This window comes from Coturnix japonica, chromosome 12 (genome assembly GCF_054131305.1).
Source record: "Coturnix japonica strain WE chromosome 12, WE-NBRP24, whole genome shotgun sequence".
NCBI lineage: Eukaryota > Metazoa > Chordata > Aves > Galliformes > Phasianidae > Coturnix > Coturnix japonica.
Genome location: NC_140674.1, coordinates 22,235,422 through 22,296,369, shown reverse-complemented (window position 1 = coordinate 22,296,369; position 60,948 = coordinate 22,235,422). Strand labels below are relative to the sequence as shown.

Below are 60,948 nucleotides of genomic sequence, written 5' to 3'. Positions count from 1 at the left end.
CAGGAATTCAACAACACAGCCCTGACTGATGGCTGAGCCTGCCTCATATCTAGCCAAAGGCACGCCAGGCTTCAAAGACTTGCTTTGAATTGATGAGGAGTGGTATGGTGAAGCTTTTGGAAGCAATGCTCCAGCAACTTGCCTGCAGGACAGCATGCACCTGCATGTATCTGCACATACCCACCTGCACAGCATAATGCTGTGGTCACTGGGGCAAGTTGCTGTTTGAACTGCTGGTGGTGGTGGCACTGGGCTGCTTCTCTGTGACAAGACTTGTGCTGAGGCTGTCCACTGGGTGACCTGCTGGCCTAAAAAACATATCTGACTGCTGCCATGTCACAGCCTGCTCAGTTCAATGCATTTCTGCCTCACATGGGGTTTCTGGAAATTAAATCTCCTGCTTTCCAGAGGAGAAAAGGAAAAGCTCACCAGTTACCCAGGTGCCTGGCAGTATGAGCCTTGTGGCAGTGCTGTGCCACTGAATTCTCCTCAGTGCCCATGTTGGAAACTGTATTAGAAAAATGTGGTTCTGTTTGGGTGCAATGGAAGCGTGTCTCTGCTCACCTGGTACTCTGCCCCTGAGGTGCTGTTTCCAGATTCTTGAGTTGCTGGTGATGTTTTCCTTGGATGCTTTCTTGGTTGTTTCATGCAATTATTTTTTTAACAGAATAAGAATATCCCACAACTTGCAGCAGAGCACGGAACAAAGAGGCCGGTGGCTGTTTCACAAGGCCTACTATGATGGACAAGAGCACCAGCTTCTGAATAAATGAGCCATCCAAGACTTAGTCACTGTGGGTTCCCCCTCCCTGGAGGCATTTCAGACCAGGCTGGGCAGGGCTGTGAGCAACCTGCTCTACTGGAAGGCGGCCCTGAACTGGATGATCTCTAAGATCCCTTTCAGTACGAGTCATTCTATAATCCCACACGGAGATTCTGGATGTGTGTAGTACTTTGAGGAACAAAGAGCATTTTTGGTCTATCATTTCCCAGTGTGCTTAGAGACTGTAGCTCTCTTCACCTGGTGGCCCAACACAGGGGCAGGCATCCAGCAGTGCCTTCAGGGGCTGCAATGGCACTGTGAGCAAAGGCATTCTATGCATTCCCAATGGTGTTCATTTTTTCTGACGTGTTTGTATGTTGACTTTGGTGTTCTGGAGAGCTCTAAAAACTCTTGTGCCCAATAGAGCAGCAGAGCTGGAAACAGATCCAGAAGGTAGTGTGGTTAGGCTGTAGTTGGTCTTGATGATCTTTAAGGCCTTTTCTAACCTGAGCAGTTCTGTGATTCTAATGGAAAAGCTCTGTCAAGGAAATGTGTTGCTCCCCACTCTCTCCTTCCCTCTGAGCTGTCGGTGTTCTGTACATACTCATGTTTACTATAGAATGACAAAGCAGTGGCCTTCTGCTATCTTCAGAGTGTATGAGGCCAGCTCCAGTGAGTGGCTGGGTGGGCACATCTGCCTGCTGGGATACCCACTGCAGGGGTCTCATGTTGGCTGCTCCCTTAAGGTCAGCTTCTTTGGTAACACTCTACTCGTCCTGCAGCACCTCATCTGCTGCAAGCTGCCTCCATTGGCCATGAGTGATGACTGGTGAGTCATCACTGATGGGTTGACCATCATGTGATAGGTTTCTTTGCTGCCCCTTCCATTCCGTTTTGAATTTTTTATGGCTCGTATCATGATAGTGATGCAAAGAGGACGATGTTGCTCTGGTGTTGGCAGCTGTCTCCCAACAGCCAGAGCTGGCACTCTGGGTATGGAGTGAATGCAGAGCATGGCTGCTGGCTGTGTGAGCAGGTGTGTGGCATTGCTGCCTGTAGCAGAGCCCCTGAGCTCCCCCACGAGCTGGTGCAGCAGATAAACAGGTCTGGAAGAGGAATTCTGAGTGAAACAGAACTGCAGCGTGCTTTATAGCTGCCTCCATCCATCCCGCCCCACTGCTTGGTGGTGGTGCTGGCTGCACAGCAGCACTGTGAGTTGGGCTCGCTGCTCATGCTGGTTCTTTTCTGGTTGGGTAACTGTGTTGTACACAGAGCAACCCACAGCACACGGAGGAACTTCTCTGCCTCTCGCTGATCCTTCACAAAGTTGGGGCACCTTCCTGGTGCTGAGCAGCCACACAGATTGCGCCTCTGCGTGACTCACCAACGTCTGCATCACATGCAAACGAGGATAAAGCGTTTGCCGTGCACCGAGCTCTGTCAATCGGAGAGGTTCCACTGAGGGATGGTTGGTGTGAACTCACCGAGGGAGCAGCCCCAGCATGGTAAGCTGCACACTGCTCCTGCGTGGGGACCTGCATGCGGAGCTGCATGCTGTGCCCTTTCCTGCTCTGCGGGGAACTCCTGCATAGCCTCACCCATTGCAAGCCAGCAGCCCCTCTGCTTCTGCTGCTTGTGTCAGCACGTCTGCCAGTGCAGAAGCTTGCTAGCTGTTATTTGTACTTGAAGTGCTGGTGGCAGTGTGGTCACTTCTGCAGCTGTTCTGCAGGACACCAGCAGCCAGCGCCCAGGTGTGCCCAGTGCTGATTCTGCTCTAGGTCCTGAGGGCTCTGAGGTGCTGTGGGGCACACAGGGAGGAGTGGGTGCTGCTATGGGGAGCTAAGTGTGCTGTGCCTGTTTTGTCTTGTGAGCTGCCTGCAGAGCATAGTGTGGCACTTCAAGAATAGGGGCTTCAGAGCAGGGTAACGTGCTTCAGGCCCCAGAGCAGCTCTGAGAAGCTGCCTCTGCACATTGTGTCCTCCAGCCTGACACAGATTTTGCAGCAGTCACATTGATGTCCCTTCAGAACTGAACCTTAACTCCCTATCGGTCGGAACCACCATCTAGTTTCCTAACACTCAGTGTTCCCCTGCGCTCTGACCAAGTTGCTCTCGCTGCCCCTGGGGACGTTCAGCAGCAGGTGGGTGTTTCCCTGAGGAAGGGAGCTGAGCACCTGTGCCTCTGCTTGATTTCTTTGAAACAAAGCATTTACTTAATCAAACCCCCAGGACAAAAACAAGGTTTCTCCCCGAGCAGCCTCCTGTGAGATGCAGCAACCCAGGAGTGCTCGCTCCTCACAGCCACCCTGCAGCGCCCTGGGGCAGCCCTCTGTTCCTGTAGGGATGCTCAGCACTCCTGCCCCAGAATGTGCGGGAGCGGGGGGATGTGCTCCACCTGCACCACTGCTGTGCCATCCTGGTGCTATGGTGCAAGCAGAAACACGAACACGCCACGAACGGCTCCATCCATTCAACACACGCAGCCTGGGAAGTTCTCAGAGAGTTCTGAGAAATGCCGTCAGTGTGGCCGTGCTGCTGAGCGCATCCTTCTGGGATGGGGCTGATGCTGCGCTGCGGAAGTTGTGTAAGGGAGCCGAGGGCTGCGAGCGGCCGCTGGCTGCGGGGTGTCAGCGCCCAGCCGCACTGCAGGGCTCCCGGCTGCGTGCTCTGCAGGGTGTTTGCTCCTCACTGAGACCTGTCAGCAGCTGAGAGCAGAAACCTTGTGCAAGCGAGGTGTGATCTTCACACACCTACTTGCTGCCTGGGCTGTAGGGAAGCAGCCTGCCACGTTGACCTGTTGCAGGAACAATACAACAGCAACGTGATTGATTGTGCTGATTTTTGCTTTTTCATTCTACCTTTGCAGGCTGTGAATGGGACAGATGGCTGCCAGGAGCTGGGAAGAGCCCTGGAGAGGGGTTACCTCTCTACCATGTATAGCCTGGAGTTTGCTTTGGGTGCCATTGGGAACAGCGTTGTTGTGCTCGGTTATATCTTCTGCCTGAAGGAGTGGAAAAGTGGCAATATTTACCTGTTCAACTTGTCGCTGTCAGATTTGCTGTTCCTGTGCACTTTACCAGTCCTGGTGAGCAGCTACTCCCAAGGCCGATGGATGGGTTCAAGCATCCTGTGCCACAGCAACAGGTTCCTGCTGCACGTCAACCTGTACACCAGCATCCTCTTCCTTACTGTCATCAGCATCGACCGGTACATGCTCATGAGATTCCCTTTCAGAGAACACGCTCTGCAGAAGAGGAAGACGGCCTTCATTGTGTGCATTGCTGTCTGGGTCCTGGTGATACTGGAGCTGTTGCCTCTGACGTTCTTCCTGGAGGCAGTGTCACCAGCCAATAACTTCACATGCCTCGACTACGCGAGTTCTGGGGACCCAGAGAAAAGCCTCATCTACAGTCTGCTCCTGACGCTCTTTGGGTTCCTCATCCCCCTCGCTGTCATGTGCTTCTTCTATGTGAAGATGCTGCTTTTTCTGAAGACCTGGAAGGAGCAGAGCAGCTCTGTCCTGGCTCTTGAGAGGCCGCTCACCCTGGTGGTTCTGGCTGTCACCACCTTCTCGCTGCTCTTCACCCCATACCATGTGATGCGCAATGTCCGACTCGTATCCCGCATCCCAACCCTCAACATGTCTGTGTGCACCCAGGGCGCCATCAACACCGCCTACATCATCACCCGGCCCATCGCCTTCCTCAACAGCGCCATCAACCCTGTGTTCTACTTCGTAATGGGGGACCACTTCCGAGAGATGCTGATGGCAAAAGTAGTGCAGATCTTGGGTAGGCTGAAAAGCTCGGGCAAATGAACCGCTGGGGAGAGCTCTGGCACTGGAACTGGGGGAAAGCTGTGTGGGAGAGCATTAGCAGCGTGCACTGCTTTATTCCTTAGGTAGCTTCGTTCAGGTGACAGAACAAACAGGAGCTGAGGGTGTCCCTCTGAAAGTGCCTGTTGCCGATTCGTCTCCAGCAGGACAGCGGTAGGGGCAGCTGGCAGTGGGCAGAGCAACACTGCACTCAGCATAGTGTACACTGTGCTCTATTGAGACTGCAAATAAAACATTGCTGTGACATTTCTCAGCAGGAAGTTTTGTTGTCATACATCTTCTGTGATCCGTGATCTGCCAGTTGGTGCCGGACTAGACCCAAGTCTGGGGAGATGTGTTGAAGCTGGGTGCTGCCCAGCCACCTTTGCATACGTGACTGCCTTGCCTGCTCTGCAGCTCCTGGGGTTTATGTTTTGGCATGAATAGCTGCTCCCATTTACATCTCCTGTCTGTTTGGGCTGGCACCAAGGATGAGCACCAAAGGAGGTATGCAAAGAGGTGGACAGACTCAGCTGGCGGCAAGGTTGGGCGGGTGGCTGCTTCCCCCTGTGACCAAGGCCAGGAGGAGGGAGCAGTGCTGGGCAGTGGGCCAGGCAGGCCTTACGGGAGCTGCACTGTGTGCAGGCTGCTTTCCTCATGCTGTCAGACCTGGCTGCAGAACACCAGTAGGGCTCCCAGTGATGCACAGATGAAATTCTCAAGTAAGAACAAAAACAATGCATTTCCTTATTCCTGCCTCTTCTTGGCGAATCTAGCTTTAGAGGTTAGTAGAGGTTTGCTTAACTTCAGGTAATTATTTCTGAGAACAGAACATGCAGTTATGGGCCTCCTGGCTCTTCTGCTCGCAGCACTGGAAGAGGAGCAAAAAGGAGCTGGCTCTGCCTGATCGCCCCCTGCAAACCACCACAGAGGGGAGGCATAAGGCAGTAGCTCTGCTCTGCAGCTCCCACAGAGCCACAGCCATGGGGTGAGGTGTTGGCCAGGAGCATGGAGAGGAACTGATGCTGTGCTGCAGGATGTACAGCCCTGTTTCTCCTGGCATGGGAAGCAGCTCAGGCAAATCCTGACTCCCTACACCAGCCCAGAGCCAGGCGGTCCCTTTAGCAGTTGTGTGGCGCTGCTGCTCTGATGGGACTGACGCTGATGGGTGGCTTCAGTATCTGAGCGTCTGAGTATTTAAAGTCTGTTCCACTGCTTCTCTCTTTCCAGATAACTCATAGCTGTGCCCACTTGCAGCTGTTGCTCTGTGAGAGCTGTGCTGCCTGGTCACGGTGCCCCATACAATGAGTGGCACAGCAGGACAGGACGCTGGGGGCACTCTTGAGGCCTTGGGCCCAGTCCAGGTCTTTGTATTTTATTTTGTTCCGTTTTCCTCCACTTTGGGTGGGGACAGAACTTGGCCACGGGAGCACAGCAGCTCCACGGTGAGTCAGGCTGAAAGCAGTCCAAGCATGTCTCAATGGTGGTCAGCAGCCTAAAAATAAATGTTCCTTGCAGCGAGCAGTGTGGGTGCCAGCAAGGAGCCCTGTGCAATGCAGAGCTCAGCGCTGGGAGGGGAGTGGCACTCTGCTCTGTGCTGTCTGTCAGGCGCAGCAGAGCCGGGCAGTGCATGGGAGGTGTTGGGTCTGAGTGAGGGACCCCAACTTTGTGCACAGCTCCGAGGCACAAGCAGGGCTGCTCCTGAGAACTCTGCAGGTGCGCACTGATGGTTCACAGACTGAGCCCAGCTCCTCAGCAGCTCCCATGAGCCCAGCGCTCTTTGTGTTTTATCACCTCTGTGGTACCCTGAGACCCAGGGGCAGTGTGTGAAGCATGCCATAAAGCACATATGGGCTTACATACTTAATGCACCTGTTCACGGCAGTGCCCGTTCATGGGTGCTTCCCAGGGGCGGCCATGGGCTGTGAGCACAGCACTGCCCTGCTCTGCTCTGCGCTGGTCCTGGTTCTGCTGGTGGGAGCACAGTTGGATTTCTATCTCTGCTTCTGTTTCAAGTCCCCTCAGTGTATCCTTTTGGGAAGGAAAGAACGTGTTGGTTGAACACTCCTTGAAGAGCTGGAGCTCGTTACCCTGTGCAGAACAAGGTGCTGAAAGCTGCTGCTTCTTCCTCTGACATTTAACGCAGTGTTTCAAGGTAAGATTTTAGAGGCTTCTTCCTTGTGAAAGGTGTCAGAAGAGCTGACCCCGCCCCGCGATGGAACCAGCGCTGCAACCACTGCAGCCCCACCAGCAGCCGCTGCCCCGCTCCTGCTGGGAGGGCCGGCAGTGCCGTACGGTGTGTGGTCAGTGCGAGGGAACGCAGCTGGTGTGAGGAAATCTGAGCTTGGAAGGATTTTGGCTGTAAATGCAAACGTGGCACACAAATCAGGAGTCAGCAGCGAGCCATCAGCGCGGTGCCTCGTTTGTGATTTGTCCGAAGTTAGCTGAGAACGCTGCTGCTTTTTGACTGTTGTTTCTTTCTCGGTGGTGCCACGTGGACTTGTCCAACAGATGCTGGTTTTGCTCATTGCAGCACATGGCAGAGCCTGCCTCGCTGTGCTCGCTCCGGGACCTTATCACACAGAGATGGAGCGGCCGCCAGGAGCTCGTTAGCAGCGGTGAGGCTGGATGGCACAATGTGCTGAGCGGGCACGTGGGCTCATGGAATGGTGTTGGGAAATGGTGAGGAACTGCCCTGTTCACGAGGTCACGGCTCTGTGGGAGGATGCTGTGATGGGTAACAGGGTGCCCAGGGTGCGCTTCCTTTCGGTATGAGCTGGGTTTCCTTAAACCCTGCATGTCATTGTAATGATTCAGTGTCATACAATACGCTGTTATAAGGGAAAACATCCGTTTCCCGAGCAGTACTTCATGGCATTTTATCATTATGCTTGATTCCTTGTGCCGGACTTATCTCACTCTTGTTTTAAGGCAGGTTTCTGGTTTCAGCATCTATCTGTGCATCTGCTTTGATGGTGCTGCTGTCTGGGTGTGCGCCTTGTCTTTCTGTCATTGGATCCTTCATATCTTTGATCTCCTTTTGGGACAGAAGTGTTTGTGTGCTCTGGTAGCTTCCGCAGCACATTCTGCAGGTGCTTCTGACCTACAAGGAGCAGAGTTGGCTCGGTCAAACAGTGAAGGACATGAGTTATTGTGCAGCACAGCACCATTCTGTCATCCCACAGCCCTCCCACTGCCATCCCTCTGCTGTGCACTGCTCTCCTGCTCCTCAGCCCTTCTCACTGACCCCAGGCGTGTCCTCCCCCACTTGCTGCTTTCAGTTGCAGTGAAAACGGTTGATCCTCACCTTCCTTTTTTCTGCTTCTCCTTTCTTTCTTCTTCTTTCCCCATTGCCTCCCCAGCATTGTGCCCCATGAGCCCCTGCCTGCTGGGGCCCTGGGCTCTGCCTGTCCCCAGTGCAGAGTGCTCCCTTCACTAAGAAAATAAAGCAAAACAAACAAACAAACAAACACCAACAACCAAACCCCGAAGTAACCAGCAATAATTCACCCAAAGGCAGGTTCCTATAACACTCTTCCGTGCTCAGCACTTACAGAAGCTACTACTCTTTGTAGCATAACTTTAAATATGGAGTGGGAAGTTCCAGCTTACGTTGAAGGAGTCAGATAATCATTAACTCAGGGCCATGGAGTCATCGCCCTGTGCCTCGTTATGTCCCGAGCTTGTGAGTGTGAGCTTTGCTGGCTGAGTTCTGCTCCTTATACTCAGGGTGGGGACGTGCTGCCTGCTGCAGCCTGCACTAAGGTGTTCTTGGCAGCACCCCCCAGCAGCACCAGTACAGGGATATAGGACCAGTGGAACTCAGGCACGATTCTGGGGGTGCTGGGCTGCCCTCCAACCCCTGCAAGGGAGAGTGCAGAAGTGAAAACCACCCACTGGCCACATTTTTCCTTTCCCTGTGATAAATGGTGTCATTGGTCAAATGCACATATAAGACAAAGACCTTTTACAGACCTCACCCTGCACTGTTCTTCCCTCATGCGTTTCCCCTTAAAAGCACCAAACCCAGAGCATCACTTCTGTTGGCATGTTTCTGGCTGTGCTCTGATACCAGAGCTCCCCAGACTGTAGCAATGTGATGTAGCATGGATTGCAATTTGCTCTTTAAACAAGTGCAGACAGAAAAGGAGCGCAGTGCCCCGCACGAGGCTGCGCTCAACCACACTGTGCCCCTGGGTGGCTCAATGCAGCTGAGCTCCTGTCCCTCTGTGCTGCTTTGGGAACCCCCACAGCCCTGCTGAGTGCAGGCAGAGGCAGCCAGGCTGGCTGTTTGCTGCCAGGTTTGATAAATGCAGCTCCAGTGGCAGTCAGAGGCTTTGGATGGCCCTGGGAGCCCATGGTGTGCATGAGGAGCTCTCCTCTGTGTATGCACACAGTGTGTGTGTGCACATGCTGCTGTTTGTGCAGGTGCTGTGTGCACACACTGTGTGTGCAGGTGCTGTGCAGCCCCGGCTTCTTTGCCTGCAGTTATTCTGAGTCTGTCCAACAGAAATCCATCACAATCACCAAAGTGCTCCCGTTCCAGCCAGGCCAGAGCAGAAGGCCATAAAAGGAGAGGAATATCATTTCCTTGTTGGCTCTCAGTGCTGAAATGCTAAAACAGGAGCAAACCAACATTTGTTTTCACCAGAGCTGACAGAAGGGCGTGAAACAAACCGCCGGCACAGAGCGGTGTGCAGGGCAGCGTGCAGCCAGACCAGCTGTAAGAAGGGAGAAAGCAGGACTCTGCCTGTCTGCCCGAGGTCCTGCGGGGCACCAGTTCCTGTATGTTACTTTCGTTATAAGTGATGATTTCGGTACAGCTGGCTGCTGTGACTCCATGGCCCCCATCTGCTTGTAGTTGGACCCTGCAGGGCTGTTCCTCTCCTCATGGCAGGACAGGCACTGCGCCCCACCTCACGCTGCTGCTGGCCATGTCAGCGCTGCAGCACAGCTACGTGCTGTCACTGTGAGTTCTCCCACAGCCCTTCTGCTGCTGGTGGTGCTGCACTGACACGAAGCTTTCAACAGGTATTTGCATTTCAGCAGCAAAGCCAGACAGTGCCGCTCTGACGGGCTCCTGTAAATCAGCTGCTGTGTCTGCAGAAGGTCTGGGGAAAAAGGATGGTTGTGCTCTGGCTTGACAGCTGGGATCCCTTAAAACCTCCCATTCCTGAAACCACTGCGTCCTTTGAGGAGGAGCAGTGGCCATGTACTTCCACTTGAGCAACTTGACAGTTTTGCAACAAAATACTTTTAAAATGTGATCCTTTGGATCACAGCTCTATCAGATGCTCTTGGGAAGCAAATACTCTGACCGAGTGCCAAAATGCCAGAGCTTGCAAACAGGCCGGCGCTCACAGCTTCTGTCAGCACAGCAGCTCACGCTTTGAGCTCAGTATTAAACAACCACTCAGCAATTGGCTGCAGCATCTGCCCGGGCAGCACCTGGTGGCTGGTGGAGGGGATGCACCCTTTGCTCGGAGCTCTGGGCCCAGAACCGTGCCCGCCAATTTCCTGCCCATAGCCCAACTATCGCCCACCCACCACCAATTTTGGTATGATTTACCCCTGTATTGGAGCTGCTGTATTGGGGTTCTGCTGGACTCAGCCTCCGTTGTTTCAAATACACACTCTGCACTCTTACACTTGCCTTGTCCGAAAGGCAGATGGAAGAGATGAGAAACGAGCCCAGGGGGTCATGCTCGGTTTGGTGCATGATGTGCATTTCAGCTATACAGCTCCTAATGGAAAACTGAAAACTGCCCTAAGCAATTAAAGAAGGGACAAGAGAGATTGCTGCTGTCCCAGTTTATTATTATAAACTACACTGGTACCTTCTAAAAACAGACCAGGGGTCCTGCTATCAGTTCCCATATCAGGAAAGAGAACGGTGTTCCCAAGTCTGGATCTGTTAGACAAGATGTATGGCAGGAAGGCAGGGCTGTTATCTGCAAGCACTGCAATTGAACGGACAGAGAGGAGACTTATCTCCCAGCTGGGGGAACACAGATTGTCCACATGTTTCCCATGTTTCCTCTGATTCAGATAACTGCTTCCACATTAATCAGTGTCCTTATTCCTTTCAAACAAAATGCTCCTGGCCCCTGCTGGAATTGCCGCTTTTTTGCACAGAGCTGAAGACCTCAGCAAAGCTCAGAAAGATAATGGAAATAAGAAATGTCAACTCCAATAGGAAGCCACTATGGCTACTGGTGGGTTGAGGATGCAGAACCTTCCACGCAGAAAGAGAAAATAGTGCAGGAAAATACCCTTTTCCCCCCGTTCACAGAAGCATGTACACAAGTGAGATCAGTTGTGTTGGTGTTATTATTGACCCAAAAATGAAGTGATGTAGGGTTGTTTGCACACCAGGAGCAATTGAACGCCCCACTTTTGCCATCAGTTACCACTACAGCTGTTCCATGGGCCTGCTGCAGGTCTGCTTCCACACAGTCAGGGCCTTGACCCAAAGCCTGCTGCTATCCCCGTGCATTCTCTGTACTCAACAGGAAAACTGAAGCTTGCCCATGACAGCTCTGGGTCCCTCAGCTCTGCTCCACTCTGCAAAGTGATGTCATCATGCGCTCCTCTAGTCCAGAGGTGCCTCAAATGGCTGCAGTGCCATCTCAGCTGCTCCTCACAGCTTCTTCAAATGAACTACAAACTGAACATCTTGATGCGTTTGCATTTTCAGGCTGGAAAAACCAAGTCACGGACAACTGCCAGCGCGTGGAGTGCAGAGGGCCAAGCATGTGGTGCAGAGCTTGCTGTGTGGTGCTGGCCGTGCAGCGCATGGCTGTGCTGAGCAGCGTGCTGCTGTGCTGTGCATGGCGGTGCTGTGTGTGCACAGGCACCTGTTTGCCACACAGCTGTGCTCATGGCTGCAGGCACAGCCCCCAGCACAACACGCTCAGAGAGAGGTTCACAGCTCCCTCTGAAGAGGGTTAGTAGTTGCTAATTACATTTGTGTAGGGAAAAAAAACCAAAACAACACCAACATTTTGTTCAGTTCATCTGCTGTTTTGCTGCCTGGAATAATATTTCTGTGTTGTGGTGCAGCCATCTCCATCTCCACAGCAACAACTCACAAACAGAGGACTATGACTTCAGCTGAGGAACATGCAGCGAGCATTGATGAGCTGCCAAGCAACGAAGATTTGGTTTCAGGGTGGATGCAGAAGCCAGATAGTGACATTTTTCCTGGGTTTTTGTCTGCCCTCCTTCCGGTGAATTCCCTCCAAAGACAATTTGGGCTCTGAGGGAAGAGAGCCCTTCCCCAGGAACTTGTTATTTCAGTAAGGGCTGAGTAAGGCCCATGGAGGTCTTCAGGCTTCGGACAACCCTTTGGAAGCAATAATAACAGCAAGGAAAAAAGCAGGGTGGAAAGCATGGCCCAAGGCCATCGATCTACCCAGGCAGTCTGCTGCTGGTGGCACTTCAGCTGGATGCAAAACCAGCAGGAAGAATAAGCAAACCACGATTCAAGTACAAGGTGCCAACAAGTTCATCTTTAATTAGCAGTTAATTAGTTGTTTTGCTCATTCATCAGAGCACGAATGCTTCCCAGCTGTGTATTTACACAGCATCTCTCAGCATTTCAGCATGGTCTCCCTGTGGTCCCTCCATCACTGAACAGCCCCGCAGTTCCCTCTGTGCCCCCCATGGGTGCAGCCCTGCAGCAATGGGAGCTCTCAGTCGGGGCGATGCTCTGCGGGTGGCTCAGCTCCAGCCCTGCACTGTGCTCCCTGCCCAGGACTGCAGGGCTCTCCCAGTCCTCCAACAAAGGGAAGCAATGTTTTCTCTGAAGTGTCCTTAGGCAGCATACCTGCCCAGTGAAGGATGAATATTCCTAAATGGCTTTGCTGTCTTTTGAAAAACCAGTCATGAAATAATTGAGTCAAGCTTTTATGAAATAGATCTTAATTTTTTTTCTATGGGTGTCATAGATCTGAAATACTCAAATACCGATTAATGTCCACGTGAACACTTGGTTATATCGGAAGCTCACAGCGCTTGCAGTGCAGCCCTGCAGCAATGTGGTGTTGGCATAAGAACAAATGGGAGGAGAGCATTAAGAGAATGTAAACTAAAGATAACTCTGAAGTAAACCCAAACAATAGCCAGCCAATTACCTTATCATTCCCACTTTGCAGCACTTATTATTGATCAGCAGCTGAATTTGGGCACGAGATTTGGAACATTTGCCACATTCTGGATCTGCCTTTAATTCTGAGTGCCCCAGCTGGGAAGGTTTGCTTACACCTGAATGGAGAGCAGAACTTCTTGCTGGAGAAGGTAACTATGTTTGTCCTGATTGAAGCGTGGCAGGAGCCCTGCAGGCTGCACGCTGCCTGCCCAGGCTGCAGCTGCCCCCATCAGCCAGGAGCACAGCCCTGGTGGGATGCAGGCTGGCACAGACAGCACAGCCCGCAGCTGCTCACCCATCACACACCAAAGGGGCCTCACACAGCGCAGTGGGAGCCGTACGACACTTCTTCCTCCCCATGAACTGCCTGGTGCCCAGCCCCGTGTTGGCAGACATCCCTCCTACAGTCTCCACCCCAGGCTGAGCACTGGGTGCTCAACCACAGCAGCCACAGTGCTGGTGGTCACCTCTAGGAGTGGTTCCAACACCATGGTGGCTGCGGCAGGAGCAGCAGCCGCGTTCCCCTCCTGCAGAGCTGCAGCTGTGCGCCGTGCAGCCCTTATCTGTGTCATGCAGGCCTGGTGCAGGAAGGGAGCGTGGGGCCCGGGCACCACCCACAGCCCTCACCTCAGGCCTGGCCTCGTCACACCGGGTGCAGCTCCCGATTAGCAGCCAGGCCCAGCACTCGCCATTGGGGAGTTTGAAGCACGCGGCCGTGCCCAGCGGGCGGTGTCTGTGTCACCACGGATGAGGCTGCAATGCAAAGCACTTCTCCTAGCGTGGCCTTTTTTTTTTATTAGCTGTCAGTAATTTTGCTTCTGTAAGAAAATACATATGCAAACCGCAGCCTGTCACCATGGTAACTACTCTGTACCACCTGGAATAGCTAATTCCACGTTCTCAGACCCATAGAGTTCAGAAGGCGCTATCGCTGCATTTGCCCCCAAGGTCAGGAACAGCCTACTGCTGATGGGGAGCATGCAGTGAGCAGCATGCAGTGAGCAGCACACAGTGAGCAGCATGCAGTGAGCAGCATGCAGTGAGCAGCACACAGTGAGCAGCATGCAGTGAACAGCACGCAGTGAGCAGCACGCAGTGAGCAGCGCACAGTGAGCAGCATGCAGTGAGCAGCATGCAGTGAGCAGCATGCAGTGAGCAGCGCACAGTGAGCAGCATGCAGTGAGCAGCATGCAGTGAGCAGCGCACAGTGAGCAGCATGCAGTGAGCAGCACGCAGTGAGCAGCACACAGTGAGCAGCGCACAGTGAGCAGCGCACAGTGAGCAGCATGCAGTGAACAGCATGCAGTGAGCAGCATGCAGTGAGCAGCACACAGTGAGCAGCACACAGTGAGCAGCATGCAGTGAGCAGTGCACAGTGAGCAGTGCACAGTGAGCAGCATGCAGTGAGCAGCATGCAGTGAGCAGCACAGCCCTGTGGGCCAGCAGCAGCACTGAAGCTGTGCGCAGGCGGAAGCCAGGCGGGCATTCAGGCGGGCGGGAGCTGTGCGCTGTCTTGGCTGCACCCTCGCGTGCTCACGGCAGGACGATGTGCGGTGCCCTGGGAGGTTAAGGTAAGCTGTTTGGAATGCTGCTTTGTTATACTGTGACTTATTGCATGTACTTTGTCAGATAAGTTGGGAAGACCTAAGGAACGTGGCAAAGAAAGTTGGAAGTTTTACTTGGTGAACTTTATGTAAAGCTCTCTGCGCTCACTGGGCACAGTGAAGGCAACAGCTGTCTCTTGGGGCCAGAGCCCAAGTCACAGCCATGCAGACCTCTCTGCGTGGGCTCTGTGGGATGTGGCACATGGCAGGGACAGAGGCAGCTCTCCTGGCCCTGCTGGGCAGACATGGTGCCCTCGGAGCCTCTCCAGCTTTTCCTGAGTTCTGTGGATCACTGTTCCGTCGGGCCAGGTCCTTGCTCTGCTAGGAAAGCTGAGGCCGTGTGTCCGCAGCTCCCTGAGCCCACAGGCAGCCGTTCCTCTTGCTGTGGGGGTTGCAGTGAGTGGAAATGGGCCCCCGCTGTTGGTTAAACGGACGCTAAGTCGCTGTTAGGCAGAACGCACGCTGTATGTTGCAATAGTTCGATGTGAAACTCTCAGTGCCGATTCTGCTCATTTGTGCACCTGAAACTTGTAGAAGTTCTTCTAAAAGCTCCACTGTTTTTCATAAAAGTAGTATCACAACTGGCACAAGGCTTTGAGCTGGAAGCACCGTGCGGCAGCAGGGCCAGATGTGAAGTGTGCCCGCTGCCTTTCCTGAGACACACGTGTCAGTGTATTGCCACAGCAAAGCCCCTTCTAACACAGCAACACAAATTGGGTGCCGCCATGTTGCTGCAGAGCAGAAGCAGAAGTTCCTCACTGAAGAACTTTTGCTGTGACAAAAGGGATGTGAGAATCACTTTCTTTACTGCCAAGGCTGAAACTTAATGTCAGACCACTTTAGAGAATGTGAGCCTTATCAGTGCTGAACAAAAAGAGCACAAGGAGCTGAAGAGCTTCCTGAGGGCCACAGTCGTGTTGGGTCTACAATTGAAGCTATGTGTGATCTGCCTTCTGTGAAGGCCAGCAAAAAGGTGGAAAAAGGGAGCAAGAAGTTTGTTTTATGACGGCATGAGAGGAGGCACCAGGCGTGCCTTGAGTGTGCAGCACAGCACAGCGGGTTCTGGTTTGCAGCAGGAGAGGTGAGGGCTTGGTGCTACAGCCATGCCCTGAGCACCATGCCTCAGGTGCAGCAGTAGGCTGCTATGCCAGAGAATGAGCTTCCTGGGCTCATTTCTCATCCAGTAGCACTACCGGTGTTGGGGAGCTGACGAGCAGATGGGTGAGTGTGTTGCACACACTTGCCCGACATCCTGGGACTTCTTCAGCTGGTTCTGAACTGAGCTATGATCCTCACTGCCTTTGCTTCAGTCCCTTCACAAAGGGCTCCCGTTGGGTCCCTGTGCCGTGCCCAGTGCCCAGCCTGGACATCATGTTACTGCAGAGTTTGTACTTCACACCTCAGGCTGGGACTTGAGAGTTTGGTCTGCTGTGCCCTATAAAACCTGTAGTAAATAGCATGAATGCATGATAGAATACAGTGAGAGAACACACTGCCTAGGAATCAGGAATGAAACTAGAGATAAAGCAAACTAGAGTTGTACTTTATCAAGGAGAAGTGTGCTTCCAAGCTCAGTCTCCAGCACAGGGAGGTGATGATGGATTCTGGCAGTGGCAGGTCCCAATGGTGGCAGGTCCCAATGGTGGCTGGGGTGGGCCAGCTCAGGTGGCCACAGATCCCAGGCAGCCTGGAGCTGAGCCAGCAGCCAAGTCATTGCATCTTCTATGGAAATGGGAAAACGACAGGAGCTGAAGTAAATCTGAAGTGTTAGTGCAGCCAAGAGATGGCTTTGGGGCATGGCCCTTCAAATGAGTAGGGTGGAGGAGGCTGCATGGGCTTTGTGGTGGCCATGCCAGCTGCTGGCTGAGAGCACCCCGCTGGCCATGTAGGGATGCACATCTTACACACAGGTTGTTTGCTACAGCCAGCTCTGCGTGTGGAAAATATGTTTTTTACAGACACCCACCTACTGCAGTTAATGAAGAGAAATCCGGGCGACAAAGAGTTCATGCAGAAAACTCTGTGACCGGAACAAGGGCTTTGCAAATGCCCAACGTACTGATGTAAGCACATGGAGCGGAAACAGGCTCACGTACTCCTTTGTGATAGAACAGAAACAGGAAGAGGGACAAACGATCCATTACTGTGCTCATTCCCAGGCACTACCAAGGCATGTGCAATCAGTGCTGGAGTTATCTGCCTGCTGCATCTGTGCCCTCGCTTTATATGGTGACAGGCAGAGGGATGGAAGTCAGGGAAAGGTCCAAATAACACGGGATACCAATTGTCACTGAATTTGTGCTGATCTATACCAAGCTTCTTTGGAACACAAGTGCAAATTTCCTCAAAGGAAAATCATTGTTCCTTTATGTCCTTTCAGCATTCAGTTTTTATGAGAAAAGCTCCAGCAGACACAAAGAAATGCCAGGAGGCCCCGTCAGCCTCCGTCGGCCTCCACTTCCTCGGGTGCCGTACGTGGGCAGCTCCCATCCAGCACTGCTCAGCGCGGCCATCCTTCCCCGAGGGGCTGCAGCGCTGCACTCTGTTGCGTGCTGTGATTGGAGTGCACAAAGAGCAAAGTTAATTATATTAATGCCAGGCTGCACAATAGAACAAAACTAAAAATCTAAGGAAGAAAGCGGCTGGAGTTCAGATCTCTGAGGAGGTGCCATTTGTCCCCCAAAGTGAAGGAATTGTGCGTGAAAGCCACAAAGCACATTATCACCTTTCACAAACCCAATGCTGCTTGTTCAGCTCCAGTGCAGCTGAGAGAAAAGGCAAATTTACCTTCTTGTAGTCACCAAGCCCAACAAATGTCAAAGCAAATAGCAAAGTGGTTTGTGTAATTCTGTTACCGATTAAAGGATGGAATTCTGAGCAATCACTTGAAGCTCCAGAACTCAACAGGAGCTCAGTACCTATAAAAGAATAAAACACAATTCAGTTGCACTACTTTTTTTTTTTTTTTCCATTCATAAAGTAAAAATAAACATCCCAGAACAACTGGGCATAGATAGCAAGTGATGTGCAAAATTACTGACACAAATTACACGACTTAGGGGGAAAAGATAAGCACAAGAGGGGGAGCACAGGCAGTGCTGTCAGACCCACAAACCTCGGTACGTTCAGCAGGAAGAAAAAGGCTGGAAGAAGGGATGTGCTGCTGCAGGTGCTGGGCTAAAGGAAGCCCCGCTCCTGGTGCCTGACAGAAACCAAGCGATGAGGGAGCCAGAGCCCTGCATGGCTTTGGGGTGCTGGTTTCTGCAGCGCATGGTACCCAGTGAGCAGCCAGCTCTGCCGCTGAGCATGGTGCTGTGCTGCTGTCCCCATGGGCCTCAGGCTGGTGTGTAATGGGGAGGGGACCTCAAAATACACCTTTCCATGGCCATCACCAGGCTTTTGGCAGTGTGAAATACGCCGTCACAGAACAGGACTCTTACAGTGAACATTCGCTCATCTGACAAACTAATTTTGCAAAGAGCAGCTCGGTGGAGGTGGGGCTGCGGCCGCCTGCTCTGCTCTCTGTTTCTAAAAGCAGTTGCAACTTCTGTGGAAACTTCCTGCCCAAACCCTGGTTCCTGCTGGGGCTGAGGCCAACCTGGCAGCTGGGTGAGCTGCGCCTGCGCCCAGCACTGAGCGGAATGGGGCTGGGAGAGTGGCCCAGCATGGCCATGGCATGGCGTGGGCACAGCATGACATGGCCAGCAGCGTGGCATGGCTGGCAGCACAGCGCAGCACAGCATGGGGGGCACAGAGAGGGCTGGCTGCCCCACAGCTGCGCTATGGGGGGCTGGGAGGTGCAGACACACAGCACCTGCCCTGTGGGGACACTTGTCTGGGTGGCTCCCTCTGGGAGAAAACAAGTGTGAGGTTTGAGGGACAAACGCACAATGGAAAGTGGGGTTCTGGAAGGTGTGTGTGTGTGTGTGTGTGTGTGTGTGTGTGTGTGTGTGTGTGTGTGTGTGTGTGTACCCAGTCAAGTGCACTCTGTATTATCAGCGTATCCATGTTCCATAGAACATAAAGCCTTAATGCAAACAGCTGGGATCGGTGCAGGTAGTTGTGAGGCTTTGGCATAAATTTGGCTCAGGTGTGATTTGCTGCTTGGAAACCAAAAGACAAAGGGAATTCTGTCACTCATTCAAATAGCAAAATATAAAGCAGGCAACCGAAAAAACACGATTTTCAAAGACGTGAATATTTGATGGGAAAGGACAAGAAACAGAATGGAAGCATCAGAGCTGCGCGGTGACGCTCGGCGCTGCAGGACGCTCGGTGCACGGGGACAGCTCCGAAAGCACAAACCCCGGTGGGGTCGGACCTGGCAGAGGGGCCGCTGCTCACGCTGTCATTGAACTTTGGGGGATCACTGCTGCCCTTCCAGCCCCGGCTTTGCAAAGCCACCGGCTCCTCCATGGCCGTGCTGGCGGCACCGCGCCGTGTGCTGCGGGGCTCGGGCCGCTCCGTGCTCACGGGCAGCCCCCGTCCTCCAGTTCCCCAGGCTGAGTTTGGCAGGTTGTGGCTGTGGATACTGGGGTGTGAAAATGAACCTGGTGCCAAGGGACACGGTCACGGTGTTCCTGAGCGATCCGCGGTCCCGCAGCTGGTTCTGGGCAATCTTAGAGCATCACAGAGTCGTTAAGGTTGGCAAGGAGATCACCGGGTCCATCACGGCCACCTGGGCTCAGCTCCGAGCACCGTGTGGGTTCTGTGCGGCCGGAGCCGTGTCCGTAGCAGCTCCGTTCTGCTCCCCGCGGGGCCGAGCACCGCTCGGGACGGTGGGCGCGGAGCAGGACAATGATCCTCCCGCGGTGCCGCCCCGCAAGGAGCCGCCGGCCGCTCCGTGCCGTGATGGCGGGGCACAGCGCGGGCAGCGGGCGGGCGGCGCGGAGCCGGCCCCGGTTGGGAGCCCGGCGGGCAGCGCGGGGCCCGGCCCGGCTCGAGGCGGGCGCTGCGCGGAGCCGCTTCCACCGCCCCCCCCAACCCCCCGCCTCCTCCTTCCCCTCCCGAAGCCGGAGGCGGCCGCGCGGGGCCGCGCACGTGTGCTCGGCGGCTCCGGCACCGTGACTCATGAGGCACCGGGGCGCGCGGGCCCGACGGGGATGAGGCCGGGCCGCTCCGCAGCCAGCTGCACCGCCGCCTCCAGCCCGGAGAACCGGGACCGCCCCAGGCCTGAGGTGAGCGGGGCGGACGGGGAGCGGAGCGGGAACCGAGCGGGAACCGAGCGGGAACCGAGCGGGGAACCGCGGGGCCCGGGAACCCCCTGGGCCGCGCTTCCGGGCGGGCGGGGGCGGCGGCGGAAGCCGGGAGCTGGGGCCGGAGCCGCGCGGGGAGACCGGGGAGACCGGGCCGCCGCCGCCGGCACCATGCAGCGGGCACTCGGCCCAGCCGGGCCGCCCCGGGGACGGGAGAGAGGTGAGCGCTGTGCGGCACCGCGCGGTACCAGGCCTCGCCCGCGGCCTAGTGCGGGGCGGGGGCCGGCAGCACCGCGAGCGGAGGGCGGCGGCGGAGCGCCAGGGCCGGGGAACCGCGCGCAGCCCGAGGCCGCCGGGCCCAGCGCTGCCGGGACACGGAGCCGCGGGACGGTGCGGGCACAGCGGGATCCGAACCGCATGGGGTCAGTGCGCGGCTGTCGGGCACGTGGCGGGATCAGCGCGGGGCGCGGTGTCAGCCCGGCCGGAGCTTGGCGGCTGTTTGTTGTCCGTTCGGGGCTGGGGGGGACGTGCTGAGCCCGGAGCTCCGCTCTGTAGCTGGGCTCTGCCCGCGGGCCGCGAGCGGAACGGGACGGAAAGCAGGGATGGGTCTGCGGGAACAGCGCGGGGACACGCGGGGCCGCTGCAACCAGGGACGGTTTGTGATGTGCTGCGGGACACGGGTGTATATAGAGAAATAGACGAAATGGAACCGTGAGCGGGTTTAACGAGTGGCTGTGATGGGAGAGCGCAATGTAAAGAACACTAATGCATGAAGTGGCTGCGCTGCTTATTGGTACAGTGGGAAATAAGGTCTCTGCCATCGCACTGCATCCCAGGGCACTGAGCAGGATGTACCTGTGTAACACGGCACTGCTGGGCCGTTACCAGGGGCCAGGGGCACCCGGCACTGGGCGACCTGTGTCTGCACAAGGTCTGTGTGCCACCAGGTGATGCTGGGCTCCCTGTGTGCCAGGGCTGGCTGCTGGGCCTCGGGGCTGCTTTGCTGGGCTTAATGCAGACCAAAAGCAGCGGCAGTTTGTAGCATTGTAGACAAGTCGTCTCTAGGCTTGAGAATATTTTGAAAACATACCACCATGTGCATTGTATGGATGGATTTGTGGTAATTGTGACATCTACCTGGCTTACGTGCCAGCTAAAATGCAGGGCTGTGCAACCACTGTTTCCTTGTTAAGGGGGGATGTGCAGGCAATGTGTTTTTTTGTCTGATAGAGAGTCGTGGGGTTTATTTATTGTGTTAGTTGCTTAAAGACATGGTTGGATTAATGGTATTTTGAGGGGCAGGGCGGGGTGTGAGCCCAGGGCTGCTGGCTTGGAGTGAGGCCCTGGGATGGATGGGCAGAGCAGGGCGGTGTGTGAGTGATTCACAGCTCACCTGAGCCACAGGGCAGCGTGGAAGCTGTCCTGTAAGAGCCGCCACCAGCTGCCATGGGTGGAGCTGTGCCCGTATGCCACCCCACAGCGCTGGCACTTTGCTGCTGTGCAGCGGTGCTGTCATTTCCTCTGTTTTCCCAGCAGATCCCCCTTTGAGTTCGCTCCCTGTGGTGCTGTGAGGTGCAGCTGGGCCATGTGCTGCCCTGGAAGCCTCCTGCAGGCACAGCGGGGCCGGGCCATGTGCTGCCCTGCTCACACCTCCTGGCGGGCAGCCACGCTGCTCACCCACACGGCAGCAAAGGGCACGGCTGTGGGTGCTGTGAGCCAGCAGGGCCACGGGTAGGATCCCTCTTAGAGCACTAACAGATCACTTCAGGCAGTGGAAGCAGGGACTTGTAGTGTTCATTTTTCTGTTGTACGATTATCTAACTGCTGAAGGAGTCATAGCAGTTACTCAGATCAGGCTGCATGCAAAGGCTCTGTGGGTAAACGCGGCCAAAGGACGTTTCCTTCCTGCGTGGCAGCAGTTAGTGTGCAGTGCTGTGAGCGCCTGTTGGCTGGGCCATGAGACTCAGAGCTGAGCAGAAGGTGTGAGCGGGTGTGCAGTGGGACACGAGGCAGCCAGCATCCCCTTCTGGGCCTGGGATTGCATGGGAAAGGCTTGGGGTCTGCAGCTGATGTTTGTCAGCTGGGAATGCTGTTGGTTCCCTGTGCTTTGGGAGCACCAAACAAGATAGGTAGAAGTAAGTGGGTGTGAACTGAGCTGCTCCAGCTGAAGTTCAGAGTTTCATTTTCAGTTCTGGGGAAAGGTTAGCTCTGTTCTGTGCTGTCCCACCTCTCACATTCTGGCACTCTGACACCTCATTAAGGCTGAGATACTGTTCATCATTTGCTGGTGATGCTCAACAACAATTAAGGAGTTTATCTTCATTCCGCTTCCTATGGAGCGGCCAAGGGTTGAATTAGCTGACACCCTGGTGACAAATATAACACTCTGGCAGGCGTTTGAGGGCAGTGAGTGGTTTTGTTGCCTCCCTTTAAGCCCTGCCCTGTCTGGAGGGCTGTACCTGGGAGCACTGCAGATGTGCTGCCCTGTGCTTCTGAAGCACAGAAGATGATTCTGAGGTCAGTGATGCATTGCAATGCAACGCACTGCAGTCCATCTTGCAAGAGATTTGTAGAGGGCTGATAAACGTCTTGTTCTGTGCCCTCTGTACGGTGTCCAAGCTGCGCTGCTTTGCATCACGGCATCCTCTCTATTTTTGTTTCCCTCAAGGACTCACTTTATTCTGCTTGCTCAGGTTTAATGCAGAGGTAGCAACCATGCAGGGATGCCTGTGAGAAGGATGATCCCTGGCACCTCCTGCTGCAGTGCTGCATGCACAGCATGTGGTGTTCCCACCGCCCCTTGGGAAGCAGTGTCCTCAGATTTTTATTAATAATCTATTGTAAACTTAGTTTCCCAACTAATGCAGCAAAGCAAACAACATTTCCTTCCTACTGGCCCGTAATTATTTACCAAAAGAAAAACATCAGAGTGCTCTTTTATTACTACCCACTCTGCAGTGAGCTGCTGTAATTCCCATCGGTGTCAGTGAGAGCCTGGAGCACTTAGCAGGGCAGGAGAAGGGCACTTAGAAGCTCAGCACAGCTGTGAGACCTGAGCAGCTCGTGAGGTATTGCAGTGCATTGCTGGCACAGTTGTGCTCCCTGCAGCTCCAGCTGCGCTCCATGAGGTTCGGTGTGGGCCCAGCCCCAGGGCAGAGCTGCCATCCCTTCAGGTGCTGTTGGTTCTTGCATGTCTGTGTGCTGTCAGCTGCTGTGTGCTGAAACTGCGCATGGTTTGAGTTATGTGTGCATGTTGCATTGTTACAAAAGAGTATCTTCATCCAAAATATCCTTATTTATGTAGCATTGAAAACTCTTTTTAATGTACTGTAAAGGCAAAACGTCTGCTGTGGATCTCATCTGTTTCTTCTCACTAGGGCCTAAGCATCCGCTAATGCAGCTTGAATTGCTGCTTGGTACCAATTAGAAGTGGGAGCAGCTTATAAGATAAAACCATCCTGATGGCACTGGGATGCTGAGCGCACTCAGAGTGAATTTGCATTGGAATCTGCAGATTGCACAGAAAACAGGCAGCTGGGATGGGGTGACCCTGAGCTGTGTCTGCTTTCCACAGGCACAGACAGCTTAAAATCAGAATTTGATGTCATTTGACATTTAGGAAGTGAGGTTTCACGTAGCACTGTGTCACCAGCCCAGCTGCATGTGCCTCACCTGTCAGTTCTGTGCCTGCGCTTACAGGTGGCAGCTGCAATCTCAGTATGTGCAGGGTGTTTCTGCTGGAGGTACAACTCGCTGCCTGCCTGGCTGGGGGCTGCTGTTGGAAGGGGGATGTCGCACTTACATACTTGTCGTAATACAACCTTTTTTTCCACTTACACACTTGTCGTCAGTGTTACATTTAGGGTTGGTTCGTACAGAAGGCCTCGCTTGCAGTCACGTGGAAAACATGGGGGAGTGCTCCCTGCATTTCCCCTTATCTCCCTGTGCCACATTTTGTGTATCTCATGGTAAGATGTTTTGTTTCTACAGTTGCGGGCCAGTTGTGTTTCAGAAGATTAATAGACTCAGCCTCCCTGTTTGTTAAGCTCAGTGATGATAACACTGTCATGAGACAGTCGTGGAGCATCAGGCAAAGCACAACGTGCCTTGGGCTGAACGTAGAGCAGGTACTTCTTGGAAGGAAAAGTGAAATGTAGCAAACGCAACTAACAGTCCCCAGCTCAGGTGGCTTTTTGGGAGTTCACGTTTTCCGGAGGAGCCCTGTGGTGCTCACGGAGCAGGCAGCCCCCGAGCAGCGTGTCTGCAGCTGGGCACAGGGTACAGCACCACTGCCCACGTGCTGCACTGGGGGAGGGTGCGGGGCCGTGCCGGGTGAGTAAGGGCTCAGGAAGCCAGGCCATGTCTGGGCTCCAGGCCCAGCCAGCTTCCAGAGAACTTAGTGGGAATTCACCCTGCTAAAAAAGGCAGTGCAGGCACAGCGCGCCAGCATGGCCACAGGGTCCTACATGGCCACAGGGTCCTACACGGCCACAGGGTCCTGTGCTCCTGTCCTGGGGCTGGGTGGGCTCAGTGTGCCCAGTGGCACGGGGTCACCGTTGCTGCATGGCCATGCTCCAGAGGAGGGCTCCTCTCTCAGTTCCTGGCTGCTGTAGAGGAAGCGAGCTCACTGCGTTGTGGGTCTGGGCATACCCCGGGCTGTGAGCTCCTACATCCCCTTCCCATGGAGGTTTCAGGCTTTGGGAGTCTGATGACCCAGGCAGATCTGTCAGGTTTTCCAAGCAGGTTGCAAGGCTGAAGTATTAGGCCTGGATTCACCACAGAAAAAGGAAGAGCCAACCCCCACTCCCAGTCAGTCCCTTATCTGCACACACTCCAAGGGCTGGTGCCCAGCTCTCGCCTGCTGAGCCCGGCAGCCCCAGCCCTGCGGCTGCAGCATGGAGTGCCAGCTGGTTTCCATGGCAGAGCTGCTGCCAGCCACGCAGGCTGATAAACACAGCACAGCTTCCTTCACACAAGTAAACCATAGTAATTTTTCTGTAACTCTCAGAAGCTGGGGGAAAAAAAAAAAAAAAAAGCTTCTTCCCGTGTTTGGAAGCTTTATTAATGCCTAGACAGCATTCCTGTCTGCGGGTCATTGCCTTTGGTTTGAAGTGAAATCCTGTCTGTAGGGTTTTGTATGGGAGCCCTTCAGTGCCCAGTACGTAGGCAAAAGCTAAGCTGACTTTGGGATTCCTTTCCCAGGCAGTGACAGGAGAAGGCAGCAGTGCAGCAGAGCGGGACCAGGTGCTTCTTTGTGAGCAGTGCTCTCCAGGTGTGGGGGCTCTGCTGCCTGCTCTGTGGGGGGGTCCCTGGGAAGCCTCTGTCGTCCCACCGGTGCTTCCTTATCTGCAGATGTGCTCCTTAAACGACTCTTTGCTGGTCTGCTCTTTGTGCAAGCACACACAGTTCTGTTCCTTCTTCCGGTGGTGGTGGTTCACATACAGCGACTTGAACTTCTTTCACTCTTTTTTTGTGTGAATGACAGAATCATTGCTGTGGGTATTTTGTGTTCTCGTTCTCCATGACTTGTAAGCGTTGTTTTTGTCGTGGTAAGCGTCAAAACTACTTAGTTCTCCTTCAAGCTGTGCAGAGCTGTTAGTGAGCTGATGGTGTCAGTGGTGCCAGAGCAGGAATGTCATCCTTCAGGGTGAGCAAATGTAACAATAATTATGGCAAATTGATTTTAAAAAGGTCTTAAGGCTGTTTCACCTCTTTCCTGGAATAAAGCTTAGCCACACAGTTCTCATTCTTCTTAATGCTGTTGGCCGATAGAGCGTCTGCCTGTTATCCTAAGGCACAGCTAGGAGCTGTGTGAGGCCATTCGCTGTTCAGAGGGAGCCACATGAGGGTGTGTGCCCTGAGCACTGTCTGTGGGCATCTCTGTGAAGCCAAGGGAGGCTCCTGTGCCCCTGGCACTGCTGTGTACCCGCACCACTCACTTGCATGGCTTGGGAGAGCTGCCACAGGCACCTCGGGGTGGGGGCAAGCTGTAGGGTTGGATTTTTGTCACAGAATTATTTGAGTTGGATGAGACCTTTATTTTTAGGTATGCAGTGCAAGTATGTCACTTTAGGTTCAGTGTGTTTTCTGACGGTAGAAGTTTTACTACACCAGAAGGATACGCTTGAGATAAATCAAATGTAAGGTCGAGATGTGTTAAAAAATAGAAACTACTCTATTTTGGACATGAGATCCTTTGGGAAAGAGCTGGTTGGCTTTCTGGGCCTGGCAGCGGACATGGGAGCAGCTCTCAGTGCTTTCTCGTGCTTTGGCAGAGGCTTGTGATGGCCGCAGTGTCACCGCTGCTCCCGGCAGCTCCGCACAAGTGGCCGGGCTGTCCAAGGGGGGTTGTGCTGGAAGCAGAAGTGCCCACAGTGTGTTCTTCACCACCTGCCCCGCAGCCCCCACGTCCCACGTGCCTCCTCCAGGCAGAACCATCACCGTTCCCTCAGCCTCTCCCCATAAGACGTCTGTCACGTGGCCGTGTTGTTGTGAGCACCCAAACTGCAGCACGCTGGGTGTCCTCGCTGATGGCTGTGTGTGCAACCAGCAGCCGCCTCCAGTGGGTCAGATAACATGTCTGAATGTGCAGAGCCTGGCTGTAAGTGACGTCCTGCCTTCTGGAAGTGCACAGGGTTGCTGATCATTTTTGGTTTTGGAGTAGAGCTTCTGGTTATTACAGCTCCTGGTTACTTCAATCTGAGGTATAGTTCTCAGCATTCAAAGGTAGATCACTAGGTTATTTTTTTTTTACTATAAAGCTTGTTTTTGACTTTGCTTGGGAAATGCTGCTCATACTGCATGGTTTAAATGCCCCCATAAATCCCAGGAAAATGCAGAACTTCCTATTTGTAAGATACACTGTGTATAAGCTGTGCTGAAGGAATCATCATGTGGGCAGGGTTTTACTAGCAGGAATAGTTTTTGCAATTTTAATATTGGACATGTGAGTGCTTTGTAATACATCAATCGATAGCGATGGATTGGATGCACAGCAGCCCTTCCTGCTGGACAAGAGGCAGCCTGACCTTTCCCTGTTTTCATTTATGACTATGCATCCATCTAATGCATTCAGATAATGTGAACTATTACCAGTTTTGTAATGGTTGATACATAACAACCGGGTACAAAATAAGAAGAAAATGTTCAACAGTTATATTTCTCTTGATGTATTTTATCTAGAGTTGCTCCTTGAGGAAAAGGGAATTTATGGACTTTGCAGTACAGACCTTGGACTGGAAAATGGCATTACTCTAAAGTAAGACCAGACTGGGCTGTGAGCTTTGTATGTTGGTGCAGGAATGTCCCTGACTCGCAGTTTGATGAGGGACAAACATGTTGGAGAACTGACTTCAGAAAATACCTTATTTCTGCACGAGGCAGAAATGGATGCACTCCTGGGGGCACTTACTTTATGATGTTGCCTCTTGGTTATTTATCCAGGCTTCCTGAACCAAGCTGGATGCATTAAGTTCAGGTGCGATGCTGCTTTTAGGTGGTTGTGCTAACACTGTACTCGGGATAGAGGTGTCAGAGGAGAGGCTGCCTGGCAGCCCACTGAACTCTGGGGTCACGCTGCCTTCCCAACCTACTGCCAGAGCTGGACCCTCATGGAAGTAGCCTTTAAAACACCGCTTCCTGCAACCAGCAAAATACGTATCTTATGCAAAACATCTGTCTGTCACAGTGATGCTGGCAGGCAGCTCACAGTCCTGGTGTGGGGCTTGCTGTGCAGTTAGTGGTGCTGTGCCTGCAGCTGACAGAGCTGTAAGTCACTGCCGGGTGAGGGACTCTGAGATGTATCTCAAGCAGTGGCTCGTGGCTGGTGGGTTCCCTTGCTGCAGCTGTAATGGACGTACACAGAAGCACCATGGAGCAGCATCCCTTTTGCTGCCCTGTCTGTATAGAGAGTGGCTCTGTGGATCTGGAGTGCAATACAGATGTCGCTTGTTCAGCAGCAAAGTTGACTAGAGAGTATTTCTCTTTAACCAGTCCTTTGCTTTTAGGTGGCCAAGACGTTAATTAGCTCATTGTTATGGCTTAATTTGATGATGGCGCTATAATTATATCCCTCAGTTGTGCCATGAAGTAATTGCTGTATCTTGTCCAACTTCTATGCTGAGATACGTTGTTGGTAAACTTTGCGTTTGGCAGAGGGGTTCTGGAAATGCTCTGAGGCAGTCGGTAATTTTTAGATTTCTTTATTTAAAAGACAGCTATTTGGCAATTTCGGGCTTTGAGATTGTACCGACAGTGTAAATAGGATATTGATTTTATTGCATTTCCTATCTCGTTAGAGTCATTGTCATGAGGATGGCTTTGTGTTGTGTAATTATCTGCTCTCACTGACAGTTCCCGTGTCACTGAGACTCCTTTTGCAGCTTCCACTTTCTGCAGGCATAAAAATAGCACTCGTCACTGCCGTGCTGTTATTGCTGCTCGTTTTGATCATCCAGCTCCGTACATCTTTCTTTAAGAGCCATGTGTGAATTGAGATAGAGAAGGCAGGAGCGTCCAGCCATCCCTTACAGGAAGAGTGCAAACAATGGCTCCTGCAGAGCCACTTCCAGTCCCTGCTGCTGTGTCAGGGACTGTAACGAGGAGGAAGAGCGTATCATTAACCTCAGTGCACAGCGCGTCCTTATGGGAGCAACGGGAAGTCATAAAAGTTGGACACGTTTAAGCAGAACTTGGGCACCGTAACCATGTGGTCCTTTTTCTGTTAGTTTCATTTTCTTGGGCATTTTCAGATCACAATTTCATTGATTTTTTTTGAAGCTGTTTCTTAATAATTTTCATTGACCCAGCCCAACCCAGTCATCTCCATTGCCCCCTTAAGGAATGACAGCTCGGTGTTACTCAGTCTACTTCTGCTTCTGCCTTTTCTGAGAGCCGCCTCTTCATTTGCTATCTGTGTTTCAGACTTGGTTTGCACCGCTTGTATTTATTAGTGTTTCCTTTCCGTTCTCAGCAGTCAGCGAATACAGAGTTACACTGTGACCAAAGCAATGTTGCAGCATGTTGCAGCGAGCAGTAAAACATCTGGGGGGGAAAAAAGAGGCAGCTTCCCCTGGCAGGTGTGGGTGAAGCATCGAGCAGTGAGGACAAAGCACAGGGTGTGCAGTGAGGACAAAGCACAGGGTGTGCGTCCCTTGTGCCCCCTGCATCTGTTGGTGTTTCTTTCCCAGCTGAGTGCAGACATCTGCACTGACACCTCGTGTGGCTGCTGCTTCCAGAGGTGACGGTAACCTTCGGTATTTGATGCTCGCGGGGCGACTCCTTTGTTGGCTCGGAACATCACAGGGGAATTTCAGAGCAGCTCGTACAAACCCAAAGCTGTAATTGCGTGTCCCGCAGTTGTTTAGTGTAGAGCTGAGCACACGGCTGTGGCCTGGGGCGGTGTTTGTTCCTGCAGAGGCTGCTCTAAATGCCGCCGTTTCTGTCACTTTGGGGTAGATAAATTCCAACACAGCGGCTTTTCTCCAAGAAGCTACAGACGTTTCTCCTCGTTCGGTTCGTTTCCCTCCGAGGCGGCGCAGCCCTTTGGAACCGCCCTGATGGCAGCGGGAGAGCGAAGGGTGACACGGCCCCGTGTGAGGCACCGCGAGCGGCACGGGGTCAGCGCTGCCGCACGGCGGGGATCGCGTGTCTCAGCTCCGTGATCTGTGCCCTGCCCGGGGCGACCGGCTGCTGCCGGCAGGATGGAAGCAGCGCCGTGTTGTGCCGCCCAGCTGCCGTTGGTTTTGGTGCGTGGATGGCGGGGCTGCGTGTGTCCATGGAGCGTTGCGGGGCTCCGTGCTCGTGTCGCCGTGTCCCGGCCGTTTCTCCTCGCGGTTTGCCGCTCCCGTCGGATCTCGCCGTGCTGAGGGCACTGTTTGTAGGCACCTGACAGCCGCGGGTTCGTGCGGACGGGCGGAACGGACGAGGTGACCCGTATACGGTACCGTGGTACCGGTGTTAACGCTGCCCGGCTCCCGGTTCCCGTCTGGTCCCGCGCTGCTGTGCCCGGCGCGGCGGCGGCGAGCGTCTGACAGGCGCGACCTTTCATAAGACGGCCCACGCCATTGGCTCGCCGCCCGTAGCGCCGCTGCAACGCCGCGCGCGATTGGCCGTCTGTCCGTCGCGCGGCGGGTCACGTGTGTTAGGCGCACTCACGCTGTCCTCTCTGTCCCGCAGGTCGGCCCTGAGCTCGGTCCCGCCGCCCCGCCCCGCCCGTGACACCGACACCCGCCGCCCGGAACCGCGGGGCGCTGCCCGCCCGGCCGCGCGGCACGGACTAAGTTGGCGGGGCACGCCGCAACCCCGGCCCGGCTCAGCTCAGCTCAGCACGGCCCGGCTCAGCACAGCACAGCACATCGCGGCACATCGCAGCACAGCACAGCACAGCGCAGCCCGCCGCCCCCGCCCGCTCCGCTCCTCCCGTGCCCCCAGCGGCCGCCCCGCCCGGCCCGGCCCCGCCATGCTGTGCTGAGCCCCCCCTCGTGCCCCGTCCCGTGCCCGCCCGGCCCCATGTGCCCGTAACGCAGCGGGAACCGCCTGCAGCCGCCCCGCCCGGCCCCGCCGCTGCGTTGGACGTTGATCCCGTAGGACCGAACGATGGCCGTCAGCGTCACCCCCATCCGCGACACCAAGTGGCTGACGCTGGAGGTGTGCAGGGAGTTCCAGAGAGGGACGTGCTCGCGGCCGGACACGGAATGTAAATTTGCACACCCGTCCAAGAGCTGCCAGGTGGAGAACGGACGGGTCATCGCCTGCTTCGATTCACTGAAGGTGAGGAGCTGTCACGGTGTTTCGGGGGACGCGGGGTGAAGGAGGAGCGGTCACGGGGGGGTGCAGAGCTGGGAGCCGCAGGCAGCGCCGCTGCCATCAGCACAGCCATCTGCTGCTGCTGCTGTGGTGCTATGGGCCCAGGGAAGGATGGATGGACCGGTGCAGAATGAGCCCCACAGGGCTGGGGGCAGCCAGTGTGGCTGCAGCCAAGAGTCCTCCGGCCCCAGGTTGCTCTGTGTGGAGATGGAGCAGAGGGCGTTTCATTCAGAAACAGCTAAGTCACTGCAGGGACTCGCTGTTCTTAATAGCTCAGACACGTAAGCAATATTATGATTGGTTCCCACCATGGCTGCAGGCGGGCTGGTGCTGTCCCCAGCAGTGGGATGTGCATCTTAGAGCAGTGCTTTCCCTCCGTGTCCCATGGGTGCCCTGGATGCTGTGCTTATGCTGCTGCTCGGGCACACAGTTACCCTTTGTTTCCCACCAAGGCCCAGGTGTGGGGAGGGCTGATGCCCAGCAGCGCGTGGTGCCCCTGGGTGCAGGGAGGTGACAATGTGCTGCTGGCGTTTGGGCTGGGCCTGAGCTGGGCTCTGTGCGTCTTGGCTTCAGCACTAGGTGCCGAGCATGTGGACTTGCAGCTCCTTCCCTTGGTTTTTTACAACTTCAGTAATCTCAGCACTTAAAGTGCCATTTGCAGGATGGGTATTTTGATTCAGTGTAAACATAAAAGTTGGGAAGCAGGAAGGCCGGTCTCTCCCTGCATCACAATTTTCTCCCCTTCAGCCCCAGCCCCAGGAGCAGTGGGCAGCTGCAGCAGCAGGGCCTGTGCTGGGCTTGTACAGAGTGTCAGATCTGAGCTTCAAACCTGCTCTGGCTCAGGCAGGGAGATGTGGTGAACCTTCAGAATGTCCCCAGGTCTGAAATGCCCGGCCTCACCGCGCCAGCCTGCTCTGTGTGTGGGAACTGAAATGTGTTCGCATTGCTTCTTTAATTGTAAAACAACAATAATTATGGCACACGCTGGCCTTGCATTATCACAGATGGCAGAAGCCCATGCGGTGTGTTGTGCTTGGTGTGGCCGGTGCACCCAGCTGGGTGCTCTGAGTGGCGCTGCTGCTGCTCTCCTCCCCTCCCGGCAAAGTTCCTCAGTGTCTGTGTCTTAATGAAGGAGATAATTACCATCTCTGTCAGGAGCTGTGAGCGCTGGATAATGGCTCTAGGTGATGTTACAGTGTTGTGTTGCTTCAGGGTGCTCTGAATAGCAAGACTTCTCTGTTGCTCAGGTGAAGTTGATGTGGTTAATTGGGTTGTAAGCCAGGGAGGATTCCCAGCCAGGTATGTAAGAAATACACTGCTTTGCAGGTGTCCTTACTCATGCTCATGGTAAAGGCTTGTTGCTGGCTTGGGGCTGGGCCGCTGTGATGGCTCTGCATTGTTTGATTCTTTTTATGTAGTTAAGTAGCTTGTCTAATGTGGGAGAGTGTCTTTATCAAAGAGAAAACAGAACATATCTCAGCACTGAACTCCCTGCCCAGTCCCAGCAGTTGCTCCTTGTGGCTGTGTATCAGATTTGTGCAGATTTCTGTGCACGCTGAGCTAAACAAGCTCTGGTCACTGTGTTATGTTTGCTGCAGTATCACAAACATTAGATGTTATTCAAAAACAACTCAGGAAAGTGTTTTGCCAAGTTTGTCTGGCTCTGAAGCTCAGTGAGTAGGTCACAAAAAAGTGGTTTTTCATTTGGGCCATTGTAACTTGTACTGCCTTGGTCATTCAATGTGGATCATGGGTGGCCAACCTGTGGGCCTGCTCTGGACCGCACCAGGGGAAGGGAATGGTCTCCGGCCATATATGAAGTATATAATACAGATCATGGATGTGGGTAACAGAACTTCTTATGTTTACTTATGTTTCTTAATGGAACACAAAAAAAGAGGGCAACAAAAAGATAAAACCTGCACATGAGGTGGCAGCCCAGACAAGGGGTGTGTGTGGGGCCGGCCGGCCCGTGGGAGGCTTTGGGGCCACTTTAAGACAAAAAGGTTGAGGCCAAGCACTCGGGTTGGGCGCTGGAGTGGCTGACTCAGCTCCAGCTCTGGCTCTGCATTGTTCAAATTCCATCGGATTTTCTTCCTAAATTTGGATGCCTCAGAGCCTGTTGAACTGTCCACAACAAAAATATGCTCTTGAGCTCCCAAGTCAGGAAACTGGTTTGAAGCACAAATCCGATTTTAAGCATCATATTACAGCTTTTTTTTTCCCATATTTTTTCCTGGAAAAATCTGCCTGAGTGGGATTCATTGCTGAAGTTCTGGTCACTGCCCCAGACACCCCAAGGGCTGCACTGGGGATGCTGTGCATAGGGATGGCTGTGTGCTGCAGGACCTGCCCACAGCCAGGTGCCACCTCCTGTGCTGCGTTTCCTGGCCATGAAGTTCTGAAATTGCAAAAGCACAGAGGAAGGCAAAGGCAAAAGGAGTGACCTGGATTCAGAGCTTGGTCACAGGGCTGCTGTGCTCAGCACTGCTGTCAGCAGGTGCTTCTCCTCTCCCGGTGGCCATTCTGTGCAGTATGAGCTGCTGCCACCCAAAACTCTTTGGTTCTCACTAACCTGAGCCCCACTGGTGTAAGGAATTGGAAAGCACCGCTGGGTTTGGTGTGATGCATCCACTGTTTTGGAGCTGGTGTGCACTGCAGGCACGGCCGCTGTCAGTTACCCTCTGTTCTCCGAAGGTTTTTGCCACTAGGGCTGCTGCTTCGTGTCCATTGGATGTCCCAGTGAAATGTGACAGCTCGGCCCTGCTCTGCCTTCAGCAGAGGACAAGTCTCAAGATTCACGTTCCTCTGCTGTTTTGAAGTTCTCAGCACAGTCCCAGGCTGTCCCGTCGTGGCAGCTCTCTTGCTGTGTCTGGCTGCTGCTGCTCCACGTGTGAGTGTTTGGTCAGGGAACGGCTCACAGCACAGAAGCCAAACTCCTGAACTCTCCAATAGTGACATTTCAATTTTTGTAGAGGCCTTAAAAATACCTCACAATATTGTTATTCCAGGTGACACCGTGAGCACCCTATTGCTGCCACCTCAGCTTATTTCATCAGTGATATGAGAATGGTGGACTGTTGGCTTCAAGAACTTCCAACAGGCAGGAGTGGAACGGCCTTCTATGCAGTCTGATAGTGACAGGACGAGGGGAGTGGCTTTACAAGAGAAGAAGTTAGATTGGGTGTTGGGAAGAAACGTTTCACTCGGAGGGTGGTGAGGTGCTGGCACAGCTGCCCAGAGAGCTGTGGGTGCCCCATCCCTGCAGGCACTCAGGGCCGGGTTGGACGGGGCCCTGGGCACTGATCTGGTGTTGGCAGGGCTTGGAACTAGAGGATCTTTGAGGTCCCCTCCAGCCTGAGCCATCCTGTGGTCGGTAGCAGCTCGCCAGGCTTCTGTCCTTTGAGGCTGACCCAAGTCAGAGTTTCTTGGTCCTCCCGAATACAGAAGCCCCATTGCCAGGGCTCACTCCTAAGTTTGCTGGATACAACAAATAAATCACATCTAGGACCAAAGGATCACATCTGGTTTCTGACTTTGGAGCTGTGGTGGGGTATTTGCTGTGAGCCCAGCAGCATCCCATGTGCTTCTTAGAAATCTGGCTGGTGTGGGGCAGGGCTGTGCTGGCAGAACCCAGCACCCGAGCCTTCCTTTGTGATGGCACTGAGCAGGAGGGGAGAAGGGGCTTTGTAGAACAGGTGCACCTGAGTGAGTGCTTGGCTGTTCTGGAGGGATTACAGGCACAGCTTAACGGAGCCTCCAGGCTCTGGAGTGAGCTCAGCTCTTCAGTGCATAGAAGGCAAGTGTATCTGCCCCGTCCTGCTGGCATTATCAAGGTAATATCAGTTCATGCTTGGGTGGTAGCTTAAAATATTGCCCGAAGAAACATGTGCTGGCAGTCCCCGGGGGCGCCGTGCCCGCAGCCAGCCCCTGCCCGTCATTGCAGGTTTGGTGCAGCTCCGCTGCCTCCCGGGAAGGCCTTGCTGTGCCTGGCAGTGCCGCTGTCAAAGTAAACATTGGAGGAGTTGTGGCTGCAGGGCGCTGTTCTGGGAGATCTCAGGCTGCTTTGACTTCAGACAAATAAATCCTGCCGGCTGTGTGTGCCACTGGTTGTACCCAGTGAGCTCCATTCAGCAGCTCCAGCAGAACAGCTCCATCCTCACTGCTTTATTGTGTCAAAGCCCCATCGTGTCCCAAGGCCCTTCTCACTGCCTTTGTCTCCTTCCTGCCCATGCACTTCCCACGCTGTTTTGAGCCCCCAGTGCCCACGTTCCCTGCTGTGGGCTCAGTGTTTGCAGGCTGCACCGAGTGCTCTGTGCTGGGCCTGTCTGCACGCACAGCAGGTCCCTCTGCAGGAGCACTGTGTGCAGCCGCTGCTGTCCAGGGCTGCTCCTGTGCTTGGGAAGCTGTGCTGTGCTGTGCTGTGCTGTACAAGTCCCCTGCTGCTCCAAGTAGCCCTGCTGTCCCTGCCTTTGTTCCCCACCTCCCTTCACATTTGCTTACACACTTTCTTCTCTTAAAGGCTCCTGCCTCCCCTTTCCCTGGTGTTATCAACGTACTGAAGTTACTGGTTCTCTGCTTGCCACCAAAATTCAAACTACACGGAGACATTCTCTGCAGTAGCTTTTAAATCATAAAGTTTACGGTTAAGTCCTTTCACTTCTTGCTGTTGAACCATTTGCTCATTATGTCCTTTTCTTCCCTTGTTTGCCTAGGCCATAAAACACGATTAACTTATCTTGTCTTTGTTTTGGCTTGCTGGGGCTGCTTTCCCTCTCAGTCTATTATTATTTAAACTTGCCTTTCCTTCCTGCTGTGCATGCAGGGCCCTGCAGGCTATGCAGTCAAATACTGAACTGGGTTTTGGCATTACCTCTTTATGAGCATCTGATGCTGCTGTCCCTTCACTGGTGAGCGTGCAATGCGGTAGCAGTGCTTTCAGTGCAGAAGATAATCACTGGAGCAATCTGATCCTTGTTTCAACTTTCACCCCGCTTCCGAGGCCTCTGCAAAATGCCATTACAGCATGGGAAGCACGTAGCTCTAGAACCTCCAGCACTGCTCCATATGGCAGCAGGACGCTCTGTGGGCCGGGTGCTGTCCTGTGGTTGTGTGGGATGTGAGGGCTCTGGGGCTGTGTGCAGGCTGCATGCCTTGCACTGCCAGGGCTGCTGCAGTGCTGCTGCGGGGCTGCAGGGAGTGCCGGGGTGCTGCTGTGTGGGTGCACCTGCGGCACATACTGCTGAGCTGCTGAGCAGAACTGCTTCTGCCATGAGTGCCCGGGCTGCTGGTGGTTCTCTCTGGGTGTTCCCACACACCTGGCCCCTGTGTGTGAGCTTCAGGTGGCACTAAAGCTGATTTAGGTGGAAAAGCACTTACAGCAGTGATGTAGTTTAGAAGCAGCCCCTGAGCAACAGGTGACCACTGGGGGAACTGCACGAAGGCCTGGGTGCTGTGAGTGCACTCAGGGTGCTGCTCCTTGGGGCAGCAGTGTGCAGTGTGAGGGTGCTGCCACGCTGCTCTGCACCTGCACTCAGGAGGGCAGTGAGCCACTGTGAGCACGCACGTAAAAAAGGCAGCAGGAGCCTTAAAGGAGCACTGGAGGCAATGGTGTGTGACTGCCGGCCCTGCTTGGCTCTGCCTGCTGGGCTCACTGCGTCACCTGGGCTTGGTGACAGCATGGGGCATTCCCCCTGGTGCCGGGCCACGTGCGGTGCTTTGCTGTGTGCTGTGGTGTCTGAGGCATTCCGTGCTGCTGGAGGTTGGCCTGAGTTAGCTGATGTGACACTGATCCCAGGGCTCTGTAAGAGGCAGTGCTGGAACTGCTGGTCTGCAGAGCTGCAAAGGGGAGCGGGTGCTGCGGGGCCGTGACTGCTGCGTGGTGCTTGGAGGTTGTGCTCTGCAGGCAGGACCTCAGCTTGGCTTTCCTTCAGAGAACCTTCTTCTAAAAGTTAAGGGAAATGAAGCTGGTAGATAACAGTAGTGCCCAGCTGGCCAAGAGCGATACAGAATGTGAAGCAATTCCTCGTATAAAATTGCAGGCCCTGGTGATCTGCAGCACACAGGCCTGGCTGGGCATGGGCAGGAGCCCACGCTAAGGTCTTGTGGCGATGAGCGATGGCCATAAAGCAAAGCTCCTTGCTGGGTGCTGCAGCAGCCAGCTGCCAGTCCGTGGGGTTACTTCAGGCTCTGAGTCAGTCCCTTTGCTCTACAGTGCACTGCAGTTCTGTGCCTTGAGAAACGAGCACACGTTTCAGCAGTCATGGCGAGGCATAACGCATGGTAGCTCCAGGTACTGTTTTATTGCTTAGAATTCAATGGCTTCTGCACAGTTTCCTGCATTATTTCTGCATTTTAGAAATGCTTTTACATGCTTAACTCCTGGAGCGCTCTGAGGTTTTGCATTTCGTAGCGCAACTCGTAACTGCTGTTTTTCACTCTCTGCAAAGAGCACCTAAGCTGGGTGCAGCTCAGAGGGCAGCACGGGGCTGGGGCTGGGAAGGGACATCCCCAGGAGCATCGACGGGACAACCAGCCCAGTCTAGTGGTTGGCAGCCCTGCCCACAGGAGAAGGTTGAAACCAGATGATCCTTGAGGTCCTTTTTGACCCAGGCCAATCTGTGGCCTGACCTGGGGAGATGTGGCATTCAGCGCTGTGCTGTGCTGACCCGGATCTGCCTTCCCAGATACATGGTGTGTATCCTCACTGCTGCTGCCCTGTGCATCAGCTGCATCTTCTGCTCAGGCAGAGCCAGCAGACAAGCCATGAGATCGAGCTGTAGGAGGCTGGGGCTGGGTGCCGGGGCTGCAGAGAGCAGTGCAGGCTGCTGGCAGCTGCTGCAGCAAGAGCACGGTCTGTGTTCTGAGCTGAACTGTGGGATAAAGTCAAACTGCATTGAATTGATTTGTTACCGGATAAAAATGTTTTAGTTTTCTTACTGAACGTAAGGCTGTCTTTTGCCTTGTCATTGCTCCTGCTTGGATTTGTTTCAAAGAGCAACGAGTAAAGGAAAAGAACTGTAATTTGGACGATCTGTTTTTCCAGAAGAGGATTCTCCTTTCTAACTTCTTTCTTTTGTTACTGCATTATCTCCTCACTGGTGAAAGCTGAGGCCGCGCTGTCACCCTGCAGGCAGTGCGTGAAGTGCATCTGCACTGTGGGTGCACTGTGGGTGCAGGTGGCCCAGCTGTCCTGGCTCTGTGAGGTGGCTGTGGTGGCCCCCGTGCCACCCGGTGAGCCCCGTGCTGCAAGGTGGCCCCAGTGCTGCTCAGTGTGGGGCCAGTTCAGGGTGAGCCTCCTCCAGCTCCACTGTGTGCTGCTGTCATGGGGCAAAATGCATCCGTGTACATGATGTGCGTGCTTAGCTTTACAGCCATTGCTGATTGCCCGGTTTCAAGCAGCAGCAGCATTTTATTAGGGTTGCTCTGCAGAAATGCGTGGTTTAGAAAGGTGAAGCAGGCAGCTGGTAGCAGAGCTGTGATGTCGCACCAGGGGTCGGACCCTGGAAGGAGCTGGGGCTGTGTTTGGCTGGGTTGGGCTGATGGGGCTCCCTAGGAGATGTGCTTCTGCCTGCCTAAGCTTCTCGCTTCCTCCTCTTCCTCAGGGGCGATGTTCAAGGGAGAACTGCAAGTACCTTCACCCGCCACCGCACTTAAAAACACAGCTGGAGATCAATGGCCGCAATAACCTGATCCAGCAGAAGAACATGGCCATGCTGGCCCAGCAGATGCAGCTTGCCAATGCCATGATGCCTGGAGCCCCGCTGCAGCCCGTGGTATGTGCTTGGGGCCGGGGCAATGCGTGCTGGAGGGGGATGGTGTGGAGCTCAGCCTGCGGCCTTGGGGCTGGCAGCAGGGGGACAGATGCAGAGAATGGCCCTCCTGCACTCCGTGTCCTATTTGGTTTGTTTAATACAACTGCTGTTCTCCAACAGAGCTTTATGCCACCTGTTTCAAAAAGAAGTGTGAGTGTCTGGGAAAATCAGAAATGCTGTGGAGGGGCCTTCACAGTAATGTGCCTTTGGTTGCAGTTACCCCAGTGTAGGAAGACAGGGTGTTCTCTGTGCTCTTTTGAGCGTCCTTCAACACAACTGAATGCATCACCAAAGCGAGGGGTTGAGGTGAGGCCGTGCTGCTGTGCGGGCATTAACTCCAGAGCTGCCTCCCCATAAGTTTTCAACTGCAAAGTTTTGTTTTTCTTTCCTGACTGGAGCGCAGTGATGCCGTACTGGTGCCAGCATGTTCTCATTGGGGGCTGTGAAGAAGCTGAGCAGGCAACATGCAGCAGTTGGTGCAAGCCATTGCTTGAAGTATTCTCCTCTGTCATCCTTCTAATAGGTTCATTATTGCATAGACGGTAACACAGTAATGAAAAGTAGAGTTAATAGCATGTTTAATATTATTTTGTTTCTTGTAGAATGTACGTATTTCTGTCTCGTTCACATGGATGAAGAAGCAGGTACATTGGAGACAGCCCTCTTGTTTATGCACATACCAGGCTTTCTTTCTCCAATAACCTTTGCATATGTTTTTGTGCAGTGTTTCAGACAGACTTTCTTGTTGCTTGCAAACAATTGGGTCATTTCCTCAGGAACTCAAAGCCATGTGGTGCTCTGTGCTGGCTAGCCTACATAGATAGGAAACAGAGAAAAAGGTTGCATTAACTCCGTTGTTTTTCCTTCTAAAAATTTCTTCGGAAGAAAAATGGAAACGCCTTGAGCAACTGCTTTATTTGGACATGGAGACAAAGAGCTGGGCAGGGTCCGACGGGCCATGCCAGCACCGTGCCCTGCACTCAGTGGGGCGGCAGGTCCCGGTCCTCGCTGCAGTGCTTGATCCTGCAGCTTGTCGCGTGCCGCAGCCCTTGTGCCGGTTCCTTCCCAGCAGCACCAGACACCTGCACACGCTTTGGCTGTGCCCACGAGCGCCGGGTGGCAGCGTGGCAGGTGCCCATACTTACGCATGTGTCTCTGTTCTGCTTGCAGCCCATGTTCTCCGTCGCGCCCAGCCTAGCCACCAATGCCTCGGCTGCCTTCAACCCTTACCTGGGGCCCGTGTCCCCAGGGCTGGTGCCGGCGGAGATCCTGCCCAGTACGCCTATGCTGGTGGCGGGCAACCCTGGTGTCCCGGTGCCTGCTGCCGCTGCTGCTGCTGCACAGAAGCTGATGAGGACGGACAGGCTGGAGGTAGGAGCCCGATGGCAGCTGCTCCTGCAGTGCCAGTCACTGCGTGTGCTGGGGATGTAGATCTCTGGCAAAAGCAAACTGCGAGCATCACTTCAGCTGGTGGTGCCCTGCCTTGGCTGAGGGCAGGGAAAGCGCGCAGCCCCGTGCCGTGCTTGCAGCTCTGCTCCTGGCCCTGCCACCCAAAGGGTAGCGGAGCACAGAGAGTGTCCTAAGGCCGCATTAATGTGTGTGCAGCAGCTGCTAATGGGCACGGGTGCAGGGCCTGCTGCAGCTGCTGGCCAGGAGCCGCTTCCAGCTCTGCCATGTTCTTGCTCTGGGCACATGCTGCTGGCATTGCCCGGTGCCTCTGTGTGCTCCTTCGCTGCGGCCCTGGCAAGCGCTGGTCCTCGCTGGCTCCCGCTCCCCCTCGTCCTGAATATCTCTGACTTGAAAGTCTTGGCCGTGTCCTCGGTACCATATTGGCCTTGTGCTCGGGGCCAGCACCATGCCATGCACTCGTGGTGCTGCGTGGTGCAGGTGGGTGACACTCCAGTAGGCGGTGTGACAGTGTGCTGCTGTGTGTGGTGCCCTTGGTGCCAGTGCAGGTGTGAAGCAGCACCCAGAAGCTTGCAGGTACCCAGTGACTCCTGGCACCACACGTGTCCAGGGGTGCGGGGTGAGATGATGTTGTGAAGCTAGTCCCTGCGTGTGGTGGGAATCTGTTTTAGAATGCAGCCAGCTGTAATGGTAGTGTCTTTCTACCTGCCTAGGCATCTGCAGTGATAGGGCACATGTCTGCTGATGGGGTCCATGAGTGCCTTTTGCTCGGTGGTGTCATGATGGCAAGCAGCAGGCTGTGAGCTGCCTGGCACCGCTATTCCTGGACATCACATCCACACAGGTGCCCTCCTGCAGGGTCACTGCACTTCCTGATGGAGTTGGTGTGTCAAAGGAAAGAGCTCCTTGGAGTGCATTCGAGTTGCAGGAGAGGCAGCCTCCCTGAGCAAGCATGTCATCCACTATAAGAGGAGAAATCTCTCAGCCAGCTCTGTATTTCACTGAGGAGACTTACTGTCTCCTTACTGGAAAGGGATTTAAATAAAATACTGTCAGATAAACTCCTAAATAATCCACACTGGGCTTGGAAATTAAACCTGCAGATGGGCATTTCCAAGCACCCTGCCTGCAGCCAAGGGTTCAGGGGAAGGGACTGCAGGTGAATCACTTCCTGCAGGCCTGGCCCTCTGCTGGCAGCGTGTTCTGTCTGTACAGTTCAGAGGTGCTGAGCTGCTGGGACACGCTTCTCCACACAACACAGCTGTGATCACAGTTAGAAAAAGGTCTGCAAAAATACCTGAAATCAGACAAATTCCCTCTCATTTCCTGATATACTGGCCTGCCAGCATCTGGCATTTTCTCTTCTGTGATTGCATTTACCTCAGCTGGCTGTGTATCTCAATGATGCCCTTGTGCTTGAAAGAGGGCTGTCCCTCCCACTCTGCCCCCATCCCCTGGCTCCCTAGCAGGCCTTCCCATGGCCTTGCCCTCACCGTGCAGCTCCCTGAACCTCCTTCTCCCCTGGAGCTGTACAGTTCTGCTGTGACCAGGAGCCTGTCCCAGTGCAGCCACTCTGCAGCTCTCTGCCTCTCCCACATGTGCAGTGCCTGCTGTGGGCAGGGGTTGCTCCTCCTCCTTCTTTTTCCCCCGCGGCAAATGTGGATTCAGTAGTTTAATATGTAGGGAATGTGGCAGTGCCGTCCTGTGTAGTGGCTGTTTAATCTGAGCTATCTAGATTTAGGGTACAAATGACAAATCAGCCCATATCTATTATGAACAGTATATCATTGTTATGTATTTTATTGATTAGAAAACTGCAGAGCAGATTGGGAAGGCTTTACCTCCCAGCAGCTGGCACACTGCAAGCAGCGCGTGGCTTCTGCTCTCTGCACTGCCACCGTGCTGCCATTTGTTCTTCCTGACTGCAGAGCTTTATATGGTTGACTCTCTCTCTCTTGGAATGAGCTGTCCCATGAAAAAAATAACTGCGTGATGTTAGCATCTAATCTTGGAATATGATTTGTTCTGGTTAGAATTTTAAATACTTATTTTCAAGACTGATGTACTCAGTTGTTAATTCAGCTGGCACACGTGTTCCAGGCTACTGAATCACACTGTCCCACAGCGGAGAGCTCTTTGCGCACATGCCCAGGGCTCAGGAAGGCAGCAGGGCTCAGTGGCATCCTGGGCAGCTGTGGGTGCTGGTGAGGCTGGGCTGGTGCCTCCTCCTGCAGCACGGCTCCTTCCAAAGCTTTTGGGGCGCACTGCTCGTGTTGATGTCACCATATGTGCAGGTGGTCATCAGCCACTCACTGAAGGCATTGGGCTCAAGATGGAAATTTCCTGGGTTCAGAATTTCCTTCAGCTCCCCTCACATTCCTGCCCAGCCATAGAGATCCTGAGCAGAAGTTGTCTCTCCTGGTAAACAAGAGGAGAGGTGGGGGAGGAAGGAGCTGCTCACTGCCCTGTTTGTTCACGAGCACTTTTCCCTCTGAGCACTATCATTTCTATTCAAGGTGTTTGAGAATCAGAACAGCCACAGTCAAGCTGCTGTTTCCTGTGTGCTTCACAGTTGCCATTTTTTTCTGGATAAAAGCAGCTTACAACTTCTCAGAGACTTGCAGATACTCACGACGTGCTGGATGATGGTGCAGCCCCTCTGATGAGTTCAATGCAGGGGAGGAGGCGAAAGCACAGGCTGTTAGGGGTGGGCAGCACTGTGAGTCCGGGTGAGACGTGGTTCCCTTGGCTGGCAGCTGTGGCTCCCTGCCAGCATCTTAGGTTCTGTTTGTGCTTCTTAGCTTACCGAGTGGAAAATGATGATGCTAATTACAGAGTGGCTAATAAACAAACAGATAAACACTCTCCAGATCTGAAAGGCTAGACCACATCTCGTGCTTCCATGCTTCTCTCTGCTCCAGCAGATGAGTGATATATTACTGTTTGCCTATGGCAAGAAGTAACACCATTTTCATTGTTTGCTTGTAAGTAAACAAGGGTTGGAAACACTTGGCCAGCATCACAGTGGCTCAAAAGCCAATGCAGGTCATCCTGTTAGAAAGCGCAGTGGCTTCGTGGCTTGTGTCTGATGCTGTGAGCTGAGGTCAGAGCCAGACATTGTCCTGTTGGCTACCGTGCGATGGCTCTGTGAAAGCTGGCGCTACAAGCCAAGACCTGTGCCCAGCTATTCCAGGCTTCTGGTCTTTTTCCTTTGGTTTTCAGCTGGGTTAAATTTCCTTACCTCCATGTGTGTTTTCTTTTTCTTTCTCTCTTTTTCTGTGTATTTTGTGTGTCTTCCTTGGGTTATTTAGTGAGCAATTCCTGCTTACACGCAGAGATGTTCTGAGACCTTGGTTCTGTGGATTACCAGTGCAGAAGATGAGCAGAGGCAACCAGCTCTTGTTTGTTGCATCTTTTATATTCAGAGCAAAAGGCTTTCCTAGACTTCTAGACTTCTAGCAAATACTCAAATGGAATTATCCACTCCTGTCTACTTAGGAGGCCCGTGTTTGGGTAGAAGACCCTGATTTACAGCCCAGAAGGCATTCGCAGGCAATGGAAGGGAGCTGGGGCCTGGCCAGGAACCAATCGGTACAAAAGTCCTCCAGCAAGCAAGTGGTTGTTTTCTAGCTGAGGAATGTGCCCGGCCTGTTCTATGTGTGCTACAACAACAGCCCTGCGAGCATCGAGCCACAAGCAGTGGGGCGGTGGGGATGGAAGAGGAAGGGAGGTGCCCTGGCTGGCTTGCTTGGGTCAGTGTGTTTGCTGCCAAACATACATTCACAGCCTTTGTCACCGTATGGAAAAAAAGACTATAAATAGGGATGACCGTGAAGAAAGGGTGCTCCCTGCGAGCAGATCCATGTGTGGCGAGGTGCTTGTCCTTGGGGTGTTGTTCCTGAGCTGTGGATGATGGGCAGCTGGGCCTGAAGCAGCACAGCGGCTAGAAAGCAGCCAGTGTGCTGGCAGGGATGGAGAGGCAGTAATCAGCTGAGCCTGGTTTGTTGTGTGGATCGGAGCCAAGGGTCTCGAGGAAGTGCTGCTGATCCAGGCTTATGGCACCCACTTCTAAAAGGAAATCCCACCTACTAAAGTGGTTTTATTCTTTACAGACTTGCTTGCTTTTGTTTCTTTCTGTTTCTTATAACTTCTGAAACCCACGATGACAGATGCATTTTTTGTTTGTGGTTTCTGAAGAGCTGCCCATGAATAGAACACATGCCGTTTTCTTAAGCAGAATGTTTCCAAGGTGTGTGAGGGGGCCGGCGCTGCTGGCCCTGGGATGCAGTCAGTGGTGGTGCCAGCTGGTACCACGTGCTGGTGGCAGTGTCACGGCTTTTCCCCTGGCATGGTTCTGCTGCTCTGCTCATGGTGTGGCTGTGTCAGGCTGGTGGCAGCTCTGCTGCTCCCTTCCATGGGCTGAGCCCCTCAGCCCCGTGTGGCAGTGCCGCTCCAGGCTACACTCTGATGGCAGCCGTGGGAAGCCGGCGGTGCTGTGCATGCTTAGCACAGCACAGTGGCCTGCCCAGCACGGCCCTGCTGACTTGTGGATGGCCGGGTGGTGGCAGAGAACCGGCACTGCTGGGCACCGCCATGCTGAGGGGGATCTCTGGGAACGGGTCGCAAGCAAACTTCTTCTGAAAGCAACTGCCAGCCCCGAGTGGGGCTCCGTGGGGCCAAAGTAAGGCCTGCTGCGTTTGCGGCTCTTGGCACCGCCGCTCCCAGTGTTCCCTGGCACCGCAGGCGCTGCTGTTGGTGAGCCCGGCGCTGTGCTGGCAGGGTGGGATGGCCGCCGGGCTGAGCTCTCCTCCCGGTGTTGCAGGTGTGTCGGGAGTACCAGCGCGGGAACTGCAACCGGGGCGAGAACGACTGCCGGTTCGCTCACCCTGCCGACAGCGCCATGATCGACACCAACGATAACACCGTTACGGTCTGCATGGATTACATCAAAGGGAGATGCTCACGGGAAAAGTGCAAATACTTCCACCCTCCAGCACATCTGCAAGCCAAGATCAAGGCTGCCCAGTACCAGGTTAACCAGGCTGCAGCTGCCCAGGCAGCAGCGACGGCGGCTGCCATGGTGAGTTTGGAAGCTGCATCCGACGGTATGAGTGCGCCGAGAGGGAGCGAGCAGTGTTAGCTAGTGCTGCTGGGATGTGCTCGGGGTCCCGGCTGGTAGGGGGCACAGCGAGCTGCCCCAGCACGTGGCGCCAGACCGGCTCTTGCGGAGTTTCAGGCTGTTACAGTATGTCACTAATTCTGCCTGCTGGTGTATGGAGTACATGTACATATACATGTGCATATGTGTGTGTGTGTGCATACATGTATATAGAGTCTGTTGTGTGTTTGTGTGTGGGTAGGTGCATACCTATGTCGAGGCACAGACAGACCTATGGCGATGAGCTGCCGCCATGCTGTGTGCATGGCAGAGTAGCTGGAGGCCGCAGCCGCTGTGCTCCTGCAGCAGGCAGCATGGGCGGGCTGCTGGAGCCGGCACTCTGCCGGGCCCAGCACAGTGCAGGGCCTGGCTCTGGCAAGTGGACAGTGCGGTGTGGGGTCCCCAGCCACATGCAGACCCCAGTGGCACTGAGGCCCTGGCCACATGCAGGCCCCAGCCACGGCCATACAGGCCCTGGCAGCATTGAGGCCCTGGCCACCCAGGCCCTGGCCACGCCATCCATACGTGTGAGTGCAGGGAGCCGGGGCGTGGTGTGGGGCACGTGGGGGCTGGCTCTGAGAGCCCCCCGTCCCACCACCCCCCGCTGCCCCAGGCCCGATGTGCATGCCTAGTCTTGTTACTGTTGTACACGGCATCCGGTGATTTGTTTTTATTTGTTTTTTCTCACCTACCCAAATGCACTGCTGCCCCCATGATGCACCTCTGCTTGCTGTTTATGTTAATGCGCTTGACCCCACTGGCCATTGCCATCATGTGCTCGCTGCCTGCTAATTAAGACTCAGTCGGCTGTCAAATCACTGAAGCGACCCCTCGAGGCAACCTTTGACCTGGTACTATGACCTTTCACCTTTTAGCTTGGCATGTAGCTGTATTGTAGAGTCGAGTTGGGGGTTAACGTGCAGAATCCAAAAGCTCCCGGATCCCTCCCTGCCCGATGGGCGTGGGGGCGGTGGGACCAGGCCCCATGGCAACCTCAGCCTGTGCAGGCCCTGCCGCCCCCTCCCATCCCCTCCCATCCCCTCCCATCCCATCCCATCCCCATCCCATCCCCATCCCCATCCCCATCCCCATTTCTATCCCATCCCGTCCCTCTCATCCCCTCCCCTCCCATCCCCATCCTATTCTTCCTCTTTCTGTCCCATCCCAGTCCCATTCCTGTCCCATTCCTGGGAGCCGCGAGGGCCGGGCCCGGTGCAGGGCGTGTTGGCATGGCTTGGCGGCGTGGAGGCGGCCGGGGGTGCCGGCATGCGGCGAGCTCTGCATGCCAGGCAGGCGCTGGGGCTGGGAGTGGGGTAGTGCCGGCCGCGCCGCGCTGATTAACATCGCTTCTACGTGTTGATCCTCATGGAGCTCTCAGCGCTGCTTCCCCCGCCCGATAGCCTTGCTCCTCGCCCCAGCCCTGAAGCTTTACCGTAGCCTAATAGTTACTCCAGTTCTTATAACGCGCGGCTCCGACACGTCTCCCTGTACCGCTGCCATGGTAGGCCAAAGTAGTGCTCCCTTGTGAAGCTTTGACCTCGCCTTTTATTTGGTAGTTAAGTCTGCTACGCTGCTTGCTTGCTCATGGATAAACATGGTGCTGCCTGGTTTTTTTTTACCTTCTACTGATTTTTCTTCTTTCTCTCTTCTCTTTTTGTCTCCCTCCCATCTTCCACATCCCACACCCCCACCCTTTTGTTTTGTTTTGTTTTGTTTTACTGGACTTTATTTTTATGCCCATCCACCATTCAGGGAATTCCTCAAGCTGTACTTCCCCCATTACCAAAGAGGCCTGCGCTTGAAAAAACCAATGGTGCCACCGCAGTGTTCAATACTGGTATTTTCCAATACCAGCAAGCTCTCGCCAACATGCAGCTGCAGCAGCACACAGCCTTTCTCCCACCAGGTAAGTGCTGCCGCGTGCCTGGCGGGGCGGGAGGTGGGAGCTGTGTGCCAGCAGCAGCCGCCGTGCGGTGCCGCAGTGCGGTATGGCCATGCCGAGCGCAGGATGCTGGTGAGGAGGCTGCTTCCCTCCCGGTGCTTCTCGGAGGCTGGGTGGGTGTTTTCCTCTCTAACATAAAAATCAGCACTGTGCTCTGTCCTCCCAAATCAGAACTGGAAATCTTCTCTCTCGTTCCTCCTTCCCTCGATTATCTTTTCTTCATGATACATCTCTTCAGCTCCTGCGTTTGTTTCTGTTTGCTGTGTGACCCCTTAGCCTTCCTGTGCTTAGAGGCAGGTGTGAGTCAAAACTGGAGGGCCAGGATCCGCGCCTCTGCTGCCAGAGCCCTGGGGCTGAGTTGAGCTAAGCAGCAGTGAGGTGCGCTTGGTTTTAATCCCACACAACCACAGTTACTCTCGTCCTAGTGCAAGTGCTGCGAGCACTGATGCCTGTGCTGCACACATAAGCAGGGATCCCTTTGAAGTAAACAAGGCATAGAGCTTGAATATAGCTGTGGTTCTGCAAACAGCACGTCATGCAGAAGCATATTATAGCCCACTCAGTGAGCTTCTGCCTGTTTTAATGCAGGCGAGTCAGTGTTTTTCACATGAACCACATGTTAGAGCAGCGCTGTCAGTCTAGGAGGTAAGTGATGGAAAGCTGAGGACATCCAACAGACGTACTCAAAACTGAAAGGAGCCTGAGGACAGCCCGTTGTAACTCAGGCTAACTGAGGGAGGGGAGAAAAGAGAATGCAACTACTGAGTCTTTACCCAAACATTTTCAGCATGTGCATTCCTGGCAATTTGGTGCAGTGCCTTTTACTGTTCTTTCTTGGTAGAATTTTGGCATATAGTGATTTAAATGGCGCAGAAATTATTTGATGTAGTGGATGGTAGTAACTTACTTGGATTCCAAAAATTCATTGCAACCACTAGTGTGTATTAGGAGCCTCCTGGGGTCAGTGGAAAGGCTTTGACTGAGTGGACATTAGGCCAGGTCTGTAGACCGTGTTCTAAAGTACAGACCAAATGCGTGAGCAATCACAGCCCATCCTGCAGATGTAAGAAGTCACAAGTTTGTTCTGTATAGAGTGGCTGATGTAGTTGTCTGCAGAGGTTTCCCACTTCCATTAAATCAAGGGGAGTTGGCTGGTTTCTGGAAGTACTGAAACTGCTCTGAATTGTGCCCTTTAAACTTAGAAACTCAGGCTATAGTTTATTCCAGACCTCATTGGCACAGCCTACCTTCTTAGCTAACCTGCGATGGAACCTGTAGGAGCTTGCAGAGCAGTTCTTGGTGCTTCATTTGAACTGCGTTGGCCACTCAGGTGTAATGGATGCCCAGGATTAAGGTCAGGGCAGTGAGGGACCGTCAGTGCCAGCACACCCCTGAGGGAGCCGCTGTCACAGGGCCTGCTCCCTGGGGGCTTGGTGTCACAGGGCCTGTTCTCTGGGCTGCTGGAGCTCCCCAGCCTGTGGCTGGAGGCACTGCAGCACAGGGAGGAGCCCTGATGGCACTGGCTCTCTGAGGTGAGCTGAGTTGAGTTGGCTGTACAGCCCATCCTGGCTGTGTATGCTCACTGCACACAGGAGGGCTCTTAGAGCAGCAGGGAGGCACCTTTGTGTGGGCTGCTCCCAGGGGCTCAGCTGCTGCACTGCTGCTGCCCTATGGGTGCTGGACACTGCTCTGTGGGGCTCCTAGGGGCCATGGAGGTGCAGAGTTTTCCATGTGTGAGGGAGGAAAGTGCCGGGTGTCTGTAGTCACTTGGCTGGACAGGGGAGCTGGTGCTGTGAAGGAACACATCCCAGTGGGATTTTCTAGACTGGGCTGAATATAATAGGCTGAAAGAAACAACATGAAGGGGAGAAAAGAAGAAACTGCTTAAGCCACAGGTGAATGTCGAGTATTCATCAAGTTAGCTTGATTCCACTGCTGAACCGTCAGTTACTGGCACCTCCTTGCATTAACACTCTGCCTTGTGCTGAGCAGCTTGGGAATGTCTGCGACTGGGAATCTATTATTCATGTGTTCTCATTAGTCAGAGCTTCTGAAGTCAAGATGGATATTAAGGTCACAGCAAAAATGGTTTTTATTGCTGGTAAGAGGGCCATACAGCACTGTGTCTTCGTATTTGCACATCATTGCACCCTAGTTAGGATTTTCGTCTCTGCCTCAAGTTCATCTGCTGCGATTCATCCAGAACTTGGTGCACTAGTTATAATGCTAATGATGATAACTCAGACTGCAGTTTTGAGCTGAAAAGCTTCACAGCGACGTTGCAGAGAGTCATTACAAAAATCTAACGTGTTTTTAGCATGTAGGCCTAATTATGCACAGAGTGATCTAATGTTCCAGATATAATAAAGCGTGCACTGCCTTATAAATAGGGCTCTTCTTTGGAGAGGCAGGACTCAGAAGGATCTTCTGTAAATCCCCATTAACACCCAGGTGTCAGAAACATAACTGAGGAAGCAGTTCTACTCATGTTTGTACTTCATGGCCAAATGTTGTCCCATTCTTTCATCTATTAAGCAGTCCCATTGACATCAGCAGTGATTCACGCAGGGGGAAGTCAGGAAAGATATCCTTCTATCAACCTTTCTTTGTGTTTTTCATTTTTTCTATTACACAGAAATAGATCCATAATGAGGAAACACAGAACTATTCCCTTTTCTTTGTAGCCCCACAGACACAGTGGTAATAGGGGATCACCTTGTCCCTGGCAGAAGTGCTCTTGACTGACTTTTTTCCTGCTTACTTAAACACTTCTGAAGCCATTTGTGCCCCAGTACAACATGGGGTCCTTTGCAGAGCAGTGCCCTGTGCCCACAGCTCTGCAGAACGCCAAAGCAGTACGGCACCACTGACAGCTCCATCTCCATTGCAGCTCCTGGATTTCAGGACTTACCTTAGTTTCTGCCGCATCAATTAATTGCTGTCACCTGGAGTTTCTGCACAGCCCAAGGAGAGCTGCAGGGCCCCAGGAGCGCTGCCCATCGCGTGCAGCTACTGCAGGCAGGTGCAATTGCAGTTGAGTCTTTGCTGTATCTGAGGAAATCCAGTTAGAGAGCGCTGCAGCACTTGTGTGGACAGGCAGATGTAGGACAGCAGTGAGGTTCAGCTGCAGGCTGCCCTCGTAGCAGTGCTGGTGCTCCAGTCGCAGAGGTGAGCACAGCCCCACACCCAGCTCAGCCCCACACCCAGCTCAGCCCCATTCCCCAGCTTAGCCCCAGCCCCCAGTTCAGCCCCACACCCGGCTCAGCCCGCTTCTCCCTTTCTGAAGGCCAGTTCTGATGGATCACTGTGCTGTGTGTGGTTTGATTGTGCTGACGGTTACGTGCCACTGTTCCCATAATAACAATTTTTCTTCTTTGTTCAAATGAAATTTTCTAATGACACGTGTGATGGGTTGTTTTAATTCTTTTCCCTTTCCAAATCCACCTTCCTGTTGCAATGCATGATGGGCAGGCTCAATATTGTGCATGACACCCGCTACAAGTGTTGGTAGGTGCCAGCTTTGTTTCTTGATTATCTTAAACCTGTGGTGCAGCTCACGGACCCTCAAAATCCACTGCTAGATCGTAACTTGTAGCTCCTGTGCCAATCCATCCCCTCAGCCTCCTGCACTAACACCTGTCAATTAAATGCAATCGTTTTATTTAATTGACACAGACACGTAGATGTTGTTGGTCCTGTTTAGCACTTGTTTGAATTGCACATTGTTCCTTGGTGGATTTTGATTGGACTATGAGTTCCAGTGTTTAGAAACTATCTCGTTTTAAATAAAGACTGTGTCTTGCTATAGTGACATAGAAGTATACTGTCCTTCAACAAGGTTAATTTCTGTTTTTAGTAAATATTTGGGCTGAAATTTTTAAAGACAAACACATGTAAGTGTAAGGGCATTTTAAAGTTCTTCTGTTGATTTTCGTACTGAAATGATGAAGCTTGTTTGTGTCGATTTCTCAATTTGATGGTAACAAGCATTTCCCCTTTTTTTCTCTTTCATTTCCCTCCCCTCTCTCTCCCCGGCATGTTGTCCTGCTTTGCACTGTGGTTGCATGTCACGCACTGCCAATGACGTCTCGGGCTTTTTGCTGTGATAAATACCATGCTCAATGATCCTACCACATGTCGCTCTGGTTCCCATACTGCTACACTCTTCTGTATGTTTGCTTATATGATTTTCCTTCCGAAAGTTCCCATGGTGCACGGTGCTACGCCAGCCACTGTGTCTGCAGCAACAACATCTGCCACAAGTGTTCCCTTCGCTGCAACAGCCACAGCCAACCAGGTTTGCTAATTTACAGCTTTGTTCCTTACAGACATCTTGAAATCAGTGCTTTAATGAGCATGGGGGTTTTGATTATGCCTCTTGTTGGCCTACACATTCTCTGTAAGATCTGCAGCACAGCTTAATAAGCTTTTATCCATGCTCCAAAGGTGCTGCAGTTCCATTTCTGATGCTAAAAATAATCGATAATGGAGTTTCTGACTCAGTCTCAACATTTATGGGCCGTGCTGCTTATTTCTGCTCTCAGAGATGCAAAGAGAAAGGGATAATACAAGGAACCCATTACTTATCTCTATTTCTGTGAAGCCCACGGTTCCTCTTTGTGCAGAACTCCACTCAGATCAGTACAACTTTTGTGCAGGGGGATGGCATGATCAGGACTGTAGCTCTGAGCTTAGCAGTCTGGCCATGTTCTGATTCTCCTCAGCTCTTCCAAAAGCAAAACAAAGGCATCTGTGGCTGGGCCACGCAGAAGCAGGATTTAAGCTTTTGTTTCTACTTGTGATTCTGCTAGGCAAGGGCCAATTACTTTCTGCACTTGTCAAACTTTTGTTAATAAAATGCCTAGTAAGATCTGACTTTATTTCCAGGTAGTGACCATAGTTGTTCCCATGTTTAGATGTGTTTGGAGGGAAAAAAAAAAAAAAAAATAAAAAAAAAGGAACAGTGTTTTAGTGAATGAGCAAAAAAAGAACAGTGTTTTAGTGAATCCTGGTTGCCCCCAGAGAGGGCCCGTGGTGGGGATGAGCATTGCCCATAAGGTCTTGCAGGTGTGGTTCTGTATGGGAGTTGATCCTGGTGGTGGAGGTCAGTTTGTGAGGCAGGCTCCCCGATGCCCTGTAGTGCCCCTACCTGTGCCATGGTGCTGGGGCCACTTAGTGAGGGCTCAGAGGTGCCGTTCCGGAGGTGATACTATTGCGGGATGCACAGGGCTGGCAGCCCAGGCCTTACAAAGGCCTTAATGTTGTACATCCCCAAACAGAGCTCCTGTGACTCTGCTTGGCAAGGGCAGATGTTTGTCAAGAGGCCATGTCCCAGGTGCAAACTAGTACGAGGACTGCTGGGTGTTGCTCAGGGCCAGCCTAGAGCTACAGCAGCCTCTGCTTATGTGTCACCGAAGCATCTCAGTGCCACAATGGACAGCACTGCACAGTTAATTTAAGGATGTGTCCTTAGGTTCTTCGCTAGAGCAAAGGGAACAAGTCAAACCACAGAGGGTCATCATCAGTTTTAAGATGGTCTTTGTCCAAATTGCCTCACGTTTTCCCAGACAGGTCACAGGGAAGCTTTCTGTTGTAGAAATGGATCATTTCATGCAAATCCTCCCTGGAGCCTCATAACACACTTAGTAAAGTACTGCAGCCAAACCTCCATATATACATATATAGTGGATATATGTATATACCATGTGAGCAATGCTAAAGTTATTTACTGCCACACGATGCAATGTGCATGCATGCCAAAGTCTTCAGATCTGGCCCTTCATCTTCACTGACTGGTGTTGGAGGTCCCTGCCATGTCCCGCCAGCACCGCCCCGATGCTCTCCGCAGCTGGGTGCTCCAGCCTGCCTGCAGCAGTAGGAAAATGGTACGAGACAATTCCTTACCCTCCAGGCATTTCTGTGCAAGTTAGCAGTGCGGTGGGGCTGTGTGACGCTGGTAGGGGAGGAGACGGAAGAGGGGTGGAGGAAACATCACCGAGACCTAGTGCTGGTTTGGTTAAGAGAAGTCCTCTTCATTGTCTTTCCTGCTTGCTTTAATAGACCAGTGTCTGTGCCCATTAGGAAGGAGTCTTTTCAAGTGCAGCAGCTGTCTGTGGCCGTGTGGAGCTGTTCTGTGTGCTGTGCCCAAGCACGTCTTCCTGCACGTGAACAAATCTATTTGCTCCATCCAGCAGGACCTCCTTTTCCTCTGTGTAACCACAGCTCCTCTGGTCCTGCGTGCATTAGTCCTCACTGAGGACGGAGCTGCATGGCTGTGGCCCAGCACTGGAGGCAGGGTGTGCATTCTCACACCCGTACCATTGTAGCCCTCTGGCAACTTCATGTTGTTTTGAAGGAGAGGAAAACGAGTTGATGGGACAATTAAGAAGCCACGTAATGAATTCTGTCTGCAAATAGAGATTTTGAGAAGCGTTCTGCTGCTTGGGGCAGTCCCAGCTCTGGAGCCAGGCCTGTGGCGCCCAGCAGCTGCCAGGGACTCCCAGCTGTGCTCCATGCTGTGTTCTGCCCCAGCCCCAGCTGGCCCCGGGGACACAGAAGGCAGGAGCACTTCACAAAATCAGAGTGAAACAAGGCCAGGGTGGGATTTGTCATTTTAAATGATACACTGAAAGCACCAAATTTTGTGTAGGCCAACAAAAAGGGCTATTTCAATTACTGCACTGCATGACTTTTGTAGATTATAACTTCTGTTATTTCCTCAACGACCAATAATACTTGTTTGTATTTGTCAGTAGTACTTAACACAATGTTTTCCCATTTTTAGTTGCTATTGTAGCACTTCAGTTGACTTTAACTTGTAGTTACAATGTAAAATCCACCAACTCACAGCTGATGCTCACTTTTCCAGACTGTTATGTTCTATAGCAAAATACTGCGTCTCCGGGTTGGCTCATGGCACCTGTTACTCACTGTTTACATTTTTTTACCTATAGATACCCATAATATCTGCCGAACATCTGACTAGCCACAAGTATGTTACACAGATGTAGACATTTTGTCATCAAACAGTAAGTTTCCAATGTGTTGTTGCTTGCAGTTTTTCTTACGCGTGCTTTGTCTTTTGCAGGGGGGACAATGTTTCTATTTCCTTTCAAAGAAAACTACTGAGATATGAGGGAGGAGGCTGAGCTCCCACTGCTGCTGTTCTGCGAAGGGAGAGCCCGTAGTTAGTGCCCTGCCAGCCCGTGCGCCAGCCTGGCATCGGGATAAATGTGTGTGGGAGAGCACTGTGCATGTGGATATACTTTTGAATAGCAAAATCAGAGTCTTTGTGATTAGAGGTTTGCTTCCTGTGTGTAAAGGGTGATGACACCGGCTCTAGGTGAAGGAGTCATGCCAAGCTCTCATTAGAAAGAAGTAATTTTAAATCTCCACCTTTGGAAAGGCAGGGTTAGTCACCAAGTGCAGGGCTGGGTTAGTCACCAAGTGCAGGGTTAGTCTCTGAGCTGCAGCCCGGCTGCTGTCAGGCAGGGCTTGTCAGGCAGCAGGGCACTGTGCAGTGTTGCTCCGGCCAGGTGGTGCAGCAGGGCCGTTGTGCTGGGTGCCCGGTTGCTGCTCATGTTGCATTGCCGGAGCTGTGCCCATGCGCAGTGTGTGGGAGCAGCCTTTCCCCCTGCACAGCCTGAGGTCAGCATGCCTGAGATGGAGAGGTTCTCCCCTGCTGTGTGTTCCTCTGAGCAAATTGTAGTTTTCAAACTGTCAGTAATTTGCATGCTGTGAGTTCAGGCCATCAGCAGCGTGTCGCCTCTGGGCTCCCTGCTGTTTGTGTTATCCTGCTTCCTCCCGTGCTCTGTTTCTGCAGTGTTTGCCACTGAAGGGCCTGGTCCCAACAGGGCAGCTGCTGCCATGCTGTGCTTATGGCCACAAGTGCAGCAGGGGAGCCTGGTGGCGGGCAGAGCGCCCTGCTGTGCTGTGTGCTCGCTGGCTGCTCCCTCATCTGGCCGCGGGGATAACTGCGCTCTTCTCTCCTTTCCAGATCATCACTGAGGAGAAAAGGACAGTGTGTTTGGGTTGAGGAAGGACAAGTTCATTAGCCATAATGTATATACCGTCAAGCCACACTCGGAACCCCCTCAGCAGTAAGACATCCACACATTGCATGTTAAGGAGATGAACGAGAACTTGGAAGTCCACTGCACACTGTTGCCTATATACTTTGTACATTTAATTGATATTTGTGCTGAGGTGATCTTCTTGTCTAAGAACTACAACATCGTCTATCTTTTCTAGCACAGGAGTGTGCATGCGCGCTCAGGTTCGCGTATGCAGTCTGTTTCCTACATGACCATGCACGTCACCTTGAAAAGACAGACTATGATGTAACCATAAATCTATTATGTATTGGTACGTCTGTAGACCAAGATATAATTTTTTAAAGTAAGTTTATTTCTTTCAAGGTTTACAAATAACAAAGGTGCACCTTGTATTTAAAATTGCCATTATAGATGAGAGCGTGCATGCACAGTAATTTTTGTTTAAGAGTAATATTTTTAATGTAATAGATTGTAAGAAGCGGTAAGAGAGGTATCTGACAGAGATGAATGTGCCAAGCAAAACCACAACCGTGTCTGTTTTAAAGCGCGTCAATGGCTTTAAGTACCACGTTGTTAAGGATTCTCATGAAGTGCCATAGACTGTACGTCAGACCAGAGTGTTATTTTGCAGTGTTATTTTCAGAACCACGTTTTCGCTTACCTTGCTCGTACCGATCAGTCAAAGGGCACCGTTCTGTTTCCAAACCAAAGCCGTCTCAGAAATGGCGCTCGCTGTGCTGCTGCGCGCTGGAAAGGGAAAAGCCATTTCTGAGACGTGGTGACAAATGTCTGAGGAACTTCTTCTGCTTCTCTGTATAGCCTCTGTCAGAAGTCAAAGGACTCTAAACGCTCTGCAGACAGGCTGCGCCTTCCCTTCGCACAGTCGCGCCTTCACTGGTGACTCTAAACGAAGGCGGCAGAAGCACTGGGTCAGATGCACGACAAACCAAAACGTGGCAACACGGAGATGTTAATTAGCGTAGGAATCGGGTGGGTTCAATACTCGGGTGAGTTTTATATGTGATTTTTTTTTGTTGTTCAGATTAACTGCTTATAGCCTTAGAAAGCCTTTACAAAATAATAATAAAAACAAAAAAAGATAGATGTGCATTCAAGTTTTAAGAACGGATTCATCCAAAGGAATTCCCCTTTGTGGTTTGGATGTTGCAGCTCGTAAAGGGTATTTTTGCTCTGTTCAGCAAAGTGCTGACGTGGGGGCCAGGGCACTGGCAGCACAGCGGGTGGAAGAAGCGCGGGTTCGGTTCTAGAACCTTCCATACTTCCGAGTTTACGGCGAGTTTTTATGCTTGAGAGAGATGCTTTATAGTATAAGAGTGACGTGTTGATTTTACTGATTGTACTGTACATCTATTAAAGCCTTAGATTATTACATTACGGGTTACAACCCATACCAATGTAATTTCAATCGTGTTAAGAAAGTATAGGTGACTTCACATGTTATCATAGTTACTCAACATTATAGAACATTACTTCTTTTTTTTCTCGTTAAAGGCGTAGCTCTTATTTCTTACATTTAGTGGGTCGTTTTCGTTTCCTCTTCCCAGCTGAGTCCCCTTTCAGTCCCGGGGTCGTGTTCTGTTGGAGCCGCGCGATGGCTTTTCTGGGGTAGGAGAGAGCCGTTGTCTTCATCATGTAACTCAGTCTTGGGTTTCCGTGTAGCGCCATCTGAGTGTCCGTATTCTTGTTGACAAAGTGATTTCTGTTTTGCCGATTTAATATGACAATGTAAGAATGTCAGTCATCGTTAGTTCTTGTCTAGTTCTCATTTAAAGAACAAAGATCTTTTATATGGATATCTTATAATTATATAATCATTGCTAAGTAAGGAGTTAAGTTGTTGCTATGGCAACGATCCTGGCAGACAATTGAGTAATATTTTGATGATTTATTTTGTTTGTAATTAGTTATTATGAGAAAATCTAGTTCCTAGATATTAGAGTAAAATTTATTTTCTACTGTATCCATTTCAAATGTTTAAAATATTGTTTAAATATTTTTTGAGATCCCTGAATATCAGGCCTTGTTATAAATAAGCTGCATAATCGAGAGATGGAGGGACTTTCTGTTGGTGATCCAAATACTCAAAGTTTACGTAGCGGGAATTAGAGCGTGCGTGTGCAAACTCGTGAGGGTTGATGATGCTGCAGTTGGGCACGTGGGAACGTTCCGGGAGAAGGTTGACTTTTTGCACTTCTGTATATAGTCAAAAAAAAAAAAAAAAAGAGAGAAACCTGTATAATAGTAAGATCTTATTTTGAATAAAAATGTCTATAATTACAAGGAGTTTTGTTAAGGCTAATAAAATGACAGGCTGAACAAAATTGCTTGCAAAAGTGGCACAGAGTTCGCACTCCATACCCCTTCGAAAAAGTTGCTTTGCTTTATGTGGACAGCTTGTAGTTTGCCAGGATTTTTTCAGCTGGAAAGAGATGCCATCCTTCCGAGATCTCATGACTGACAGAAGCTCCACTGGTTCAGATCTGCCTGAAATCCATGATGAAAAAAGGAAAGAAAAAGCAAAAAAAAAAAAAAAAATTTAAAAAAAAATTTAAAAATTTAAAAAAGCAAAAAAAAAAAACCAAAACCCCAAGCAGGTACTTCAGACCATTGAGGTGAACCCATGGATCCAGTACTGCGTACATTACTCAAAAACTACTGCATGTGTCAAGTATCAGAGCTCTATTAAAGGTATACACTGCTCGGACCAGTTCCGGACCACCTCAGTGGTTTCTTGTTCACAACCAAGGTTCTGCAAATCCGATATGACTTCCACAGAGAGTCGAATCATGAACAGGCAAACCGAACAGCGCTCCGTAGCTGTAGTTGTTACGTGATTCTTTTCTATTGCTGTAGCGGCCCTGTTCTTTTAGCAGGTGAAAAAAAAAACAAACAACAAAAACAGCACACAAAGATGCGAAATCTTACAGTTTTAATGGGAAGCACTCGATGAACCTCGGGGTCGTCAATGCCAAAGCTGGAAAGAAAAGGCGGCGGGGCCGTTCCTGACCTCCCTCTGGCGCTCAGGCGCAACGAGGGGTAGGCTGCACTTATTGCAACCCCGCCACTTTCATCTGCTGAAAGGACAGGCGAGCTTGGTTTTACTATTATGTAATCACAGACTTACTTTTGCTTGTAGTTGCTCCAAATTATGTACTCTGTCCTGGGCTGCAATTTGTTTTTATGCTTATTTTATTATTACTGCTATAGTTGACCTTGCTGTATGGAAAAATAAAGTGAAATTGCCCTAATAAAAGTTCTCTTTCTTAATTACGCTTTTTGATACCAGGTTCCACATTTGCGCCGTTCTCTTCCACACACAGCTTTGTGTGTTTGTGTGTCTGAGGGGACGCCTTTTACCTGCGGGGGAAGAAGCCTGAGGTGTCCCCGGGCTTCGCTTTCATTCCCCAGCAGGGAATGCGGAGCTGTGCCAGCCCCGGGCCGTGCAGGCTGCCTGCTCCTCCCGATACGCGCTGCCCGGTAGCGGTGCTTGCTGTGCTGCTGCTCGGTACGGAGCTCTCACACGCTGAACTCTCAGTGCAGGATAAAAACCGGCATCAGCCACTGAGAGCCGCTGCGTCCCCGAGATCCGAGCTGCGCGCACTGCACCGCGCTGAGCGGGCGCTGCTGCTGCGCTCACTGCGGGGAGCGCCGGGGGAGGCTGCGCTGCAACGGGAGCGCTGTGTGTCTGCAGGGGGGGCTGCTGTGCCGCTCCATTGCCGCATCCCTGCCGCTCTCTGCCCCTGCTTGCAGCACATCCTGCAGCAGAGCGGCCGGGGCTGCGCAGCGCCTGCGCTCACCGTGCTATCCCCGCCGGTGCAGCCCCGGAGCCGAGAGCTGTGCTGGGCCGGGCACTGAGTGCAGCCAACCGCAGGAGTGTTGGCACATCACATACCGAGCAGCTCCGGCTCAGTAATGAAACGTGGGGAGGTTTTGTTTTTGGAGACCATTCGGTCCATAAGTGCCACCTTTGTGTGCCCATCCCACGGGCTCCAGGCGGGAGATGCTGCTGTCCCACAGCCCCCAGCGCTCCATGCAGACCCCGCTGGGTGCCTGGATGGGGGCGGCCCCAGTCCTGTCTGTTTCTCAAGAAAGTTCTTGGACTTGGCTTTAAGGCTCTGGCTCACCAGCTTGGAAGGAGGCCACAGTGCGGTGCTGCACTGCTTCGCGCTGCCGGGGCACTGAGTCTGTGCCAACACTGACCGAAGAGACACTTCTTGTCTGTGCCATTTACCTGCCCACTGTGCTGTGCAGCTCCTGGGGCTCTGGGCACAGCTGTGTGGGAGGGGGTTTTAACTGCACCCCCAGCCCTGACTTGTGCTCAGAGATGGGCCCGGGCTTTCCAGGTCCCAGCTCTGCCATTTGCCTGCATGTGGCACCGGGCTGCCCCTCTTGGCAGCAGCTCGCGCTCTCTTGGCCAACCCTTTGATTCTTTGCTCTTCACTTCTTTCCTCAGCCCCCACTTCTGTTCCAGTTTCCCACTCCTTTTCAGCCTCTCCATCTTTTTTTGACCCCTGTTTTTTTTTCAGCCCTCCACTTCTGGGCTATAAGATTTTTGTTCCCCACCCCCTCCCTGGCTCCCTGCTCCCCAGCCCCGGCCCCCCACGCCTCAGCGGCCTCATTTCCACGGAAGAAGCACAATGCACTCTGAGCTGTAAATAAAACCCTTTCACAGTTGCCCCGAAGTTATTTCCTTTGCTTCCATCCCTCCCCCTCTGCTCCCTCTCGTGGTGCTCTTCTGGCAGCTGACCTTTGCACCCAGCACCCAGGACCTGCTTGTTGTCCTTTGGAGGGGCTGCGGCAGAAGGAGCCGGGCGGTTGGCAAACAGGACATTGGCCTCCAGCACTTGGCGATAAACACAGCGGCACTGATGGTGCCTTAGGGTGGGAGCTCGGCGTGGCAGTGGCACTGCTTTGTCCCGCTCCCGTTGCCCGTACCCACAGCTCTGCTCCCCCTGTGCCTGCCTAAAGCCGGGCACTGACGGGGCCACGTGTGTAGAGCGAGGTGTGGGCCTGGCTGCTGGTCATGGCAGCACTGTGCCTGGAGCAGCGCGTGCCACTGGGAGAGAGCGTGCGGGTTTGAGCTCCGTGAGTCAGCGGTGGGTGCGTTGGGCAATCTTCTGTTTCCCAATCTGTTTCCCTTCGCAGGAATCCAGCCCTCGCTCTGCCTTCAGCACGGCCAAGCCCAGCCCCGCTGCCGCTCTGTGCACGCACGCTTCTCCCTGCCTTCAGACACAGACCTGGCAGTGCCCGGGGCACAGAGGTGAAGGCACAGAGCTGCCCGCAGCCCCCACCATCCTGGGGGCACAGCACAGCTCTGTCCTCTCCATCCCATCAGAGCTCTGCAGTGCTGCAGCTCAGGATCCCCTCCGGGTGAATGGCCGCTGTGCTGCGGTTTCTTTGTCAGTCCTCCCCCAGCAGCACGGACACGCGCTGCTGTGTGCTCCATGCTGAGGTCTCCTGCCTTCCGAGGGGCACCGACTCGCAGCGCAGACGGGCAGGACTCAATGAAGAATTTGGCAGCTGTTTCAGGCGTGCTGTGACAGCCCCTCACCAATCAGAGTATTTACTAATTCCCATCCCCAACGTGTTGCCCTTCTGAGGCGAGCGCTCGCTCTGCAGAGAAATCTGTGAAATGAGGCACATGATTTTCCAGCAGCACCACTCGCAGTTTGGTTTGAAATGGGAACAGGAAGAAATGTGTCAACACTTTCATGTCTCTGCATGTTGGAGCGGCGTGCCTGGCCAGGGCTGTGTGCTGCGGGCACACGTGTCACAGGCAGCACCGGGGGCTGCATGTGGGGCCATACTTTGCTGTGCCCACAGCACTGCAGGGGCTCCTCAGCACCTCTGTGTGCAGGTGCTGCCATGTCCCAGCAGGGCAGACCATGCTCTGACCCTCTGTGTGGGCTGTGTGAACACAACAGTGTGCCCCGAGGTCCCCACACACCACGGGGCTGTGATTAAAAACAGACTGTGTGCAAAGCATGTGGGGCTCTGTGGTAATTACGTGTTGCCTCTTAAGGTGCGTGCTGGGATAGAGAGGCTGCAGGAGTGGGGCTGATGGCAAAGTGAGCTGCTGACCCAATGAGCTGCTCGGCACTGGGGGCCAGGCTGGGGGGCCCTCTCTGGGGTGCCAGGTCCCCACAGCAGCCCCATGGCCAAAGCACAGACCCACCGCCCCACACCGAGCTGCCCTGCTGTGTTCCTCAGCCCCATCCCTGC

At 53.1% G+C, this 60,948-nt stretch overlaps 2 protein-coding genes across 26 annotated transcripts; both read left to right on the top strand.

Moving 5' to 3' along the window:
* The first annotated feature begins 1,440 nt into the window (after positions 1 to 1,440).
* Positions 1,441 to 4,857, top strand: SUCNR1 (succinate receptor 1). The gene is made up of 2 exons (XM_015872205.3): positions 1,441 to 2,268; positions 3,629 to 4,857. Exons 1-2 carry the CDS (start codon positions 2,266 to 2,268, stop codon positions 4,577 to 4,579), a joined length of 954 nt encoding a protein of 317 aa, XP_015727691.2. The 5' UTR covers positions 1,441 to 2,265; the 3' UTR covers positions 4,580 to 4,857.
* A 9,255-nt stretch (positions 4,858 to 14,112) lies between these two features.
* On the top strand, positions 14,113 to 57,993 carry MBNL1 (muscleblind like splicing regulator 1). Of its 25 annotated transcripts, none has more exons than XR_014933453.1 (12): positions 14,130 to 14,296; positions 29,701 to 30,294; positions 37,935 to 38,105; positions 39,315 to 39,515; positions 44,374 to 44,631; positions 45,507 to 45,560; positions 46,462 to 46,615; positions 50,123 to 50,158; positions 50,854 to 50,948; positions 52,219 to 52,536; positions 53,605 to 53,679; positions 54,648 to 57,993. XR_014933453.1 is itself a non-coding variant. In XM_085513447.1 (11 exons), exons 2-10 carry the CDS (start codon positions 30,121 to 30,123, stop codon positions 53,659 to 53,661), a joined length of 1,200 nt encoding a protein of 399 aa, XP_085369573.1. In that variant the 5' UTR covers positions 19,601 to 19,744; positions 29,701 to 30,120; the 3' UTR covers positions 53,662 to 53,679; positions 54,648 to 57,993. The 25 variants fall into 25 exon arrangements, 12 of the variants coding, with proteins under 12 accessions (XP_085369573.1, XP_085369575.1, XP_085369574.1 ...); XR_014933452.1 differs by lacking the exon at positions 14,130 to 14,296 and adding an exon at positions 19,601 to 19,744; XR_014933456.1 differs by lacking the exon at positions 14,130 to 14,296 and adding an exon at positions 19,898 to 19,914.
* The last annotated feature ends 2,955 nt before the right edge of the window (positions 57,994 to 60,948 follow it).

What these genes read in the sequence shown, in the direction of transcription:
- MBNL1 (XM_085513447.1), top strand. Translation starts at nt 30,121, where the DNA reads ATGGCCGTCAGCGTCACCCCCATCCGCGACACCAAGTGGCTGACGCTG. An exon ending in GAGCCCCGCTGCAGCCCGTG is followed by an intron (nt 38,106 to 39,314) that starts GTATGTGCTTGG and finishes TTCTGCTTGCAG; the next exon opens with CCCATGTTCTCCGTCGCGCC. An exon ending in TCGAGGCAACCTTTGACCTG is followed by an intron (nt 45,561 to 46,461) that starts GTACTATGACCT and finishes TCCACCATTCAG; the next exon opens with GGAATTCCTCAAGCTGTACT.